This window comes from Rissa tridactyla, chromosome 1 (genome assembly GCF_028500815.1).
Source record: "Rissa tridactyla isolate bRisTri1 chromosome 1, bRisTri1.patW.cur.20221130, whole genome shotgun sequence".
Classification (NCBI taxonomy): domain Eukaryota; kingdom Metazoa; phylum Chordata; class Aves; order Charadriiformes; family Laridae; genus Rissa; species Rissa tridactyla.
Window position 1 is genome coordinate 154,426,371 of NC_071466.1, and position 72,089 is coordinate 154,498,459.

The 72,089-nt window shown below is 39.8% G+C and overlaps 1 protein-coding gene across 1 annotated transcript; it reads right to left on the reverse strand.

The window, feature by feature from the left end:
• Positions 1 to 3,088: 3,088 nt before the first annotated feature.
• SYT10 (synaptotagmin 10) lies at positions 3,089 to 40,006 on the reverse strand. The gene is made up of 7 exons (XM_054215107.1): positions 39,856 to 40,006; positions 27,239 to 27,596; positions 18,622 to 19,186; positions 6,398 to 6,518; positions 5,877 to 6,048; positions 4,263 to 4,392; positions 3,089 to 3,160 (listed from the first exon to the last, which is right to left on the reverse strand). Exons 1-7 carry the CDS (start codon positions 40,004 to 40,006, stop codon positions 3,089 to 3,091), a joined length of 1,569 nt encoding a protein of 522 aa, XP_054071082.1.
• Positions 40,007 to 72,089: the final 32,083 nt, after the last annotated feature.

A 72,089-nucleotide genomic window follows, 5' to 3' on the forward strand; every position in this document is an offset into this window, starting at 1 on the left:
ATAAAGCAATATATTCAATGATTAAAACTGTGCTAAGCTTTTACTTGGTGCTTCTGTGAGTACGCTCAGAGAGTAACTTGTGAAGCAGGCTCTAAAGCCAATGGGTTGGCTATACCAAATATATACCGTATTTTGTGAGATAGCTAAGCAAGCAGTGGAAAAAAAAATAATCTTTTGCATTAATTCTATTAATCACTGATAAGGGACTCAAAATAATTAATTAAGGAATAATTTTTGAAGTTAGATGTCCTGATAATTTTGCAGCCTGATTTTATGCTAGATGCAGAGCACCCATAAATCAAGTTTAGACACAGAAGTCATTCACTATTGTTATTAACAATACCAAAAATAACACAACAAGAGGGCACAAACTCAGCTATTATTCCTTTGGTGTTTGACAACAATTTAAATTGAAGAAAACAAATCTCGAACTACCCTTCTACATATGATGAAACATACAGGATACTCATAGAGAACAACAAAATAGTTAAAAATATGTTGCTCATTGCTGAACACTTATGCTACATTTGATCGTGAAATTCTTAGCTTTTTGGATATTAGGTGCAAAAAAGTGCAAAGAATATTTAGTTAACTGTTACAGTACCACATTACAAAAAGTATTTTCTAGGCCACAAAGGCCACTGCTGATATAATTTCTATTAAGACAAATGTATACACAAAATAGGTTTTCAGTCTCCACATATATATATATATATATATATCTGTTTCTATATCAACCTTGCAAAATCATGATGTAGATGATCTAGGCCACAGAATCTCATGATGATAACAATGATGGGAGGAAAAAAACCCCACAGAGGAGAGCTTGTTCTACAATTTAAAAAATTACTCACCCAGAGCAAATGCAGGAATGAAATTCTGCAAGGCTGAGCTGTATTTATGGTTATGAAAATACAATCTTGAGCAGTGAGGATCAGTGTTCAGCATTACCAACCCTCTCTGGGAAAAACTGTTTCTGTCTAGAGGCCATAAATAGCAATCTGGAATGGACATTCAAAAACTTGGGTTGGAGCCTTTTCTTTTTTTTTTTCTTTTTCCTTTTTTTTTTCTTTTTTAATTTGAAAAGAATGTCTGAAAGATTTATTTATTTCTTTGCTTGCTTGCTGTGTTTGTAGGCACAGAAGGCAAGGTATAAAACATGCCTCTTTTTTTGCCTTAGAAACACCTGTAATGTTAAGACCAGCCTTCCTAAATTTCCTGGAGCAGTTAAGACACTTCAAGGCGTATTTGACTGTCTTAGAGATTAGTTAGCAGAATGGAGGGACCGGACCTTTATAAACATATTCTGTGTCAACCAGGCCAAGCTAATCAAGACAAAACAGTTCAGAAGTCTGTCTAAACTGCCTTTTCCCTTCATAACTAGATTAATTCTCACAAATTCTTCGATCATCATAAACCAATCTTCCGTTGGCATTTTTGTCGTGTATGACACTTTTCTTCCGTAAAAATGCTGTTTTGGAAAATATTACCTTCTCAGTTTTCTTTTTACTTTACAAAGATACAAAAAGAGCCACCACCTCAACTTTTTTCTATTTGCAGTTCAGCTTTCAAAATCTCAGCCCCAATCATGCAGTCTTTGCCATGTTCTTCACAGAAAGAAAAAAACCCAGAAAACAAACAAACAAACAAAAATAACTATCTGATTGAGGTAAACTGCAGTGTTAAAAAGAGCTAAATCCACAAAATAATGTGTAGTTCTCTTACAGTTTCTAAAGCAGCTCACTTCAGCCAATAGGTTTTTTGCATTTGCTGTCACTATGTATCCTAATAAATGAGTTTACTAGTTTATAAAATTGTGACATTTCAATTTATCTCTCTCCATATATTGACACAAAACATATCTCAAATTCATATTTAGCATATAATTCTAGAGGCGTGCAGCCAGGGACCAGAAACTATTCCACATGAGCTATGCACTTAGTCAAAATAACTTCAAAGAAATCTAATACTGTCACATTAAATCAAGAATCAGAAAACCATTGTGCGTAACTGCAGTTTTTGGTCATTATTTCGAACAGCTGAAATACACTTAATCAATTCCTTTACTTCAGAGCATTCTCTCATCTACAGTTGGACCTGCGTAAAGATCAAGTAAGGACTGCATGATGCCAGCAGCAAATGGGCTGCTTTGAAGGGGCTGGATGCACCTCATCAGGAGACACCTACATCTCTGCGGAGCTGCACTGACTTCCACACAACTCATTGCAGACATTAGTTTCCCACAACGATACCCGTACATGCACTGCTCGGTGCCATGCAGAGACATCCAGACTCGCTCTTCATCAGCTGGTGGGCAGCTGAAGCAAAGCAGCCACAGAGTACAGCCACCTTCCTGGGCGTGCGTGGCTGGTTGTTTTGCTGGACAGGCTAAGGAGTTCCTGTAGGGACAGCCGGCATCTTGGTTGCTGGAAGATTATACCTGCATAGATCCAGTTGTGAGACCTGTTCCATATAGGCTGAACTAAAACCCAGTGAAGCCAGTAAGGTCCTTCTCATTGGCTTCAGTGGGCTTTTGATCAGCCCTTCCTCCCTGCCCAAGGAATGAACTGATTTTCCAAACAGTCAAAACATGACAACAGTTGGTTTATCATGCAACATTCGGTTTGAAGTATTATCTTGAGAAGTCATACAGGATTTAGTGCAATTTAGAAGAAATTTACTACATGAGCTATATATGACTATTTGCTCTTTCTCAAAAGAATTAGGCGTTACAACCTGCAGTGATTTTGAATTGCTTAAGGGTTTGTGGGTTTTTTTTCTGATTTCTTTGTCTAAGCAAAGATATAGGTCATATCAAAACACTGCTTGGATATAACACTGGTTATATGCCAGCAAGAAAACAGGTGAATGAATTTGTATGAGGAAGGTTTATATTTGGCTCAAGTCAACTTCATTCATAAGTTAAGAAATTATTATAAACTGTAATATAAGACTTAGAATAGGAAAAATGTGTTTTAATAAAAAAATATGGATACAGTTCATCTGCGGAAGCCAAACCTTCTTTTTATGTAGATGTGAGCTACAAGGGAGCTTTGAACACTGGACATGATGAATCCACTCCTGTTCCCTAGGGCGTAAGCGGTGGTTTTGGTGATGAACAAGATCCCTGGCTATCAAAACTGGTTGCTCGGCCAGGTAACTGCAAGAAAAGTGTTAGTTTTACAAATGTCATCATATCTGGATGTGCATCATACTCATTTCAGAGGATAAGAGACTCCCTAAAAAAGAACACAAATCACACCTAGAACCTTTCTGGATCAAAGTTTCCAGCAGAACTAATAATGGAAATAAAATCCCTAAAGTGACCGCCTAAAAATGCCTGTGACTCATTTCACAGAGTGGGTTTATTTCACCAATCAATCAGGGGTGGTACCTCTGTCTCCAAACTTACATTATCCAGAGAGTGCCACAAACCTCTAAAAAGAGACTTCCCTGCTGCATTGACTCAGCCTCCTTGCCCTCACACTGTTCTTCAGGTGTTTTACGGAAACCTTGCTGTTGGGCTTTTCCTACCTGTCACTGGACATGCTGTGCAGCCACGTGCTACACAGTGGGGAAACCAAGTGGCCCGTGAAGCCTCAGACAGCAACTCATTTTTCTGCAGAGATTGCTTTTGGGAAGGGCTAAACAGTGTGTCCTCTGTGTCCCCAGCCGGGGCTTGCTGCATCTTGGGGCTTCAATATGAATCATTCTGAGTCCAAAGGTGTGAGCATTTTGCATACAGAAAGCCAATAAAATGTGATTATTGGTTGAAGAGGGTTGAAGAGGGCTGAAGAGGGAGACCAAGCCCAGAGACTTGTAGGTATAATCACCCATGCATTGGAAGCTTATTCAAGCTTCCAATAAGTGTCTGTTTGAGTAACTCTGATAATACCTTTGGTAGCTTCTGGTATGTTGCCTCAATTTAGCCTAATTAGCAGGCCAGTTCCAGATTAATGTTTTAGCAACATTCATGCTAAAGATTTTTGAATAGGAAATGGTTGCTTTTGAAATACTTGCAAATGATCTCTTCCAAGTGGACATAAAGCTCCTTATCATAATCTCTGGAAATTTTAAATGTCTTAATTTACTTTTACGATGCCATCAGCGCATCACAGAAAGATTTGAAATGGCACATTTAAGTAATCGATAAATGCATGCACCTCGATTTAGGTTGTGCTAAGGATCTCAGGAGCACATAGGTACGAAAGAATCAAAAACATTCAATATACAGAGAAGAAGAAAATTTCCCTACTTCTTACCTCTACTAGTGGATGCCAGTGAGTTATTGGTTTACGTGGGTAAGCCAGCATTTCATTCCAATGATCTCTTCCAAGCCCTTCAGCATCAATTCCTGTCCGACATACCCCAATGACCTCATTGTGCCCTACTCTGAGAATTGCAGAGAGGCAGAAATTTTTTAATAAAAATAGTTTTAATAACATCTGTTGTATAATTCTGTTTAACGGTTTAGTGGAGCACAGAATACATGCCCAAAACTTTCACCTTACATATTACAGGTATTAGTTTTAGTGGTACCATAGTAATATTAAGTTCTGTAATGGTAGCATCAAAAATGTCCAGCCACTACCAGCGTGCTTCCAGCAGCTATAAAAATAGAAATGAACACTTAACCGTTGTCATTAAAATGTTACAAACCGAAAGACACAAGGACAGAAAAAGACCGTAATACACCAAATGATCTAGAAGGAAAGCATGCTTAAATTTTGTGGGAGAGTAAGGTGAAGAAAAATGGTAGGGAATATATTTCCTGCTATGAATCCTTCAGACATCATTTCACACTACATTTCCCAGATTTAACTGTTGTGGTCATTGGAACTTCAGTGAAAAATGTGAAAGGCAAGAGACATAGCCGTAACAGGCTATACCTTTAATACTTCTTACTCCTGGCAGTGCCATAGACTTATTGAGGGACTCCAGAAAGTAATTTTCTGTCCCTTGCCTATATGTACCTTAGACTAACGTTTCCTAACTTCCTCTTAGCAAACGCTTTGAAAGGAGCAGCTGAAGAGGACTGAAAACTGTACAAGTTACTGTGCTCTTCTCCCTCTAACAGCACCACCGTGCCCCTTTCACATCTGACTGAGAAAGTCTTCCTGACAGAAGTTGGAGGACAATCAGAAATCTGATGGCAAGGAAAAACAAGCTGAAGGTTCGTATTACTAAAGTAGGCTTTCACTGTTTATTTGCTCTGCAATCTCAAGAGCTCATTACTAATAGCACTTGAATGAAGCAGACTTGGCTCAGGCACGATTCTGTCAGTCACTGTCTAGTTTAACCTACAGTCCTTGTGCCACGCAGGAGTCTCTTCCTGTCAGTTCTCAGTGAGGACATAGATAATTGAGGCTCAGATTTGTTATTAGCGAGGGCTGAACCCAAAGGTTACAAAGCTTCTTTATTGAGTCAACCAAAGAATTAATTGTGACTTAATTCAACGAGGTAATTAGAATCTAATTCTTTTTTAGTCATCTAAATTTTATTTGACTTCAAATACCTGCCATTTAAATAGAGATTAGAGGTATGAGAGCTTTTTTTAAACTGGGAGACATACCCGATTTGCAAAGTTTTTACATAGTCCAGCCACCAGAGGGGGACAGAAATGTATGCCAAGGCTAGTGGCCCGTAAGAAGATTGAGCCACTTTTCTTCCTCATCACAGTTATTTATAACACAGAGAAAATGGCCTGAGCTCTAAAAGGTGTAGAAGCTTTAAACCTCTTCAGGAAAAGACCCAAAGGTTTTATCTTTTGTGCCACTGAAACTACTTGAAATTTCAAGGAGGTAGAAAGCAGTCGCTTGCAATGATCAGGTAACTTCTCACCGAAGATTAATGGTCAGAAAGCAAACTGTGCTTACCGATCGTAATCCATCACTGCAATGGAGAGGCTGACCTGGTCCACATTCTCTGGAGGGATATCAAAGATGATGGCCTCATTATAAACAGGATTGAGCGTGTTCTTCTTCGTGGTCGTTTTCCTCTTTTTCAGTCTTCGACCCTCACACATCAGTGACACTTTGACATATGGATCTGAGTAACAGATAATCAGTCGTGTGCATTTGGACTCAAAGGCATTCAGATGTGTAGCATAAGAGCAGTATTTTTTTGTTGGAATGTCATATTGATAAGACAAAAAATTACAACGATTTTCGTGATGCTGGCAAACACTGCTTCCAATATGCTGTCAAGGTACAGGCATTCTGAACAGACATACTGACTGCCAGACCAAAGATAGCCAGTAGATCTGTACAAGGCCTATACCCATTCTCCCACTACTTCCATTTCACAACCATGTTAAACACACAAAACCCAAGGAGTTCCTATTTGTCCCTTTCCTGAAGAGACTCTGCCTTTTTATTTAAAAAAAAAGTAGATTCACCTGATGCGCCAGTTATATCCATTGCTTTGAGATTCCTACATTTGATGACTGTTAACGTCATTCTCCCAGCAGTAGGCAAATAACAAAGGGAAAACATGATCTCACCCAAATCTATGCTTTCCTGAAAAAGAAAAGCAATGATTAGAAATCTGACCATACTGCCAACAATTCAGTTCAGACCATGCAAAATTTTAGAATTTCCTTTTTTAACATAAGAGACTTCTTTTGCAGCCTCATGTGCTTTTGAACAGGTCACAAATAATTTTCAGAAATTATTTCCATAAAGGACAGAAAGAGTATCGACAGGATAATATTTCAGTGATGGGATTTAGAGTTACTAAACTGAGATATTAAAACAAAAGCAGAGTCAAAACTTTCGGGATTCCTGATATGTTTGTGTTGAATTCACACAAATGAAAAGATGCTGAATGTAGAATATCAAGTTCTGCTCTTGAAAAGACTCAAACTCCACCATCCCCAATAGAAAGAAATCTGGTGGGATATTTTGATCGCATACATTTACATGACTTTTAGCCACTGGAATTTATGTAGGAGCTTTATTTCTGCACACATGTATGCATATGAAAAGTTTATCCTAAGTGCTTTAAAAAGACAAATGTGCTTGTAAAAGATGCTTGCTTTATTACTCTTACTGTGTTCTGATCTAGAAGAAAAGCAAAGTAAAGGAGTAGCATCTACAATTTTCCTGGCTCAACAGCAACTTTTTGGAGGATAATATACTTGGAAAGATGGTCAAGGGCCATATGGATCTTAATAACCTTCACAAAGATATAGTTTCTATGTTGAGAAAATGTGCTGTGAATTTATGCAATATGATGTTGCTGTATAGTTCAGATGCTACAACGTTTGAGAAATGTAATATAAGGAAGGGAGGTTCCATCAGTTCTTATTTTTTCTTTTCTCACAGCATTATCCTAATACTGCAAAGGTTCAGTTGTTGAGATGTTAGTTATGTTCTAAATTGTTTCTGTTCTTCTAAGATTTTAAATACATCCCCCCAAAAAGCCCAAAGAAAACTCTGTATTAAGAAAAACTCAGGATTTTTAAATATGAGTTTGTAAGGAGCACGTAAGGAAGTCACTTCTGTAAGGCAGCCACTCTCAAGCATGCTCATGCAATCTCAAAGGACTTTTTTTTGAGTACTACTAAAAAGCTTATTTTTAATATCTTAGCTTCAATGTTTTATCTGTCAAACCTACAGCAACCCCAGGAGTACAAATTTGTTTGAGAACTGCTGGATTTATGGTACAGCTGTTTTCGCATCAGAAGGGAAGCATGATATATTTTTAAATGATACATACTAAAATAATGATTGATGTGTAGATGACAAATACATTGCTTATAGTTATGAGACAGACTGGGGCTTCCTGTTCACATTTTTCAGCTGCTTATATGAACAGTTTTATTGACTTTCTCTGGGTTAATACTCTGTCTAAATTGAAATTGGTACTTCAGATCTTTCTTGAGTAAAGATGGACTTAATCACATGCTCCAGAGTGTTTTGCTTTGTTTTGTTTTTTCCTCTCTGTATTGCAGACTTTAAATTGAAGAATGCAGTTTTAGAATAGCTTTAAATTCTCTGTTGCACTGTTAATAAAATATTGACTTTTTTTTTGTAGGTTGGTCAATTCACGTGTTCAGTCATTTTGCTGGGATTCTGTTCTGAGAGTTAATAGATTGATAAGCACGTGAACATGCACTGAGGGCAAATTTCATCCTTTTCGGGATTTCAGGGTTTCAGATTTCTCGGGATTTCAGGGTTTCAGATTTCTCAGGATTTCAAAACGATTTAGCTCATTCAGTCAGCATAGGATAATACAGCTATTTGACAACTCCTTAGCCCAGCCCCTTCCTTTGCCACACAGCATGCAGAATTTTGTACCACAGAGTACATTAATAAAGTCACTTTTCTGTAACAGAAAATATAAATAAAACTTGAAGAAATTAAGTGCAATTCTTTTCACTCATTTGTTACAGTGGCAAATGCTCTGTTGTATTTTACAGTTTTTGTCATACCTGAAATCTGTTTTAAGCACAGCTTCTGTTACTAGCATTACATTCTGAATTCAGAGTCTGATTGCTGTTCCTCATACCCATATCTCAAAAAGACCTCATTCTTTTGTTTGAAAAGTAAATATGGTTCCCCCACATCCAGTGCTTCAAAGTTTAAGGTCTATGTTGAGAGAGGTGATGAAGATGAGTTGGATCATTAAACACAGTGGGCAGCTCATAAAAAGGAATAATTCTTCCTTCTTCAGAGAGACGACTTGTGTAGGTGAATAGAGAAAAAGTCATTTTTGGAAGATGGAAGTATGAATTTGACTATTCTATTATTGCTTTTTGAAGAGAAACTGAATAGGCACTTAAAAGATTGGGTAAGTTCAAATGATAAACAAGAATACAGACAGGACTATTTCCCATGACTTAAATACTTTAAAAAAAACGTTGCTCAAAATACTTGCAAAACTCCATATGGTGGTTACTCTACCATATTTTTTTGAAGAGCAGAGAAAAGCATCGGGCTTAATAAAATGGCAACCATTTGAGGCTTATGCTCAGTCTTTTTTCTTTCCTTTCTGAACACTGTGTACTTAAGTTATATTGAAAAAGAATTTGGAAAATCCCCTACAATCAAATCCAGTGGTTTTGACCATGCGATGAATGAGCAAGATGCCTTTATGCAAAAAGAAATGGTTGGATAATAAATGAGGTGAATCTATTTGCTCCGCACAGCAGACTGTACAAAAGGCAGATGTACTGAAGTTATCAGAGCTCTGTAACGAGTGTTACTGGCTACTCAGTGTGAAGTGGTAAGGGATAGTTTTAGGATTTGGAAAAGACTCTCTACCACTACACTGTTTATGCAGGGATTTTCTGACACCTATGACCTATACCTGGAAAAAAACGTGCCTTGTGCTGCCCTGAAATATCTGATTTTCTTGTTGTGGAACAACACTCATGTTGCTTTACATGCTATTTCAATAGATAAATTCTGCAGTAGACCAGAATAGATACTATTTCAAGTAAACACTGTCATCTATATCAAAGACATTTATGAGTCACTCATTGTAAGATCAAAGGGAGAGAAATAAAATTAGTAGTGATCCAGCACTACTCTGTAGACACCATTTAATTCACCTCCTGGTGGACAGAACTGGCTGTTACAGATTGCCACCACAGACTAGGAGTTCCCATGGTCCTCTGATTGAGTTAAAGGACAGGTTCTTTCAGAATCCTTTAAACAACTCTGAGGATTTTATCTTTTTAATTTAATTTGGTATCAGTTGTGGCAGCTGATTTTTTTCTGAAAGTTTTGTAGACAGTGTCTTTTTTGTTAGTAAGGAATACAAAGTCCTAGTACTTTTACTCAGTTTCTACTCCAAACATCTGCTGAGATTGGTGGTCTTTCTTCATACTGGAGTGAACTGACAATATTTTGTTAGGACCTCTACAGGTCATAGGGCAACTGGGAATTAAGACATTAAAATGCATCATTAAAATAAATATTCTTTGGAAATCAATCAAACGGGGTGAATCCAAAGACTTAGGAACTTTTAAATGTTCTTTTGAAGGATTAAGGCTAAAATTATGCATATGTATATGATGCATCAGAGACTGAGTATTAGGTAAAATGCCTGGGATATCATCATTTCCCCTCCACACTTTTTTGTTAACTTAAGCACTAAATGTTCTTGAATTTGGAGCTAAAAACACAAGTCCAGACCTAGATGAGCAAAGTAAGGCTCAGCATTTAAACTTTAGTCTTTGTCTACCACATTGATTATCACGAGTAACATATTTAAATGACCTGGATCCTTAAGTGTTATTGATTTTAATTGAGATTTAAAAATAGGATTTAAATTACTTCAGAATCCTGGTGCTCTAGAAAATTCATATTTTTCTCACTTTATAATCACTAGATAATTAAGTTCATACAAGTCATCTGACAGGAACCCTTCAGTACAAGCCAATCTGAGGAAGCCAAGGCAGAGACTGCCCTCAAAAATCACGTCTGCACTACAGTCCACCTCAAACAAAACACAACTCAGAAGACACAAACCTGGACCCAGTGGTTGCCTTTTATGCAAATTTTTAACTGTGCTTCAAATTGTCTTACATGTGTCATATAATTGCACATTACTTAGGTAACTCCCATGAGATTTTATCTCTTTCCTAGGCCTATTTTGAGTTTTCCTTTTTCTTACTAAATGAAACTTAGATTTCAATTAACAGCTAGCTTTACAGATGCTCATAATGATTCCCCCCCCCAACTTCCAATAACCGGTACAAAAAACGCAGCATCTAGCACAGCTGCACTAATGCAAAAGGAAGCATTTGTTGGTACTGCATATCTCTTCTTCATCTATTTCCCTTTTGTGCGCACAAGCCATCATACAGAACTAAGGAACTGGAACAGTGGTAAGTGCTATACCAGCTTCAGCTATTTTTATGGCTCCCGGTTTACCTCACTATCCAATCCATTTTCTGGCATAGCAATGCTAGAACAAATAAAACAAAAACACTGATCTGAAATGCATATGTCAGCTATTCAAATGAACTTGGGGTTTTTTATCTACAGAATACAGATTCTTCAAATAGAGTAATTCTTATCTGACACAAGCAACCACACCTGAATGGATGTGCTAATAATTTTTTCCATTAGGTTACCAAGGCTCTGTACGCATTCCCTGCTTTATGGGCTTCTGGGAAATCAGTCCAGGGGTTAGCAAAGTTGGATGAAAAAACGTCCTTATTCTGTTTTTGTTATCAGCCCCAATGGACACCAGTGCTCTCATTTTCACACTTATGCCTATAGATGTAGCAGCATTTCTACAGAGGCTGTGCTCCCTACTCAAAATAGGGATAAACGGGAGGCATGTGAGGAGAAGTTTGAAGCCCTTGCAGAGGAGTGTTAATCAGCCTGATTGAGTTTTTAGAACAGCTGTTGCTGGAGAAAGCTTTGCTGTATCTTATTGCAACTAATTTTCCCAGTTGTTTCCATTAAATTCAACAGAACCGGCAACTTGTAGCTAAGTACCTCCACAAATTCAGTGAGGAAGTTAGAGGTCCTTCCATATTCAGGGTAGTTTCTTCTCACGTATCACCACCCATAAGTCTGAATTGAACAGGAAAAACTATTAACTGACTACACTGACAGCATAAGGACTTCTACAGTCTCCCTCCTGTAATCCAAGATCTTAACCGTTTTCCTCTGCTAGCAGAAGTGAAAAGCTTATAGGGAGCTGGTATGTGAAATAAGGTGTCATTTTTGGATCACAAATGAACTCTATGCCTTTTTTTTACCAATGTTTGTTTTTTCTTCTTTTTCTCTAGTTTTTCAGGTTTTGCTATTCAAATAAAGTCTTAGAAGAGCAACTTGCTATAGATTCTTATAAAGAGCTATATAAATGTTACTGGAACTAAAAGCTTTATACACTTTCATTGTTACTAGTGTGTCATTAATTTCCATGGTTAAGGTAACAGTATTTGCACAATTAATACTGCATTAGAAATGAAATTCCCTCAAAAAATTCCTTGTTACTTTCATTATAATTCAGATCATCATAACACACAGTAAGTAATCATTTTAATTCTTAATCTCAATTTTAATATCCAGAACTACTTTCCTATTAATTGTAATTTAAATTATGGTTTAAAAATTGCATGTAAGAGTAGCATAGCAAAAATACGAAGCATGGCATGAATTTGTTTTGTATTGATTCGTAAAAAAGTGATTTGCAAATTTTTTTCTCTTCATTTTCCTGCTGTATTTTGAGTAAGCGTCTATACTAAGTAACAACAATTTTTCAGATACCAAAGAAGTTATTCAGGCATTTACATTCCTAGACTTTTAGCTGCTTCCTTTGGTCACACTGAAAATTGCTTTTCTGTATAGTGTGTAAATTTAAAGAAAAATGCATTGGCAGATCTAGACTTGAATACTGCAGGAAGATAATTCTCTCAAAGGACAGATTTCTCTTTCTCTCTCTCTTTTTTTCTTGTTCTGTTTAGAAACACGTTACATAAATTCCTCCTTTCCAGTAAGAACTACTGACCTCAAGCTTCAAGAATCAGCGATAAAATAAAACATAACTATAAATGTTGGGGGTTGGACGGAAAAAAAAGAGGAGGGATATCTGTCCTCCCAGACAGTTAGCTAAGAATGTGTTAAGACATCTCTGGTTTTGAGGTATAGATCAAGAGTTAATGACAGGAAGGAGCCGTACAGAAAACTATCAGTTTATTTTCTCATCTATGCATGTAGACTTTGATGGTATTTATGCTAACACAGAAGTTGTAAAAGTTACAGGACGCTCAAAGTGGAGAGCTAATTCTACCACCTCTCAAGGGGATTTTACTTTGGGAACCTTGTCCCCACAGCTAATATTTATTTTCCTCTCCTGTTATTCTTTGCATATCAAATCAAACTCATTTTCTCCCTCCCAGCACCACTTATTGATCGAGCTGTTGTCCTGGGAAATGAATCAATGAGGTTTGTGTTTGTTCTTGCCTCTGTGGAAGACAGTATGGAAGCAGTGGGGCCCGTTGCTCTATAATGACTGTGTCTCCTGCTTGGGGAGGCCTCGTGCTTGTTTTCACCTGACATCCTAATTGCTCTGGGTAAGCGCAGCTGCTGACTGCAGTCCTGATGGCCTGGAGAGGACTCCCTGAGACAGCACACTGGGTCCAGCAGGCTGGATGCTCTCAGTAACACCCCGCAAAGCCTCCTGAGTCCTTCTTTTGTCACTCCCTCTGTACAAAACCATCTGTCTCATGCACCAGGGGGGTAGTTTCATCTTGCCAGGCAGCAAGGAAGCCCATTTCTGCTTCACAACAGCTGAGAACAGAGGTACTTCTGTGAACTAACCGAGGCATCTACTGGCACATGAATGAACCAAAATGTAAGTGGCTTCCCATATAAAAATGATCTTCCGAAGCAGCAATACATTGATTGCAAAGAGACTATCTGCAGCAAGAAACTCAGAGAGCACTTAGGGCACAGCAGGTCAGTCAAGCCATACACCTTAGCATAGCTACCACGGTACCACCTGGACTCAGAGATATTAATTTCCCTTGAGAAAACCATGGACTTAGTTCATCTAATGTTTCTTACTTTTAAGGTAGACTGAAACTAGTAGTTTGCCTCTATCGAAGCAGAATATTCAAATCATTTGTTGTTTCAAATGAAAAGAAACATTCAATAATACCTCCACCACTTTCAGTAACTGGACAGAAACCCACCCTTTCTCCATCACCTTTTCTAGTTGTCCCCCAGACATAAAGCAGTCCCAAACCTAAATGAAAAACCTCAACACATTTACTGTAAAGGCTGACCCGGAGTATTCTCTCATCTGCTTAGGAGCAGGTGATTACCTGAATCCTCTGTGTTGCTGGTCCTGAGTAGAAATGACAAGCGCCAGCTATTCTTGGCTTTAAAGGGGCTGTTCCTATTATAGAGATGATAAATGCTTCTATACTCCTTCACAACTCTTTCACATTGTGTTAAAGCTTTTATGTACATTTCCAGAAACACTAATAGTCTAAGTCTATTCTGAGGAGGGTGGCTAACCATAGGGCATAGTCCACTACGCTGCTGGTGATAAAACATTTCCTGATAGTGCTGCTCTTTCAACACTAAAAAACAGGACAATCCTCACAATGTAGCCTCAAAGTTTGACTGCCATAGGCATATCTTTGTCAGCTCTATGCCACTATTGCCTTACTCAGAGTAAGGTCTAGTGTGCTGTTTTCTGTCTACTTATGAAATAGCGAACTATGGAGAAAACTAAGCAAAGATAATGTCTGCAATCTCTCTGGGTGAACTGCAGAGCTGGGCTTCATTCTTGTTTGGTCAGGAAGTCAGAAGAATGTTTTTCCATAACAGAGGCCAACAGCTATCAGCATTACCTCTTTGACATCCTACTTTAGCAAGTGTTTGAGCTAAGTGAACTGAGACAAAATCTTACTGTCCCGCTTATTAAAAAAAAAAAAAAAGGTGTTTAAGCACTTCTGTTTTTTGCAGCAATGCTATTCAGTTATATTCCAGGTGGTCTAGAAACAGCAATCACACATCATGGGCATCACATGAAGTCTGTGTCCTTACAAAACCTTCTTTCATATCCCACTTCACAAATCAGAGAACTGCAGCACTTAAATGCCTGGTGCCGGAAAACTAAATAATAATCAAGTTCCATCTGTCTACGTGAGATAATTCAAGAGGCTACAAGTATATGACAGCTCCATGACTAACATCCCCAAGAGACTACCACTGTGCTGGAAATGGCTTTCATCTAAATTCTGAGCGCTATTTTTTTTTACCAATTGCACAGTTTCCTATAATTGATTATACTAAGAGAGTTCACACAGTACCTTTGGAAAAAAAAATGTTTCTGACAATCACTTGTCAATATTTTCAAGCAATGACGTTAGAGGCAGAGATTTTCAAAGCAATCAATCATTTTTAAAAGTATAATAGGAAGTTAATAAACTTTTACATCCAGAAAGTGTTAGATCACAAGAGGTGGTCTTTTTGGCTAAACAATTTTACAACAATGAGTATTTGCACTTAAGTGCTTGTTAGCAATTCCAATAAATGGGTTTTCTTTTTTGACAGTATGCGGTATATTTTGCTAGGAACAAAATCTCAGAAATGTATGCAAAACTGACATGCACCTTGCGAAAACAGAAGCTAGATACATTGACTAAACAATCCATTTGATATTATTGGTTTGCCTCTGATATTATGGATTGATTTCCTAAAGCTTATTAAGAAATACAGTATTCCAATACACTGAACAACCTTCACAGGTGGTCCAAAGCTGCCTCTTAAGATTTTCTTGGTTTAATTAATCAAACGAACAGAAGTAAATGATAGATTATTTATTGAAAATTCAATCACCCATTTATAAGCAAAATTTGGGAATATTAATATCATCAGATATCTAGGATACTTCTTTTCCACAACCAATTTTACACCAAATTTACTTTGATAATTTAACATTAAGAAATGAAAATGCTTTAGCACTTACAACAGGTACATGCTACATACACATACAATAGCTGTAGGTTTTCTACATAACATATAACAGAGAAACAATGATATGAATGAAAAGATAAAGGAACAAAATACAAACTACAAAAGATGAATAAATATCAACAGTTGAAAACCATAAGAATAAAAATGAGCATGTGGGGGGCCAATCCTGCACTTCCATAAAATAGTTTCAAATTACTATTATGAGAAAAAAAAATAATAATCCAAATGTAGATTCCCACAGAGTCATTGGTTTTATGGCCAAAAGGACTCAGCGCAACCAGCCAGTCCGATTTTCCCCAGACTGCGTATTTCCTGTACCAAATAAAAACCCTTTACGGATGCGCAAGCAAAACTTTTAAAAATGATGTTAACTACTGGCAGAGAGTCTTTGCACAGCAGAGAATCTGCAGTTCCCCTGTGATAAATCCTTTCACTGGTAAAATGTTGCAGTTCATTTCCTTGGTAAATCTGCCTAGTAGGTGTTCAACTGCGAGAATCTTATGTCATAAAAATAGTTTCTTTCCAAGCAGGTAATAGGAATTATTTATACCCTCACTCTACCTTTTGAATAGAAAATTCTTGGCTATGGGAGAGGTGTAAGAGACTCAAAGCTGAGGAGAGGCTACTTCTGCTGTGTTTTTACAGTTTTGGACCAATCTTTTGTTCTATTACTTCTGCCGTTTTCTACCATCTATCATTTAGCAACAACATGAGCAAACCACTGGGTGTAGGAAGCATGTCTGAACAACAGGCTGAAAAACTTCACAGAACATACAACAAAACAGAGCAGAGGTGAAGAAGGAAAAAGCATGAGAAATATATTTGCAGAATTGCATCTTGGTTCCTATGCTCTACTGTGTAAGGACCTTCCCACTGAGACAGGCAGTTTGTTTTTTAAAGATTCTTTACGAGCACCAAAGCACCACTTGCCTGGAGTGAAGTTATTTTTCACTAACTGTAGAACTAGAGAGATCTTTTTTTTTTACAGTTTAATCCAAGTCCAATTGAGTCTGGCAAGTGTTAGTTATTTAACTGCTATTTAGTGACTTTGGTAAACTTTAGATCTAGTGCTTAAAGCTGTAATTCTCCATTCCTTAACATCTTATACACTGTTTATTCCTGTGCAGGATTGGCTCCCTCACCTTACAGTTTCTGAAACGGCAGAACTAGAAACCTTTATTACTAACCAATTTTAATCTACATGAAACAGCTGAAGTAAAACACAAGGCAGCACATTGCACATATAGTATCAGGATATCTTATAAGAGGATTTCATTTTGCCAGGAAAAATAAATTTAATCAGTTTCTTACTTGCCTTTCTGAGGATTGTGTAAGGCTTGTAAAAGCTGATGCAGTCACCCAATGATAGAGGATATCTCAATTTTATGTGTTTATTGTTAATGGTTTAAGTGGAGACAACTTATTCACACACAAAGAATACTGCAAACTATACTGGCTGAAAGGCTGAAATCCAAAAACTCCATGCTTTCTTTTAAACTTCAGACATTGTAGAACACCAGCAGAGTGAATTAAGCGCTCTAAGTGCTAAGTGCTAACCTTTAGTAAGGAAGAAATTTGAATTAGAATTCAGTGCCAAGATTAGCAACCATTTTCATCCAGATGTATATTAATATGTCTCTCAACTGCATAATTTGGTATGGCATTTCAATCTGCTCAAAACAAATGATGAATAGTTCAGGGATTCTAATTTGCTGAAGCCATTCTAGTTATCAGCTAAAAATCTCACACACGCGCCTGTTGCAAAGGACCGGTGAGTATTTAAATGATTACTAAAGTACTGAAGATAATATGAAAGCTAGAAGAAATTTTAAAAATTATTACTGGGCTATTATTCCAAGACCTTAAACACAGATTCAATTTTAAGCTTGAGAACACAGTTCTTAAATTTACCTGAAACCTGAGGTTGATCAAACTAAGCAAACACAGATGCGGTTTTCTGGAGGTGGGCCGGAGGCTGTTCAGATCCGTTTGGTAGACCCAGCAGTTAAAACAAATAGCTGTTTTTGTGAATTCACATTCAAAAACTCTCTTCACTATGCTGCACTCCCTAATATTTCTCCGTCCTTAGGAAACACATTGCTTATGCTCAAACCAGTGAGGAAATACCACTCCTCTTTGTCCTCCTTGTCATGCAGCCTTAGACTTCCCTGCCTAGCAGGTATGAACAGCACAAACACATTTGGGAAAAGAGGCATGGGAAGTCTCCGGCTCTATTGAAGGGATGACAAGAAGCTTCTGTCACTGAAGCAGTGTCTAGTACTGCTCTGTCCTCTGTTCATCCCTGCTGTGGAAGTCCAGCCCATACTCAAAGCAAGGGATGACTCAGACTGTTTGGGATATCTCCACAGAACAAGAGATGGGAGAAATTCTGTATAAATAGCATAGTAGTTAAAAAAACCAAAACCAACAAAACCCCCCACACTCCACCACTTAATTTCCCCCCCCACCCTCCCCCCCTTAAATTCCAGCCAGGGAAGATGAGTTTGGATTTCAAGGTTAATAAAAACAATGTTTGGAGACTGGTGGTTTTCCCGCTGGTAGCCTGTCATCCATCCTGTCCTCTATGCACGGGCCTCCTTTTCTTGCTTGCAACAATAAACAAAGAATATCTGTTTCCTAACTCTACTTGCTTGTGCTTCTTGAGTCTTGCTAGTAATAGGCAACAAAACCAATACATCTACTGGGGACCCTAAGCACGGGGCAGCCAGCGAAGAACATTTTAGACTTCAAGCATTTTTAGCCCCCCTCTCTTCCTTCACAAGATTCCCAACCTGTGAAAATCTGCAAACAAGAGCAGGACAGGGCCTGTTCCTTAATAGATGGTCATTTTGAAGGACAGGGTATTCTGCTAACAGGAGAATTTTAATTGTTCTTGTTAAGCAGTGACTTTGGTGATATACTATTTAATTAATAAACTTAATTTATATTTGCACTGTGAGCCACAAGGGTGATGGCATGTTCCCAGAAGATTTTTCAGTAATTACACTTTATAGCTTCCTAAGCATCATATTCTCTGTGCTTAAAGGCATTGACAACTTTTTTTTTTTTTTCCTTCCAGACTCTGCTGATAAACAGGATGCTCTGCCACAAACTACAAAAGAGAAATGAAAATACCACATTAATGCTTTTGGAACATATTACTTACTGTGGTGGCACAGTGGATGTCTTTCCATACATTGGCTTCCCTGGAGAGATCTGAGACTTCAAAAAGGTTATCAAGAATAACTTCCCCAATCATGTCATGTCTAGAAAATCTGTCAAAATCATAAACACTGAAATGCAATTTCCTGTTGCTGAGTTGATCATAGGCTACAGGAAACTGAAAGGTTTCATCAAAGACAGGATTTAATGTCTTTCTGTGAACTCGTGTCTGAAACTTCTTTTTCCTATCTGGAAGCAGATAAATCTTAACGTAGGGGTCGGATGTTCCTGTGAAGTCTTTAGCAGGTAGATCTAAGGCTTTGACAATTGTGACAGCCAGAAGTTCATTCTCATAATCATACCGGAGAGTGAAGTTAAGTTTTCCACATGTTTTCACATCTTCTTGTTGCCCATCAGAATCCACAGACTTCTGTTTGTAGAGTTCCGGTTTTATTCTCCCAATGCTGGTTGTCGTCTCTCCCCTTTGCAAAATCGGATCTGTCCCCATGTTAAAATCAACACTGGACACTTGCATCTGCCTTGGCAAGTGCCTCCTGAAAGAATTGTGCCTGCACACATACACACACACACAAAATGAGCCATGGTTATCTCCGGGAAAAGACCTGGCTACTACTAAGCAGAAAATACAAGAAGACCAAATTAGTAAGGGTTCCTCTCTTTAAAATAATTAAAATAATCCCCCCCAACCCCAATTGTTTTGCAAGTGTTAAAACATCCTCAAGAAGAAATGGTAATTCAGAATGAACTACTTGGCCCGAGAGACACCCCGTGTCCTGGCAATACATATATTTATAACCTTGTTTTCAGGCTATGCAGCTGAAGCTGAATTCAGGTTCTTTCGCAAAACAAGTTGACAGCTCCAACATTGCTTGATCCCACTGTGCTAGGGCCTGAGTAAAGTATAGTCAGGCAGAAAAGCAATCACTTGCAGAATTGTCATCAGTACTTCCTCATTTTTGGAGGTACTCCTTGGTGGGTTTCCAATTAAATATTTACCAAGCTTCATGTTGATCGCTGTGAAAGGCACCTGAAAAGGCCACGCGGAGCTATGTCTGGAGGTTTTCAGCATAGTGCTTTGCCACCCTACAACATTTTATATACACCTGCTTGGCATTTGCTAAACTGAGGTACAGGCTGCCTTCTCCAGTCATATTTGGAACATTTTGTTCTGGCTGCAACACATTTCAGAGTTTTGGTCAACATTTTCTGCTACAGGTTTTTTTTCCTTCTGTTCTCACACTCTGCTGTGTAGTTTATTAGAAAGTTGTACTCCTAGCAAGAAACAATATGTTTAAATCCTTGTAATTCTGAATACATTGTTGCATAAGCACATGTATTTATGGGCTTATCTTGAATCATGAAAATCAATGGAAATTTGTGCCTTTCCTACTAAGAGTGAAATCAAACCCTTGGTATGCCATACAGCCTTACGGTAGCATAAAAACACCGGTCAAAGAGCTTCATAGAATTAAGCATCAGCAGATGATCCCACTGTCCAGTTTATTTTTTGGACATTTTCACATTTTCTTGGTACTTCACCACCCCAACAATCTGTACTGGAAAAGCTCACTACCTCCTCCTGTGAGCATACTTAGTTGCCATTAAAAACCAATTTAATTGTCAGAATTTCCTCTGCTTTTTGCAATCAATTGCTTATTAATGCCAGATGCAGCCTTGCCTTATTGCTTGGTTTCCCTGTGGTGTTGTGTTCTGAAAACAAGAGGTGTCACAGCTGTGTGTTTCTTTCTTTAAATCAGAAATGCAAATTGTCCATTTGAAAGCAACCAGGACTCATTTCATAGATATTATTTGTATTTTTTGCTGTAGGTGAAGTGGTTGCAGAAGGCTTGAAGCACAAAACTACCGCAGTTCAGCCGAGCAGAGATACAAGAGGGTAACTTGCAGCCATTAAATAACAGACAAGAACGTTTCCCTTTTTGGCTGTTTCAGTACTGGTAGGTGCATCGAGCAGTCCTATCGTAACACAAGAATAGGGGAGGGAGAACTTTGTAGTCTAGATTTGAAGTAGCTCCAAAAAATCCAGGTGTTTTGATGCCAAATTTAGATGAACAATACACCCCTCTCATAACACACTCTACCTTTCTTTTTTTTGCAGACAAATCGAAAGGTTTTCTATTCTCTTAAATGTTAAAACTCACTGAATTCACAGTATACCATGTCTACGTTGGAACGGAGTGAGGGATCAAAAGGCCCTAACTAGTCAGAAAAGTACAATATTGTCCTCAGGGAGTTTTAGGGCTGTCCTTGTGCCTTTGTCCTTCAAGAAGTCCAGCCTCAAAGGTATGCTAAACACAGGGAAGTAACTGAACTCCATCCAAAAGGTAGTGGCAATAAATGTTTGGGTATGCAGCAATTTAGGCACTAGCTCTCTAGTATCTCCGACTCATAACGAAGTGCAGGAAGACTGCGTTACTGCCACTTCTACCTGTGCTAATGAAACATGTGCAGGTAGGCTCTCCTGAGTGCTCCTCACGCCTGCAGCTGTAGTACTGAGATATCTGGATAATCATGTTCAAACCCTGCCATAGACAAGCAGTTGAGAAAACTCTCTACGCAGGGAAACAGTGAAGCTGACTGTATTGCATTTCCAGTTTGAGTGGATACATGACAAATTCTCTTTTCCTCGCTTTCTCTTGCATTTATGAAGATCTGAGTTAATACTTGTAAAAGTAATATATAAAACCCCAAATCTATGACTTCTAACCTTTCAAATTTTCAAACTTCGGGCATGTAAGAACCTCTAGTGAACATAGTCATTGTTGCAAGATGTCACTAAGTAAAACAGTGCAGCTGTATGGCTGTTCCCAACGGGAACCAGCAGCACTTTTGCTCTAGTAAGCCAAAGTTCTAATTACATAGTGCCTAGAATCTGTTCTGAGTCACAGCATTTCACCAAGATAGCTAATTGGTCTGTTAATTATTAAGATGCTTCATTGTTGTCATGGCAACATATTTATCTTCCTTTGTTCTGCAATAACAAAGGAATTAATGACTGTGATAATGAAGTACAAGGATGTCAGGCAACCAGGTTGTGAAAATGCTGCGAAGTTACTAACGTGTGCAAATCCAGATAATTCAACCCCTACCAGCTCTTAAGTAGCACTCCTATAACAGACATGCCTTCCTTAACTCAGAACAAATACATTTCGAGTGACAGTAAATCTGTATGTAAATATCTAATATGAAATTGTGCTTGAATAGGAATAATGATAGTATGAAGCTGATTTCTAACTCAGTAAGATTGACTTATCTAAGACAGAAGAGAAGGACGGGATGCTGAATTATGATATGACTGGAGATTTATGAGGCATGGCTCTGGACTAACTTTCCTAGATGACGTTACACCAAACTTTTGAACCAAATCCAGGAACGGACACCAGCACTTGTGGTATTTAGACAGAACAGAGGCTGCTGTCTCCCCCTTGCAATCACTAAAGTCAACAGACCTGCTTGTTTTTCTTTAACAAGCTTCATATTCCCTACCAGCACCTCCTTGTTGATGAGAATAAGGTCCAGCACAGCACCTCTCCTTGTTGGCTCCTCTATCACTTGGAGAAGGAAGTTATCATCAGTGCATTCCAGGAACCTCCTGGATTGCTTATGCCCTCCTGTGTTGTCCCTCCAACAGATATTGGGATGGTTGAAGTCCCCCCAGAGGATTAAGGCTTGTGAACGTGAGGCTGCTCCTATCTGTCTACCGAGGGACTCATCCACTCGATCTTCCTGGTTGGGTAGGTCTGTAGCAGACCCCCACTGTAACATCACCTGTCCCCACCCTCCCTTTAATCTTGACCCATAACCTCTTGGTGGGCTCCTCGTCTGTCCCCAGGCAGAGCTCCATGCACTCCAGCTGGTCACTGACACAGAGGGCAACACCCCCTCCTTGTCTTCCCTGCCTGCCCTTCATAAAGAGCATGTATCCTTGCATTCCAACAGTCCAGAAGGAAACGGGAGACCTGGTTACCTGGGATGTGGAGAAGGCTGAGGTATTCGATGACTTTTTAGTCTTAGTCATTACTGGCAAGAGCTCTAGCCACACCGCCCAAGTCACAGAAAGCAAAGGCAGGGACTGAGAGAATGAAGAACTGCCTACTATAGAAGATCAGGTACGAGACCAGCTAAGGAACCTGAAGATGCACAAGTCCACAGGACCTGATGAAATCCATCTGCGGGTCCTGAGGGAACTGGTGGATGAAGTTGCTAAGCCACTATCCATTATATTTGAGAAGTCATGGCAGTCCAGTGAAGTTCCCGCTGACTGAAAAAGGGGAAATATAACCCCCATTTTTAAAAAGGGAAGAAAGGAAGACCTGGGGAACTACAGGCCAGTCAGTCTCACCTCTGTGCCCAGCCAGATCATGGAGCAGATCCTAGTGAAATCTCTGCTAAGGCACATGGAAAATAAGGAGGTGACTGGTGACAGTCAACATGGTTTCACTAAACGCAAATTGTGTCTGACAAATTGTGTAGCCTTCTACAACAGAGTTACAGCGTTGGTGGATAAGGGAAGAACAACTGACATCATCTACCTGGACTTGTGCAAAGCATTTGACACTGTCCCGCACGACATCCTTGTCTCTAAATTGGAGAGACACAGATTTGATAGATGGACCACTCTGAGGATAAGGAATTGGCTTTGATGGTCACACTCAAAGAGTTGAGGTGAACAGCTCAATGTCCAAGCAGAGACCAGCGATGAGTGGTGTTCCTCAGGGGTCAGTACCGGGACAGGTGCTGTTTAACATCTTTGTTGGCAACATGGACAGTGGTGTTGAGTGCACCCTCAGCAGGTTTGCCAACGACACCAAGCTGTGTGGTGTGGTTGACATGCTGGAGGGAAGGGATGCCATACAGAGGGACCTGGACAGCCTTGAGAGGTGGGCCTGTGCAAACTTCATGAAGATCAACAAGGCCAAGTGCACATGGATCGGGGCAATCCCAAGCACAAATACAGGCTGGGTGGTGGAGAATGAATAGAGAACAGCCCTGAGAAGAAGTACTTGGATGTGCTGACCGATGAGAAGCTCAACATGACCTGGCAATGTGCGCTTGCAGCCCAGAAAGACACCGCATCCTGGGCTGCATCAAAATAAGTGTGTCCAGCAGGTCAAGGGAGGCGATTCTGCCCCTCTGCGCCACTCTCGTGAGACCCCACCTGGAGTACTGCATCCAGCTCTGGGGCCCCCAACATAAGAAGAACACGGACCTGTTGGAGCAAGTCCAGAGAAGGGCCACGAAGATGATCAGAGGGGTGGAGCCCCTCTCCTGTGAAGACAGGCTGAAAGAGTTGGGGTTGTTCAGCCTGGAGAAGAAAAGGCTCTGGGGAGACCTTATAGTGTCCTTCCAGTAATTAAAGGGGACCTACAGGAAAGATGGGGAGGGACTCTTTGGATAGGATGAGGGGTAATGGCTTCAAATTGGAAGAGGGAAGATTTAGATTAGATATTAGGAAGAAATTCTTCACTCTGAAGGTGGTGAGGCACTGGAACAGGTTACCCAGAGAAGTCGTGGATGTCCCATCCCTGGAAGTGTTCAAGGCTGGGTTGGATTGGGCTTTGAGCAGCCTGGTCTAGTGGGAGGTGTCCCTGCCCATGGCAGGGGGACTGGAACTAGACGATCTTTAAGGTCCCTTCCAACCCAAACTATTCTATGATTCCCAAGCACCTCATTTTTGCCTTTATGTCTCTTGGAAAGCAACTTACTCTTTGCAGAGCTGAATGATAAGCTCCTCTCCTACCTAATGCTAAAGAGCAAAAAGCATGGCCTTTGAAAATACAGGTGAAAGTTTGATGGAAGGAATATCATAGAAGCAATAAACTATATTACAGAATATTTTCACAAAGTACTTGGAAGAGTGGTCCTCAATAACTCAGAGCAAAAATATTTGTAAATGAACACCAGTGATTCAGGACTTCTACCATAGTTTAATTGGGATCAAGGACTAAAGGGCTTTTTTTTTTTTTTTTTAAACAAGCAGATCTTTTCATATTATCAGGAACTATGAAAATTATATAGTTCTGATTAAGCAGAAATTCATCATTTCCCTACACTAACATGTCTTCATCTTAAATGTACAGTCTATAAAAAGTGATTAGGCACATTTTATTATTGCTCTGAATGGCTTCTTAAAATCCTTATGCTTCAATTAAAATGACTTAATATGATTCTATTTCTTTTATTAAGAGCTGATGGCTGCAAGAACCTATCATAGAACTGGTTACAATCCTTTTCTTTGCCCCAGCTCAGGTGCGATCAGTGTAGAGGAGACAATCCAGACAGCAGACATTTCCATTAGGCCCTTTGTCAATGGAATGCAGTTAGGAGATGGTGCATTTGGGCCACTCAGGACTCCTGAATACAATGAAGCACTGCTGCATTGAAGGGGCCTGCTAATGGCTCCCCTTTATTTAGAGGTCCCCAATGAAAGAGTAATCCAGAAAGCTGGTTTACATGTCCAGTCTTCATCTCACACATGATATTCTTGGCAGCAATAATTAATAGGGGCTGTTGGAAGATTAAAGTCACTTAAGGCAGGCAGGGGTATAGAAAAAAATGCAGTTACAAACACAGAAAGGACCATTTCTGGGTAATTTTAAAGACACATCTCATTCTAAACATGTTTTGTAGCAAAGGTGCAGAGTTTTTCATCAAAGTGTAAAGGAAGGTGATGTCTTCAAACACCCTGCTATTAATTGGCTGAGGTGGGATAACCAAGGTTACTCAAAGCAAAGGAACTGTCCTCTCAGGAGAGATTTAACCCTGTTAATCTTGAGACGATAAAAAGAAAAAGCACCCTTACAAAGTTTCCAACATGTGCAGAAAGAGTGGGATTGATGGCAGGTTTTAATTTTGTAAAACTGTTCTTGGCTTCGCAGATATTTTATATGCATTTAGATCCCAGTCCAAATCACTCTAGAGGTCTGTGGGAATACTTTCACAGCCCGAAGTAACTCTGGATTGTGTCCCTGGAACTTCTGTCTTCTGCTATAGTACCACAGGGACTATTCAAGTCCATTTGCCAGCCAGATATTTCTTCTGTCTGTTCAGAAAGTCAGACAGTCTGATTACCTTCAGATTTACCTGTTGCTACATGATGGATAAAACTCTTGCTATTAGGTAACAGCGAGTTGTGTAACACCCTTGTCATGCTAAGCTGCATCAGTTTTGGTCCCTCTGTGTTTAGTCTAACAGTTACAATTTCAAAGTTGCCTTCCCAGTATTTTGGAAATGTTCCTCAGAGCGACTTGGATACTGCGCTCCCTCTCCTAGCAGACGGGTACAGTGGAGCCAGGCATAGCCAGGGCAATGTGGCTTAAAGCCAGCTGTAGAGTCTCATAATTCAGGAGATGGTTCAGCTGTTAAAGTCAGTTAGACCTCCCCTGGCTGCAGTGCTCTCATTTTTGGGAACCTCCTGTGGTTGCCTGCTGGCTGTTCCACAGTGTTGGAATAGCTGGGAAAAAGCATTTCAGCACTCACCACCACGAGTGCACTGAGCTGGCAAAACATTGTCTTAGGGACTCACAGAAGGCCAGCAAAGTATATGCCCACTAAATGTAATGCATGTGTCTTTTCCAACCTTGTGCCTCCAACAATTACTGTGAATGTGAGCGCTTTTTTTGCCTTTTTTTTTTTTTACGCCTTTTTTTTTTTCCTTTGGTAGCATGTGTTCATGTACCAAATGTTTTATTGAGGGAAAGCTACTTCCTATACAGTATTTGTATTCTTATTTATGGCATTGTGTAACACTTCAGGTGCCTCCTTTAACCTTAATTTTCCCATTCTTTGTTTATAAAACATCCCTTCTTTTTTTTTTCTGATGTAGAAAGTGATCTTTGCAGTTCACTGTTTGTTCTCCATGCATTAAATCTGCTGGTAGTGTTTGAAGAAAATCTCTTTTGAAACAATAGGTCACTGCACACATCTTCACTACTTTTCAATATGAAGCAGTACCCGAGACAAAAGAAAAGTTTGTGTCCTCCACTTTAACACAAACGAAATCACTTCAGCAATACTATATACTTGTCATTTATTTAAGGATCTATATAAAATCTGTGCTGCTTTAAGATCAGTCCATAAGGATCTACATTCTTAGACTGGGATTTTAATTCCTTTATAAGTGGCTAAACACCTCTTAAAGAAATTTGCCATCAACAACAAACCTGTCATTTCTTTAGTGGAGAGTGAAACTTTAATCTGCAAAAGCAACTGCTGTATCTATAAAAATATCTCTGTGAAAAGCCAGACTTGCAGTACTTTAAAAAATAACATCAAAATAGATTTTCCTATACACAAAACCTACAATGGAAATGCTTAAAGTAGTAACATACGTATTTACAAAGTAGCAGAAGACATAGATTTGATCTTCCTATGTTAAAATAATGACGTAACTGAAGGTACACCATATGTTCCAGAATATTCTGTTCAAAGGACTCTGAGGCTTCGCCTTCACGTGACCGCTGTTTCACCATTAACTGCTAAGAAGTCAGCGAATAAACTAGGATCCTGGAAATTTTCAGCAGAGTGTTCTGGCTCTACCTGCTCCCAGGAAACGTGCACAGACGCAAGTGCCCCTGACTTACCTTGATGAGGACGTGGGCTCAGTGATCTGCCTCTGCATGCGTGCATGTCTGATCAGATGCTCTTTCAGTGCGTTCTGGACCTCTGCTGGTATATCAGGTGAAGTGTGGCTAATTTTCAATGCAGCTTCAAGTACCTTTGTAGTAGGTTTCCCATTTTCTTTAACTTCCTTTTTCTCAGTGGTCTCAAAAACCTCCGTAGGAACACTGGAGTTGCTCTGAGGGACATTACTGGCATTGGAAGTGAGAGGTTTGCTTCTCCAGCAGGGCCAACACAACTTCCAAAAGACAAAAAGCGAGACTACCAGCAAGGCGAGCCCGCAGAAGCTGACGACTACTGCTAACAGACTGACTGAGATGTCTGCAAAGAATTAGAAACAAAGATCATCATGACAGACAAACATGGAGAGAAAAAAAATATTAAAAATGACACAGGTAAGGAGATAGAAGCATTTTGATCATTAACTTGCATCGAGCTTTAACGTCCTATTTAATGCTTTTTCCTTTGTGATATCTAAGCCTCTACGTTTAAAATGTTATCATTCTCTAATATCTATTTCAGAAATACTCCATTAATTGTTGTTCAGGTCAGGGGCCAGTATCTGTATCACTAGCCATGCACTCAGTCAGACTTCTCAGGATGTAAGAGACTTCCCAAATGGTCCCAAATACATCTAGCCATTGCTGTCAACGAGTGTCTGCTCGGGAACACATCTTGCTCAAAAAGTTAAACCCCAGTCAACATAAGTGCACATGAAGATAGACCAGTTCTAAACCTCCAGGCTGATAACACAAATTTCTTGAAGACTTGCCAAACTTTTGACTCTCTGTGCTAACTGCTTCAGAAGCATGTTAAAACCTAAAATTTAAGCGGCACAAATAGGGATAGGATATAGCCTATCGTAAATAAGAAATTTCTAGAGTTAAATCTTAAGCTCTGGACCAAGACTGTGTTAGACCAAGACAGCACATATACGTTAGTATCTAAAATTCTGCTTTGAAAATGCAGCTTGAGTGGCATTTTCACCATAAAATGCCCTGACTTGCATGGAGACCATAGTAAGAGACACTTAGCTACCCCTGCTGCCCTGTATTTGACTTTTTCTGCCACAATCAGTTAGGTTATCCACTAGCACGGACAAAGATAGGAGGACAGATCTCATACCAAGGAAATTCTGTAAACGTACTTGTATTTTAGGAGATGGTGGATCACCAGAAATGCCAGTTAAGCCCTAATTAGGAGTTTAATTCCATGTGACATGTTTCACTTTGATTTTTCCAGTATCATGTCATATTACAAAATATAACTGAAAAAATCCCTTTCCTTTTGAAAAGAGCCTTTTGTATGCTTTAAAAGTATTCAGTAAACCCTGCTTAAAAGTCCCTAAAGCAATGGCTGCTTGTTATAACAAGTTTTGACAGTTTAACAGCTAATATTTTGTATCCATAGCTCCAGGCTACCGACTACTAAACTGAACCAGTGGAAAAGTGCAATGAGAGTTTAAGCATATTTTTTCTAGAGGATCACAGGAAGAAAAAGAGTCCTCTAGGTATGTATTAAGTCCGCGGAACTGCATGTAGCTCACAGGTCCCTTTGAGAGATCAAGATTCCAGTAGAAAATTTGGGAACGTTTTCTTTATTAATATATAATATCCAGATACATCTCTCAGAAACAAACACTGAGCTTAAAGCCCATTCAATAGGAAAATGTGTGACAGCAGCAAAAGCAAATAGAGAATGTTTGCAGTCTGGGGATTTGGATACGGTCCCAGTCAACCTTACATCTTATACGTCCTGGCCAGTGTCATGGGGGAACTGGCAGAGGATGTGCTTCTTGATTTAAAGAGTTTGGCACAAACTGCTGCCCTGCCTTGAACAGAAACATGCTGCCTTGACCATTTCCTGACAGTCCTGAGAAAGGCGTCCTCCTTTTCTGCCTGTAGTTAAATGTCAAAATGTAGCCCTTGGAATATTGCATGTCAGATTAACGAGAAATTCATACGGCAAATTCTGATTTAAGATTCTTCCATAAAATGAATGGATGCATAATTATTTCTAACAGTAGTGTAACACAAGAAGCAAAGGATACTTTTGCATACTACTTTTCTAGGTTAATTTATCCCCAGTAGGGATTATTAGGCTATTGGATTTAATCTACTGTTTACCCTGATATCCTTCCTGAGCCCAGTAATTTTTACTCGGTTTGTGCATGTTCTGCAGCAGACTGTCCGATCTTGACAACAAGGGAAGACATTAAGAGATGCTGAAAGTTACCGCACTTTTCAATGGTTAATGACTTTGTTGCAAATTTTTATTTCTGATTTGTATTTCTGTAGTTCTAATTTATTGTCATTGCTTCTTTCATGTCTTCGTATGAGAGATTAAAAGATACGATATGCTTCATAAAACATGCCTAAGCAAAACACAAATAAACTAAACAGTGCCAGGAAAGAAACCCAGGACTTGAAACTCGATTGCCTATACCAGTCCCTGGAATGGTTTTAAACCGGGCCAGTTCATACCCTCCTAACCAATTCCTGGGCATGGACCAGGAATTAGAGCAGGGCAATGATCATTCTTAACAGGCGGTTTGGATGTGGCTCTTCTGTTTCAGCAGATGACAGGCTTTACTAGCGTGGAGAGAGGCTCTTATGTGCGACTTGGCCTCAGTGCCAGAGAATGGTCTTAAGTGAATTTAATATATGGATACAGAGGTATGCCCCACTGAGGGAACTTTCTTGATAAACCAAACTAGCTGAATTTTCAATCAAGATGGGCAAAGTATTTTTCCATTCTCCAAGCCCGACAAAAAGTAGAACCCTTGAAAATGTTGATGACGTATCAGAAATTAAAAAAAAAAGAAACTAAAAAGCAACCCAGTTTTGGGTCATTTGCAATATTTCCAGCTCAGTTTAGAGATGGTTGCCATAATTAGGTTACATTTTGAGAGGAAGGCTTTTAGAACTGAAAACTATATTATTATTTTTCATTTAGAAAATGTTGAAACAGGATGTTTTAACAACTTTGAAACTGCTGGAAACATTTCAAAACCAGAAATATGAAAACTGATCCCTTGCAGCAGAGTTTCAGTTTGATGAATAGATACTATCAGCTGAAAAATATTCTATCAAAGCACTTCTAGCCAACCCTATTTTAAGTTTTTCACTGCAAGACATTTTTCAAGCCTTCAAATAACTTGGTGTCTCTTTTCAACACCTACTCCCGTACTTCAACTTTCTCTAAGCTTTTTCTCTATTTTTCCATTAAACTATTTCAAATTCTAAGTCGATCTCAAAATCTTTACAGGAAATGTATGTTTTATAGCCCTAAAACACCCAAAGTCTCAAGAGCAGAGAAAAGATGTAGGAGCTGATTCTACAAGCAGTTGTACAAATTACAGTCTCCACTTTTGCTATTTTACTAATTCTCACAGATTGTACTTCATAATAGAACAAATACTTAAACATAAACATGAAATATTTTAATTGCCAGGAATTTGACCAAAAAATACTTTGTTACAAAAAAAAAATTAATAACATGTACTGCCATAATTGCTAAAAAGCAATCAATATGCTATATAAATTGACATAAAAACCATATTGTTTCATTTCCTCACTTCTGACAGTCACTCAATTGAGCAATTATGAGAGATTTGCTGTTACATGAAGACTGAAATCATCTGCAGAAGAGCAGACACATTGAATTTCCCAGCCCCTTTGTGTGTTAGACTGGATACGTCTCTTATATTACCTTTTTAATGGGAAGTTTGGTTTAAGAATTAAGAGACAGCTCTGCAGACTAGGAGTTTCTTCATATCCCTGCCAAGGAAATCTGGTGGGTACTGAAGGATGGATGTATCATCAGACCAGGGCTGCACTTCACATATGTAATTATTATTTAAAGATCTAGAACTGCTGGCAAATTCAAACTTAGCCTAAATTTTTAGAGGCAGAAGGAGATACACTCACTCCGCTGTGAAAACGTTAATTGCCACCATTGTAAACAACGTTCTCGCTGGTCTCTGGTACGAAGGAAGAGAAAAATTATCTCAAACTACAAGCAGTTGTTTGACGACTTTTTTTCTGAACTGGTAATTGCAGCTTGTCTTCAGTGCTACACATTTGCACAGAAGAGGACATCTTTCTGAATATTCATCTGATCATGCAGCATTATGGTTTTGCCATTCCTGTTCACATGCTGGGTAATCTTGGGAATGTGAAGCAAATCTTCTTTCTCAACACACCCACTTCTGATCAGTGGGAAATCTTGCACTGACTTCAATGGAGTTAACATTTCCCTCCTGGTGATTTTCCTTTACTGATCTCTGTCCTTAAACGTCATCTTCATAGTCTTGATAAAATTTCATAACTGAAAGAAAGTATCCTGTTTTCTCATGGTTTTCTATTTAAAAGTACTCTTTCAAGATACGGAATGTTGGAAAATTTTATATTTTTTATTTTAGAAAGGCATGTGTATTTGGGAAGTGCGTGAATTCTACCTACCTCAAAATCTCTCTGCATTTTTTATAAATATCTTCAGAAAAATTTCCACCATAACAGTCTCCTTGGTAGCCAGTCTTTCATATTAGGCAAGCACTTCAGAAACATCCCCATCTTTTTTCTGGATGCTAGGGAGTGTTTTGAGCAATGATTTCCATACTATGGCTTCCAACAATTTGTTGTTTGAAACTTGCCTGAAAAAAGTTCCGCCCATGAATCCATTTGCAAACATGCACATTGACAGACTTTCCATTTCCAAACCAAATTAAGTTCATCTACATTTCAGTCAGTACCCTGAGAGCCTATACCCCTTGATGCTTAACTTTGGAAAAACATGCTCCACAAATCCATGATCTTGAATGGAGAGAGGCCAGACAGTGCCATGAGGTAGCTGCCCATGCGTCTAAGGGGCTGGCATGTGTCTGATCTGGACCATGCTGAAGAGAAAGTACTCCTGCCATCAAAGGAACAGGGGGAAAGGAATGCCTGGAGAAAAAGGGGGTTATATTCTCTTCTGACCCACCTCTTGGTCTATATCTGATCTTGGTTCTCTTAAATATTTAAAGTACAATGTCTATGTAACCTTTTTCAAATATATTTTTCATTAACTTTTAATTTGTTCTCTTGTTCATCAGCTGTAAGGAACTTCACTCTTTCCATAGTGGCCACTCCAAAGGGAACTCTTGTGTCTGGAATATCAGGAGTCAGCTCAATCAGATAAAGAAGGAAAGCAGGAGCTTTATCAATTATAAAAGGTCTGGGTCCAACAAATCTTCCTTATCCCCATGTATATGAACTAGTTGGTCCAACCCAACATTTCTGCTGTTCAGTTTTCCTTGGGGAAATTTGAAGAACATAAAAAGTTGCTAGCGTTCATTTTTACTCAGCATTAGCAGATCTTCCACAATTACTTCTGTTTCATCCAAATCCCTGCAGATGGGGATATAATGCTTTAGAGTGCCTCAGAAAGTGGCAGGTGCACAGTCGTGTATTCTCTCTCATAACCTGAACCTGTCAAAACACCCGACTTAAATTTCAAACTGCAAAAATAGCCTTTCACTTAAAAGCCTACGTGTGATCTTCTCTGCCATTCTCATGGAGAAACATACTTTGAAGATCTTCCTCAAATCTTTTGACTCTGGCCCTACTGAGAATGTGTTCCCTCCTATGCTGTTAACTCAGTCTGATGCCTGAATTTGTTCAAAACAGCCATCACCACCTACTGGCTGCTATATCACTTCTTAATGCTAACAAAGCTCTATGGTAGCATGTTTCTTGACAGTAAGGGAATAAAATGGAGTCAGTTATCACCGTGATTTACTACATCTTTACAGCACATAAAATTTTTAATCTCTTGACAAAATCTTTTATCTAAGTTATATTATTTATTAATGCATCTCATAATCTATGCCCGTCCAACCACAAGTGGAACACCCTCTTTTGCCATTTCAAACTCCATGTACGGGACTTTACATTACATGACATACAGCAGATACAAGGTATTTCCCAAAATCTTAATTAGCCTTCTCCTGGCCCACATTACCTTCTGTTTTCAAGAAATCAGAAGGAATTTGCCACAACAGTTGTGTATTCATGAGCCTCGGTACATGATCGGTGTGCTGTATGTGACTAGAGAAGATGGTTCTCGCTTTTGCCTGACAGGGTCATGGTGTTTTGCCTGCATTGTTGGAAGCAAGAGATACTGCACTAGCCTCTCCCCTCTAACACACCAAATGTGAATCACTTGTCTCCACTTCCAAGGCTTTTTTCGGCCTACCTACTTTCCTACTTGTTAACTCTCACTTAATCTCAATAGGAGGCAACTCCCATCTCTGTGCAACCCACGTCTGCCCCCCTTGCCTTCCATCAAACTAAAAACCAGCTTTGGGCTTGGTCTCATGCTGCTCTCACACTTGTGAAGATGTCTCTGTAAGCATCTGCAAGAACACCTCATTATCCTCTTTCAGACAAGAAAATGAAATGAAAACACAACCTAAGCCCACTGGACTGCCATTAATCATAAGCATACCACAGCTGTAACGAGGTTTGCACAGCTCAAGTGTAATTTTTGAATTGTCATGGTTATATTTATTCTTACCCAGCATTATATAACAAACATCTCACACAGATGATGAGACCCAGCAAAACACTGTGTCTCTTTATCTTCATCATTACAGATTTGTCCTCGGGCTGTTTACAACCATTTCTGTATTTTTCATCTTTATTTCTTTGCAAAACATGTATGGCGGATGATTATTTCGTAAAACTCTTGCTTTTGCTGTGTATCGCTGCTGTCTGCATGTTGAGTACTTCTGCATTGTTGTGACTGCCTTCACATTTACTGTAAATAAATCTGGTCTCTGTGGTATGGTTACCCTCTGTTCTACCTTTATGCTGCTGAATTAGATGCATTTCTGGTTTTCACCACTTGTTAACGCTTATTTTGGAAAGCATATTTTTCAGTAACCCTGCACATTTTTCCCCCAAACCCTTATTTCCCTCTGGTAATAACTTTGTTCTGACCAGGCGACGAGCTGTATTGTAAATAATTTGATCGGTCTGTTAACTGTTCAAATGTTTATTATTTAGTTTTATCACATTTCTCTGTCACAGAATGCTCAATTGTTTCACACAACAGTTAGATTCTCATGAAGAAAAATGTTCCTTTCTTGTATGACAGTCCCACACTGATGACAGTAGTCTTCACATTAATTCAAGCCAATTTTGGTCCCCTTGGTGCTTTCTCTGGCATGGTTGAGAAGAACTTGCAAGCACACTATGGGGTAAATCTGTTCTTTCTCCCCTTTAAGTATGTGTGTGTGTGCACACCAATGGGAGACTCATGCCAACTACAGCAGCAGGACCCATGACATTGCTCTTCAGGGAAGAGCGGGACTATATTACAGAACGGCCGCGTGCAGGATGCTCCAGTGTTTTCTTACTCCCTCTATACTTCTCCGGTAAATTGTTGACCAAGCGTAGGGTTACAAACTTGATAGGTAATGGAATAATTGTGAGTAGAATATTTAGATGAATAAAAACCAATCCTGTCAAAGCTGAGGCTCTTTGCATGGTCAAATTACAAAAATTCAGTGTCTGACAAGCAAAAGAGCAAGAGAGAATACCACTCTCTAGAACTCTCTACATGGCTAAAATATGCCCTCCTGGCAGGGAAGCAACAGGGTTCACAGCTCTGTTATAAACATCAGTTCCCCATGAGAACTGATAATGAGATAGTGAAGTTCTGCAGGACCAGCAGGCCTAAAAAAAAAGCAAAGACAGCAAAAAGTGCCCACCATTTGCAGAGGACATGCAATGAATTTTAAACATGTGTCCCTAGAGCTGGATGCCAAAGCAATTGGCTTAACCTTCAGAAATGCTCCCAACTGGGACTTTGATGTGCTTGGTTCCTTTGAAAATGAGGAGGGATGCTTAACTGGCAAAAATGAATTAGAGCCCTTTATTAATCAGATAACCTGAGTAAAAATACAGGTATAACCAAGCTGCACATATGAATTTTGGATACTTCTAGGAAATACTTTATTTGGACTAGAGATAAATTTTGTTAGGTGCAATCCCACACATCCAGCTCCCATTTATTTTCCACATGAACTCTTCCTATTAGTTGACAAACATCTTAATCATTTTGCCCAAATCTACTGGAAATAAAGGAGGTGTAAAAAAACCCAAACAGAAAAATCACACATCTAATTAATCATTTTGACAAAAATGTTATACCCTTAAGAAGAAAGCTCACACAGTCATCTAACTATATAAAGGTACCATAAATGTAAACAGCTTCCTAATCTTTTCACTCGAGCATTCCCCTGAGATGAGAGAATTAATAGTCCTTGTAATTACAAGGGCAGAAAATATAACAGCAGATGTCGTATCTTCACTAATTGTCTAAAGCTCTTAGAAATTTACAAAATTATTTATCTCACTAAGATTCTTGCTATGAGTTCCATAGATTAATTATCTGTTACACTAAATATGATTGCCCCTTCTTGACCCAAGCAGTGAGCAGTAATTGAGGGTCCTAAGGTGGTGGTGGTGTCAGTGAGAGGAAAAAGCTATTCAAGAATCAGCCATTTCTGTTTGCCTACAAAGAACACCCAAACTTTTATTTCTCCGAGAATAAGAAGAGACAAACATATGGAGGTTATTTTTTTTTTGCTAGCAGCAAACATGAATAACTCTCCCTGCTGCTTTGTTGCTTCATTTTATTGTCCTTTGCCTTCCCAAAGCCATACTCTCCATTTTTTGTTCTGACTGTGTCTCTGGCTCCCTCTTCTTCGTGTTTGATTCTGTCATCCTCGTTATGCTTCTTTCCCATACCTAACGCCTACACTACCAAAAAAATCAGTACCCACCCTCTCTGCTTGCCAGTGAAACTTCTTGGGTCACGAGGTGAATATTGCCTCATATTTTGCCGTGATTGGGTGGTACATCTTCTGTCTCAAGTAGCTGATTCCTCTGAGAAGCTTGGCTGCTTTTCACGGTCTAGCTGAACAGAAAGCAACCATCACACCTGCCAACATAACTGTATCACAGCAATTCTAGTTGCCTTTTTTAACGTTTTCAACTTCCAGAGCATGTTATTCTTGTATGAAACAGAAACGGTCTGCTTTCCTTTTTATCATCTACTCTTCTACTTTCTGAAATGTTTCTTGCACTATTCTTTCCTTTCCAAATATGGGTCTCCTCATCTTTTAGCCTTCTTTCCTTCAATTAAATCTCATTAGTGATTTTTACTTGTGCTATCTTTGTTACACTTTAAGGTGTATTCTTTTTGAGACTAGGAAAAATGAATGAACCCACCATTTAAAGAGAAAACATACTATCCCTACATAGACCACTATTATTTTCCTTTCTCTCCTCTTCATATCTTCTCCTGGACTATTTTCTTTTCAGATTTTCATTGAAAGCTTAACTGTTATTCTATAACATAACAACATACAATAATAAACCATTATTCTGTAAGAACCCTCTCACAGTCTTTTATCTCCTCCACATCTTCCAGAAGTCCTCCTCACAACTCATGTATCTTCTTACTCTTACTATGGTAGGTTCTTCTCCACACACTTCAGTGCTTGTTGCAGGAGCTAATTCCCATCACACTGCTATAGCTGGAGCCCCAGCCTGCAAATAACTGAACTGGTTCCATGATGTGTATCACCTGGCGTGGGCATACATTGGGAAAGTGCTTCCTGCATCATCATTTGGGAGATACAGCAAAACTGAGAGGGCTAAATTAGCCATTCCTCCCCTCTACCATACAGCTACAGCTGCATGACACTAGAACTGTGCAGAATTTACTCAGCCACAGAAGGATATGGCTACATGAGATGGAATCTCATGCCAAATGCTACCACCCTATGTATGAGACACAGGTATTTCAGGAAAACACAAACATTTATGGCTTCATTCACAGAATGATGATGGAGAACACTTAACGTTTCTACCTTTAATGAACAGGAACTACAGATATTCAGCACTGTGGACAACATTAACTTTATCCATAGAGATGATAAGGAACTCTATGTACATTTGAAAAGCAGGAGAGATTACATGATTCGCCTTTCAATGACCACATTTCTCTCAGCCTAGACACTGTATTTACAATCTTGCAGTTCATAAAATTAATGTGAGTGATATTTATGCCTTGTCTATCCAAGGGTTTGCATATTAAATATTGTCAAGTATCAACAACGACAGTGTGTCTGTTCCTCCTCTGGAGCCAGAAAGTATTAATATATGCTCACTGTCAGTGTTATTAATGTTTAATTTAATATTTGTGCCAATAAAGTTGACACCCATCATCTAATAATGGTTTTCTTTCAAGGAGGAAAAAGTGAGATTTAGGAACTTAGCTGAGATGTGTGAACCAGTGCTTTAAGCCTCTGATCTGTTAAATATCAGTGGTTTTTTTTTAATCCAACAGTTGCAAGTTAGTTAGGGTTTACAAATGAAAAAAAAAAAAAGGAAGATGGTTGACTTTGAAGAAACGCCTAAAAGAAGCTCCTGTTACTGTACAGAAGGCAATACCAAGGCAAGTGTTGAAGAGTCAAATTTTCTACACAGCAAACCTTGGCTTACCTCCTGGGACATTTCTGTACCCTTCACAGCCCACCTGTTTACACATCAACTTTGCTTTTATATGACACCTGACTCCCTCTGCAGTACTCTCTAAAAATCAGACAGAGAAACTAATCTTTTCAGAGCCCAATTTTCCAAGCTCCGTATTTTCATGCAACCTTCTACGATTCGGGCCAAGACAACTAAACACGGTGCGCGACGGGAACACACCCGGTAGTTAGCATTTCCTAAAGCACAACAAAGCGACGGACACGCTACGACCCCCGCAACGCCCGCGGCGGATCGAGTAAGCCCCGGGACGGCCGGGTCGAGCCGGACAGGGTCGTCCCGTCCCCCCCCCCCCGCACCCGGCCTGCGCTGCAGCTGCGGGACGCGCCCGCCTTCACCGGCTGGAAACTGAGCGCTCGCCTCAAGCGCAAAGCCCTGGGAGAAGCGCGCTACAGGTACCGGGGCCCGAAAGAAGAATCGCTTCTCTTTCAGACAACAGGTTTTATGTTCTTAGATACTACAAATAACCCGGAATTCGTGGTAAAATCTGTGGGCATTAGAAGAAAAGAAAAAAAAATAATAAAAAAGTAACAGCTGCGGCTGTAGCTACAGCGCAGCTGGGGCACATGCTGAGGACCTGCTGCTTTTCATGACTTGGTGTTAATTTATTTAATTTGCACTGTACGCTTGTTGTTTGTTGGCCACAATGCAAGCTGTCCATTTGCACATATGGAATGCCCTTCTGGCAGGAATTAAGCGCAGACCTTGGACTAATTTTCAAGCCCCGTCCCAAAAATAAGTGCCATGGAAAGCAAGGGGTCCAGAGTGTACTGTGCAGAATAACGCAAAAGCGCAGAGCCGGTTCCGAAAGACCCAGACAATCCAGACATCAGTGACCAAACGACACCACCGTTAGAAGTCAAAATCTTGGTTTCGGCCCTGACGATTTTTCTGGCTTTGGAATATTTAAATTAGTCCGAATTCCCACCGCCCCCTCCCACCCCACCCCACCCCAAATTTTCCCGGACGAGTCCTGCACCGGACCGCACCGGAGGGCAGCCCTGACTCTACAGGTTCCCACTAGCTGTCAGAGAGCTCCCCTGCCGCCCTCAGCGACCAACGGCGGGGATGTCAAATATCTCAAACCCCGCTCAGAAAGCGCAGCGGGCTCCGTCAAATTTCATCGCAGGGCTACTCTGAGCCGCGGCTTGGCGAGCTGTGCCCCGAGCCCGGCGTCTGCCCGATCTCCCGCCCCGCCGCCCCGCGCCGAGCCACACGGCCCCGACCGCCTCCCCCCCACCCCCGCCGCCCCCTCCCGCGCAACCTGCGGCCGCGGCACCGCCCGCCAAACACCGAAGGACGGCTGGGGTGGAGAGAAGGGGCGACGGGGCGAAAACCACAGGAACCGCTGCCCACCCGTGACAAGAGCATCAAACACTGCCCTCTCCCCGGCTGCCGGCACGCACGGCCCCACAGACGCAACCAAGAGCCCGGCTCCGGGCTTTCCACAAAGAGAAACTCCCACCCGCGGGGAAAACCTTGCCGAAGCGGAGCGGCGGGGGGCAAACGAGCGAGCTGCCGGGGACAGGGGCCGTTTCCGCCGGCGCGGCTCCAGCCGACGGCCGGGCTCGCACGTCGGCGGCGATTTCTCTCCCCTCGGCGCCTCTCCTCGCTCCCCGTCCCCACGCCTGCACCCGCCCTCCCCGCGTTTCTCTCGGGGCGCTGGCCCCCACCCCAAGCGCGGGGTGGGGTGGGTGGTGGTGGTGGTGGTGGTCACCCCGCGGCGATGGCTCGGCAGTCTCGGCGCTTCCCTCGCTGCTTCCCGGGCGCGGGAGCCTCCGCGGGCTGCGAGAGGGAGACGATTTTAAAGCGGGCTGTGTGACTGCCCCCCCCCCCTTCCGCCCCCTCCGCACGCAGAGAAGGCAAAGGAAAAAGTTGCGCTCTCCGGCCGCCCACGCCGGCGCTGCCCGCCCCGCGGCGGCGGCAGAACGGGGGTCGGCGCAGCGGCGGGGCGGCGGGTCTGGTACCGGTACCTGTGCCGCCGATGCCCTGACGGGCGGTCTCCAAGGGGAAGATGCCGGCGCACTTCTCCCGCTCCACCTGCCCGCCCAGGCACAGCTCCGAGATGATCTGCAGCGCCTTGTGGCAGAGGCTGCCCACGCCGTCCTCCGCGGGGAAACTCATCTTCTGCCCCGGCCGCCCGCTAGGCCATGGCCGGCGCGGGACGGCTCCGCGCCCGACCCGCGCAGCCTCCCGCGGGGAGCGGAGCGGCGGCGGCGGGAGCGGAGCGGCGGGCGCGGAGCGAGTGAACCCGCGCTCTCATCCGAAGAAGTAGTGAAGGGGGAAGAGGGAGGGAGGGGGGGGAGGGAGAGACAAAAAAAAAAGGGGGGGGGGAGAGAGGTAAAAAAAATAAAAAGAGGGGGAAAAAATAAGCATCCACTTAGCAACGCCTTTTGTGCCTAGCGGGCTTCGGTAGGCGGCTCGGCCAATGGCAGCCTGGCTCGGGGGGGCGCAGGCGGCGGGGGGGGCTCCTCGCCTCCCCCCGGGGAAACTTTTCCTTCCCCCGCCCCACGGCCGGGACGGCTCCCGGGGTGACGGCCACGCTGGGAGCGCGGCGGGGCGGGCGGCGGCCTCGGTCAGGGGCTGCGCGGGGAGGAGCGGAGCCGTGCGGAGCGGTGCGGGGGTTGCGCTGGTGCCGGCGGGTGGAGTCCTGCCCCACTCCCCACGGCGGGACCCCCGAGCCCCGCGGAGCCCCGACGGCAGAGGCACCCGGGGTGCGGAGCTCCGCGGTGGCTCGTCGCGCCGGCAGGATGAAGCAGAGCTTATTCCCCACCGTTCCTGTCGTTTTTCCCGAAACGTTATTTCTTAGGTGACCCGGGCAGTTAATCTTCAATACGGTTTTACCGAGCAACGTCAGATAACTTCATTAACCAAATCACCATCTCCACTACACTCTTCAGCAGCGGAGTTACCGAACAGTTGACTTTGGCTATTTCTTTAACTTGTAAAGGAGTTAGAGTAACGTTATGATTCACGGTCTGTTTCTTCAACAAGTTCTGTGTAGTTGGTTGGTTTTTTTTTTACAGATTTAAGAGTTCCGGGCACTGCATGTGCTTGAAAATACTTCTAAAAATCAGTACAGCGTATACTGCTAGTGGTTGTTTCAGTTATCGGCTGCATAGCTGAACAAGACTTAAGCTGTTAATTTGTGCATATACATACTGAAATTCTGATACATTTTTATGTTTGCGGAGAAACATGCTTCTACTTCGGTGGCATATGTACGTCTTTCAATACTTAATTCTAATTAGGCATAGTTGAAAGGAAGTCTGCTTGCAGTTTGCTTAACAGCACTGCCTGCAGTCTGCTGCTAGGGTGTCTTGGTTTCATAAGCATGAGAAGTTAACTTGTGTACTATTCTGCTTTTTTTCCTCCAGATTTTGAATTTTTTGTCTGTTACCTGAAAATTAATAACTCTTTCTAACTAACTAACTTTCTCTCTAACAAAGTTTAACATTTAAAAACTTTATAACCATCAATCAATAACTGCAATTTATGAAATATTAAAGAAATGGGTATTCCAGTTGTAATTCTGAAATTCTATACTTTACATAATAGATACTTGTGAAAAACTTCAAAAATCAGCCACTTAGCATTTTGAAACCTCATGCACTTATGCATATGAATTCATGAACACGTATTTTTCAAAATCTTAGAAAAGTAATAGACTTGTTGTATACAAACTGTAATACCCTCAGAAAGTCTATTCCATAAAGCTTTTTCACAGATTTATCAGGTATTTCAGAAATATCAGATGCTACTAAAGAAATCATTCCCTGTTCAATGCATTTCCTGAGACTAGCATTGTCAAAACTCTTGTGTTGTTTCTGCAAAATGTTCTGACAAATCCTAGAATGTTTAGACTATAACTAGTCCAGGGCACAGAGCTGTGCAGTATTATTTGAAGACTCATTTAACCCTCGTAGGGATCTAAGTCTGTATAATTATCTCATTAAAATAGGCTTGCCAGCAATAAAAAGGTATGTACATATTTTCATTGCAGTGAAGGCAACTGATGCCTACTTCCAAACTTCAAAATATGAACATATTTACTGTTCATGTGACATTTACAGCCCTGTTCCCAAAATTCTGTCACGTACCACCAACTAATAATGAAGCAGTCTGTTTATCTTTGAGACATATTCAGAACTGCAGCAGAAGCTAACAGGAGATACATATACAGACTGATGAAGGAAGGGTCTTAAGCAGAAACTGGATTTAAGGATAGTAAGGATTGCATTAAAAGGCAGAGACCTAACTTGTTCTATTCCTGAGCCTTTCTACAGACTGTCTTTGTGCCCATGGACGTATCACGCAGTCCGTGAGTGAAATTTTTTGTCTCTGAAGTTACTGGCAGTTTTGCCATTGATTATAATAGAGTCAAAGTTTCACACATAGATCGGTTTGCCACCCTGCGTGTTTACTTACTTAGTGAGACTTTGGTACATTCTTATATTGTTTGCTTTTGCACACAAGAACATAATTTCAGTGAAGATCATACTATCTTTTTGCCATTACTATTGGTAATATTGATAAGTACATAGATATAGAAAAGCATAAACAGGTATATTCTACATTACCAATTAAGAAAAAAAAAATTGAAGACTGAGATTTTCAGGTAGATGTCTGGAGACAGGTACCCAACTGGTACCTCTCTTAGCTGTCCTAAGTACTTTTAAAATGCTTTTAGGTATGCAGAAACTACCAGCCACTGTAAGTAGTATCACTGTATCTTTATCAAATGCATCACCATCTAAATCCTGTTCTTCAGTAAGTAGCATGGATGTAAACTTTAATTTATCAACAAAATAGTTTTTCTCAGCTTAAGTACTATGAGATGAGGTTCACTAGGAAATAAAATGATTCTGCTGGTGAGATACGAATTAAGAGTCTCCTGCCTAGCTAGCTCAGTTGGTAGAGCATGAGACTTTCTATCTCAGGGTCGTGGGGGAGAGCATCTGTCGCTTGCTTCAGTGTTCAGTTCGGCCCAAACCACGACACTTGTCCTAAACCAGATACACACATACCATTTTTTGTTGGGGTCAAGTTGATGAAGGAAATTCTTCACTTTTATATTGAGGACTTTAGTCCAAAGTGTGGATTGAGATTAGGAATCATGGCATTTTTCTCCAGTGTGTTCTTCTAGTGGAAAACTACTTTTTCTGCATATGAAAGGATAGAAAAGCTTTCTTTCTAGCTTCAGCTCCAACTGCTTGGATTTTCCATGGCTCGGTGGTTTTTAAATGAATATGCAGTTGCATGGTGTGCCTTTGTTGCCACAAAGATCACTTATTTTATTTCCCTTTTGGAAGTGGTCTCAGGCTGTCTCACAACATGTGATTTTTTAGGACACAGTGGACTCATGCCTCATGGGTTCCAGCTGCTGAGATCACACCAGAACTTATCCACTCCTGCTATCCTGACTGCTGGTCATTACCAAGTTCATACTGGCTTGATTGCTTTCTGTTGATTGATGTTGACTAAGGGAGAAAATTTCAGGTTTTTTTCACATTAATTGAATGTATTCACATCCTTATATTGTCTATGCAATATCCAAGCAGTGGCTAGGGTACTAGACTTCAGACTAGAAAAACATGGGATAAATACCCAGTTTTGTAAGATGTATCCTTTAACAAACACTGCGTTAGGATTTTTGAAGTTTAGTCAATATGGGTAGCCTAAAGGGAGATAGGTTTAAGATGTCTTTCAGAGTTAAGCTGCATTACTAAGTGTAAGGCCACAAATTATCTGGTGTAAATGAGTGAAGGCCTAGTAATTTGCAAAGGAAGAATGGTCTGGTCTAGTGAGTATGGGGTCAAAAGTATTCTTTCTGCTGCAGGTGATGATAAGCAGGTTTAAGAATAGCCATAGTAATGGTATACTCCACAGTTCATAGCTTTTGACCACTTTCTGAAGTGAATTTCTGTCTGAAATTCAGCCAGAGTGGCAGTGTACAATGCCAAAGACATCTGCAACAGAAAGTAGTCTCCAACTGCATTTGTAGCCGTGCTTGCAAGGAGAGGCTGGCTCTGAGGGTACCACTGCGCACGGCCAAGTGGAGGCTGTGTAGATATACCCAGGGAGAACCATGATTTGCCCTTGACTTGTCCAGTCTTCAACAGGTCGCCTCTGTGCTTCTTGTCTATCGTGCCTGCTTACTTTCTTACCTAAAAACTAATATTTTTAACAAGATGGCACACAGGTCTTAGCTGGAACCTTCAAGTATTTCTACATCTTTCAAAGTTTGGCTTTGGTCTCTTGTTTTAGAAATAAATTAGGATACCAAAAAAGCAATAGAATTGGGGGAAAAGAAACACTTCAGCATTCAGCTTTTAAGAAGCTATCAGTAGAAGAAGAAAGTGAAAACACAGGTTACAAATACAGTTTTTGTTTGTAACAAAATTACAGATACAGTTTTTTCATGATAGTATCTCCTTAACTTTTAAATCCCTTTCAAACAGCAAAATAAACCCTGAAACATTAAAGATTGTTTTACTCTAGCTACATATTTTTAACCCTCTAATTTTCAGTAAGAAGTGTCTTTCACTCCTAATGTAAAAAAAAAAAGAAAGAAAAAGAGAGCTATCTGACAGGCATTATTACAGTTATACAGCAATCCAGGAGACAGTCAAAGCAGAACATTCCTAACCTGCAAATTAGAGAGGACGGGTGCCATAAGCTATGTAAAGGTGCCCATAATAACAGACTGAAGCATTATGTCAGCTGGATATGGGAATGCTGCCATTCTTTGCATTCTAATTGAATGAAGATGAGATCATTTTGGTCAGAATTGGGTCTCTGCTCATGAGGTGAAATACTAGCAGAGGAATCCAACGCATGAAATTACACCCTTCCTCCTTGCGACACGAAAAGTTAACTGCTTGGCATTGTTTTGTCATCAGAGCAAATATTGAATGGGTTGGGAGAGAGCTTCCAGCTTTTTGAGTATTCAGAACTGCCTCCTTGGAAGAGGACCGAAGCCTCGTGGCTACAGCAGTGATGAGCTTTCCTGTTTTCTAACAGTCTTCAGGATGTCCCTGTGTCTTTGAGAGGGACCCTTAATTTCTCTGAGTTACAAACCATAACTTGAGGAAAGTAACTCTTTCTAGTATCCTTTATTTTTCTTGCCAACATAAGGTTTGAACACTTAGGAACAGGAACACTATTTTAGCTTTAGCAGTAATACAAAAGAGTTTAAATTTCCTTTTTTTCTACCATTCTTCTGAATTTGCTCTTCTCACTTCCACACTTTCCTAGTACCTGGTACAATGCAGCCCTCACCTGGGTTGCTTTTTTCAGCTTCTAATTCACTATGAATAAAAGCCATAATCATAAAGGCAGCCCCCCACATTTGGTCCAAATAGACGCTTCCTCAATTTTCAGAAATGCTGAGCAACCATTAGTTTATTTTTTCTGTTTAATTGGGTGTAGTTGATACTGAAGACTAAGTCTGAGCAAAGAGAGTCCTACAGGACCTGCACAGAGAGCTAAAGCAACTTCTGAGAGTCAGCAGCAAATTAGCAAATAAATGTTTTTTAAAAGATGTATGGCATGGAATAATTTATGGAGATTTACGATGTTATAATTCTTCGAGAATAATTGGTTAGGGACAGAGGGCAAAGTGATTACTATTCTATTTTATTTCAAATCGTGCTTTGTAAGTGATACATGGGATGGGGAAGTTTTTAGTGTCTCAAAGTCCTGAATCCACAGTGAATTGTTTGCTTTTCAGCCACTAGCTAGTAATTAAATACTTAGTGGTGGTGGTGTTTTTTTTTTCACTGCATAGTTATAAACACGTGATGTGGTCTTTTCTGTGGCTATTTGAGCAGAGGGAGTAGCGAAGCAATCGATTGGGAAGCCATTAGATCCTGAGAGCTCATCCTGGCTGTCTGGGGGAATGGCTGTGTGGCACACCATTTGCCCCCTATGAAGATTTTAAGGCCTACCTAACCAGTTATATGCAAAGGAGCTGTGAACGTTCATTGATTAATGACCGCAAAATGAATAAGTATGTTGCTGCCAGGGTGCAGGAAAGGCTGGCAGGTCGCGGAGGGCCGTGGACCAGGGAGCGGTGGTGGCTCAGGATCAGGGCAGCCAGGGGGGCACTTGGAGGCAGCCCCAGCCCCATGCATATGGCACCTCCTCGTGGAGAGGGATGGGCTGAGGCTGGGCCAGGACGTGGGCCTGGCTTGGTGGGGCCCATGGCTGGGCAGGGCAGGGCTGTGGGAAGCTGGAGGCCAGCTCTGCTGCAATGCCCCTGGTGCAGAAGCTGGTGGCCCCAGGGGCTGAAATGGAGTCCTAGGCCATGGGCAGGGTGAGGGGAGCTCCAGAGCATGGGCAGGGTTTTTCTGGCCTAGCAGTGCCCACAAAGCCCTGGCTGTTGATACATAATTATTGTTAGATGGAAGTAAGGGGTGCTTAGAAAACCTCATTTGGCTCATCTTCAGTCCTAAATGGGGTGCAAAAGTGCTGAAGACGTGGTGCTCTGTGAGGAGGTGGCTCCAGGCTGGCGACGGGCAGTGGAGCAAGGTAGCAGTAACTCCTGTTGTATGATGGCTAATTACATGTTGGAAAAGGTGAGAAGAGCAGTCTGGAGCCAGTTTCCTCCTCTGATTTTTTTTTTTTTTACCGGATAAAGTATTTTTGAAGCTAATAAGCCTTTTATATCTGCCATTTCTCAGTTGAAGGGCTAGTCCTTGTCTCCGCTCTGTGACTGTTAGCTGTATCACCTGCATCACACAACCTCTCATTTTTATCATTTTTCACCTACTTTTGAAACAGAATAAAGGCAAGGTCACAGAGAAGCAATGTGTTCAAGCATGTGTGTGAGACGTGGTGCCTTAAAAGGACATATTCTATTGAATGGTAGAATGTTAACAATCTCTGTTGCCTTTTTTCTTCCTATTACCTTCCCTTCTTTCTCTTAGTTTTACTTATTGAGGAATGAGATTGTGACTGGTATTAGAGAGGTGTCTTCAGCTGTGGATAAGAAGTCATGCTGAAATATCTCATGATTTGTGAAGCAGGTGGGTTTGAAGAACTCAGAATAATAGAATAATGATTTTTTTCTTTCTCAGCAGACTTTTCAAAGCTTTTCCTCCCAGCCAGCTTCCTCAAAATACTCTATTTCTGGTAATACAAGCCAACCGTAAGCCTTGGTGAAATAAGGTATGTTTTGCTGAAATAGTTCAATGCAGCCAGATTTTACTGATGAATTTGGGCTATTCATCTGCATCTAATGAATTTATGTCTCTGGGTGCCTTCTAGTGAGGTGGCTATGAGCATGCTCCACTTTGATTTCCAAAAGCTACTATCAACCTGAACCCAGCCACAAGCAGTTTGTTTGGTGATTGTAATTTTTGTTCTGGTTTTGTTCCTCTGTACTTTTCATGTTAGAGTGCCTTCTATAACATCTCCAAAATTTTCTTCCAAAATATTTCATTAGAAAGCCTAGTAAATTAAGGATTTTGTGGCCCGTTATGTTGCATCCCTCTCTCACAGCAACACTATTTGGTGAATGTATGATTAGGTCCTAATGGAGCAGTACAAAACTCTCTGAAATAATTTGTAGTAGTGCAAATACAGCAAAAACATTTGTTTTGAAGGACTGCACTCTTTTGCTACAATACATTAAGACATCTCCTGTCTAAGCTAATTAGAATAAAATAGGTCAACTATTTATGAAGTGAACACCTGTTCATCTATGCTATCAATAGCTACTGAATAAAATTATTACATCTATATCAATCATTTACTTCCACATAATAGAAACAAATAATTACTACTCAGCATTGTCAAAAAAGTAAAGCTTCGTGCTTTTAAAAGACACCAGCTCTGCCTCAACATTCATTCATGATAAATGAGCCTCATTTCAGCATTTGTTGAGTGGCAGGAGACCTTTATCCTGTGACATTGTTCTATCCCGCTGTCATTATTTCTTAATTATCTCTGTCATTACTAGTTTGGAGCTTGGTATATGTTACTGGCCAAATTCGGCTTTGACTTAAGTGGGTACAATGCCATTTACTCGCAACAGAAATTATGTCCATTTGTGTCAGGACTGAGCTTAATTCTCAGCTCTTAACCAGTGGCTCATGATTCACTTCACTTGTTCGCAGCAGATGCTGGAAAATGAACTCAGAAAACTAATTTTTACAACGAGAAGATGCCATTCAATACACACCTGTGGATCACTCTCACCCTGCTATTGTCCTCCTCTCCTTTCCACCTGCCCTTATTCTGCTGGGGAAAAAGAAGAGCTGCCCTAACAGGGTGTCTGACGTCCTGCAAGACAGGTTTGCAATTTGCACAGTGAGGTATGTTCTTTGAAGGTCTGAGGGTGGCAGCAGGAATGCAGTACTCCTTGGCCATCCTCAACCAAAGCCACCCCCTTAGGTAATTGAAAATTAATCACATTCTCCCTGCTATGCTTGAGTCTTTTGCACTTTAACAACTGCTGCATAATACTTTGGCTAGACCATGGGACCATAGTAATGTGCCCAATCATAAATTGATATATCATGTACTGATTCTGACAGAGCCTGTTTCCCACCTAGGTCATGGTAAATAAATTCTGTTAGGCTTAGAGGGATGCTTTCTATTCTCTAATAATTTGTAATTTAATTTTTTTCAGTGAGAGAAAGCAACTAATCTCTGTTAATTCTAATTGACACAACTTCAATTTCAGGGATTTCTTGCTAGCCCTTAATCGCTGCTCTCCCTTTAGTTTACAGTCAGGGAATAAGCCAGAAACAATGCTCAAAGACAGTGTGTTAGCGCCATGCAGAGACCTGTTTATGGGGTCTTTCATTAGCAAGCAGAGTGCAGTTGCTACTGACCCTACTGACCAAAGAATTTGTCAGGGATGGGGGCTAGCAGTGTTCATGGCTTCCCAGAAGGGATGGGAAGAGAGCACACAGGGCCATGGTATCAGTTTTTCCTCCAGCACTGACTGACAAAATGGGTAAGTCTGATGCACTGGAAGAAATGTGCTGCACCTCTTTGGCGAGTTGTCTTTTCCCTTTCACTTGTGCTGAGGGAAGTCAGATTTCCTGGTGGTCTCCTCCTCATGCAATAGTTGCGGGTTTGCAAATGGCATACATAAATGCCAGGATGCTGATTCCCTCCACGCCACCCCAAACTCTGGTTAAGCATCTTGAATTATCATATCACTAATTTCTTGATCTAGTGTGTGAGCATTGAGGAAAGTGACAGCAGCAGAACCTGCTTAGAGGTCACAGCTATAAATAATTGTGAAAGCTGTATCAGGGCTATTTTATTTTAAGTGCACTATGTATCTTTTTTTTTCATTAATATAAAAAAAATATTGTTTTTTCAACTGTTTTGAATACACAATTACATTGTCCCACCACACCGATAGGGATCCTGTGATGTATACACAGATGTAGGAATGGATCAGGATATTAGACAGCATACCCATAGTAACAACTGAAGCATGTAAACTAACTTGTTTCAAATGTGGCTGAGTCATGAATATTCTTATCAAGATTTCATATCAGGATTTCTAACTTGTCATTCAATCATTGTGTATATGTATGAACAGTATTTAAATAAATAACTTCTGGTGAAGCACAAAGTTAAAGGGGTGGGAGCAGAGCCAAACATTCTTGCTAGTACATCTGAGTCTCTAAGACATGTGGTTCATTAACTTTCACATGCATTTTCTCTTGATATTTGGTCTCTGTGTCCTTACAGAAAGGTGTCACAATATGTATTTAATTCACAAAATACGTATCTGAGAAGGCATGTGACAGAGTTGTAGAGGATGCTTTACCATCTCAAAGTCCCTTAAGAAAATCTATACCTGCAAAATGGCAGTCCAAGATTGTTTAAGAATTAGTTGTTACAAGTACTTATTCTCTTAAAAAGTGAACTTTTCCCAAATGGTTTACAAAGCATACACTCAAAGCCAATAAATATAATGATAAAATAATATAATGATGATTTGAATTAGCCATATATTAACTGACCAAGAAGAAATGTCTGGAGTACTCTAATTACAGGATCCTCCCTTCCACTGTAAAATTCAGAAATCAAGCCACCATTTTAGGGTAGAATCACCGCCAAATGGCTGTGAACATTGAGTGTTCCTTTCTTAACAGTCGATGCCCTTAGGGAGAAAAATCTGAGAACACGAACTTTAAAAATGTAGGTTTAAAAGCAAAAGGAGAAAAACTTAAAAACAAGCCTTTTTTGTAAACTTAAAAGCTTTTTACACGAATTCTGAGCCTGTCAGTGTAGACATGATTTCTCCTCCCAGTAAAGATAAAAATATGGCCAAACTCTTCTCCATATCTAGCAGTCATCATTTGATTTAATAGGAAGAAGCCCACAAAGAATCTGTTTGTAGGTCTGGTTATGAGGCTGGTACTATATTCCAGTTTTGATGAGGTTTTGAGGTTTTAAGGTTTTGCTCTATTTCAGAGCAGCCTAAAAGCTTTTTTAAAATACATTAAAGATTGTGACTCCATTGTGCCAGTCCATCAGCTGAAGATCAGCTAGAAATCACAGCTCACGAATGCTTAAGACCTAGGCCTGTTGTCATAGAAGAATTTAGAATTCATCTTACCTACATTCAGATATGTATGGTGTAGATGCATGTATCTCAGCTGTCATCCATTTATAGCTTATGGTCAGAAGTGGGTACTGTACTGTGATTTATCTGAGCCCTCTTCCTTGTTTAGCCTAAGATGAGATAAATTTGTCCCTTAGCATACTTATTCTTCTCCATTGACTATGAAGGGATGACCAGCTCAGACAGGCACGTGAATCCCAGTGCAGGACACTGAGTCCAGTGTTGTGATTTAGAATTTCAGCCTTCTAAGATAATGGCACCTGTAGAAAGCATCAAGATGTTGCAGTACACCATGAAACTACAGAACCAAGAGGTTCTGGGGAAATCTTCCTAGTTCCTCACACAGTCTGGTCTCATGGGCGTGCTTGGATTTGTTGCCTGATGAAGATCATCTGTGATGGAAGCCACAGGCCAAGATTATCTCCTCCTTCAGCTACTCATCTTCTGCGGAGTCAGAACATTTCTATGGACCTCCTGCACACAGTGTCTGCTTTGGCAGACTGCCATAGAAAGACATAAGAATAGCTGCTTGGTGGTAGGGCTGGGAATGGGTTGGGAATGGGACTGATTTGGGAGGGAAGACTAAAAAAAGTATGTTTTCCCTGCCTAGATTCCCTTCCTCCGGAGCAACCATGCCTCAGTTCTGGAGGGTGTGACTGGGACTCAAAAGAATATGCAGAGGCTCCATTGTGGGTCGTAAGATTGCTATAGCAAGTAGATTATTAAGTACTGATATGGTATTTGCATACTGCCCATCCTCACCAGGGAACAGACACTCTCCTTTCTCAGTCGCTTGAGTGATCTAATGTAAGAGAAAGCATACTGTGATAGTTCTATCATAGGAGCAAGGTTTGATGTCTTACAAAACATGACTGAGACCACATACTTTCTAAAGCTCCCAGGCAATGACTAGCTGTCCGCGCCACGACAGTTGATTCATGCAGGCCTCATGAGCCTAACAGTCAAAAAGCAATAGATTTCCTGCACATGCATGGGCACACGTGGGTAGCACATGTTCCAACCGGCAGCTCTTGAGATGTGTAGAGGGCCCACTGTTTATATAGCGGCTTTGCAATTACAACCCTTGCTCACTAAGGGGAACTGCCTTCTTTGGGAGTCTGTTCTTTTCCCTGAACCCACATATTCTAGGTGTTGCATGACCGTGTGTTAGAGCAATTAGGAAGAACCAGAAATTCCTTAGTCTGCTAAGCTGCCTGAATGACAGCAGAGTTTGGACTGAAGATGAGAACTGACCCACAAAGCATATTGATGGATCCAGCTGGTATTGCTGTGCTGGTTATGCAGAATTACTTATGAGTATAGGTTTGTACCTAAAGGGGGCCTACAGGAAAGATGGGGAGGGACTCTTTTATCAGGGAGTGTTATGATAGGACAAGGGGTAATGGTTTCAGACTGAAAGAGGGTAGATTTAGATTAGATATTAGAAAGAAATTCTTTACTGTGAGGGCGGTGAGGCACTGGAACAGGTTGCCCAGGGAAGCTGTGGATGCCCCATCCCTGGGAGTGTTCAAGGCCAGGCTGGATGGGGCTTTGAGCAGCCTGGTCTAGTGGGAGGTGTCCCTGCCCATGGCAGGGGGGTTGGAAATAGATGATCTTTAAGGTCCCTTTCAGCCCGAACGATTCTATGATTCTAAGATTCTATGTGCCCTCTAAGAAGTGGCAAATCTGTTCAAAGAATGAACTGGAACAGGCTGAACTGTAACACCCTTAATAAAAGAATAAAATAAATGTGTGTGTCTGCACACTTTTAAATGCACTTGTATATATGTTATACATGTTGCCTATGAGGAACAAACCTAAATAGTAATTATCTTTGTAGAAATTTTTCCACATCATAAATAAGAAGACAGTATATAATTTCTAATTAGTAAGGTAATCCGAGCTCATTAGAGAGGTCAGTAAGACTGGTAGCTAGTGAACTAATCATTTTATACTGGTATTTTTTATGGAAGTGATAGTGAAACTCATGAAATGAAAGTTTTTTCTATAGGAAAATCAGCATGCAGACATAATGGAGACTAACATCTAAGGAATATATTATAAAACATTTAGAAAAACTTGCAGTGCACAATGTTTACTTGATATTTAGTGAACAAATCTGATGAAAATGACGCATAAAATAGAAGAAGGACTGGCATGAATATGAGTTGTAGTCAGTCAGCTACTGGAGTGATGAGAATTACAAACCAGAAGAGGTTCTTCAGGGGAACCAAACAGAAACATTTGAAAAGATACAATCAAAGAAAAGGTAGGTAAGCTGGAGAAATAAAAGATAAATGAATGCTTAAAGTTGTGCCTGCTCTGACTAGTAAAAAACCCAAAACATCAAAATAAGCAGCAAACTTTGCTTAAAAGGTAATTATAAGACAGGAAAAAAAGTAGAAAGGCAGGCTAGAGCAGGAGGCTGATATTGACACCAGTGTACTAGTGAACACTGCACTGAGTACAGGGGGAATTAGTGAACTTGGCCAATAAAGTTCAGAGGCACTTAGTTTTGATTCAAGAGCTGGTGAAACCTCATATCTATTACAGTATGATGGAGAGAGTTTGGGGTTACATTCTATTGGCAGAGGATCTCTAGCTCATTCATTTTGCTTGGCAGTACCAGATAGCTTTCACTCTTACCCGCACTTAGTAAACAGTATGCTGAGGAAGCATCATAATTTGCTGTTTTTATCAATCATCTCAACCAAAAGATCTGTACGTCTTTTGGCTGGGAGCAATGTTAGGGCTCATCAGAGATGACCTGATTCCTTTGAAACACAGAATGGAATGCACGTTTATACTATCCCAATAAAACAGGGTGTATGTCTACAGTTTTGATCAGGGTTTTTTTTTAGTACTAGTTAAAATACTATACACAATGACGCATTCAACACTAAAAATGACAATAATACAGCACTTTAAAGTATGAATTTTGTTTAATCTCAATTGAGTAGAACCAAGATGGGAACCATGTTTAGAACCATGATTTATGGGAAACTTGTTGAACAGTAAGAATTCAATTATCATTCAAGATGGACATCTCATTTTAACTGTTGTAGTGAGAGTTATATGCATATTTTTAATATATATACATATAAAATACATATATGCATCTATAACTGGTTTCTCAGCGTCCAAATTTCAAACACCCTCTGCTTTTGCTTTCTCTAATTTATTATTGTCCTACAGGAGCAGAACCCTTCCGAAGCTGCCTGTGTAACTGGTTCATATTGTACAATACCTACTTAGGACCAATCCAAAGACACTTGAACTAATGAAAAGATTCTTACTGACTTCCGGGGTATTGGAACAGGCTCTCAAGAGACATCTGTTACTCAACAAATGCACTGCATTTCTGCTGTTATATAACCCTAGATCATTAAAAAAACGTAGTTTCAGAAAATCGGAAGCAGAAGGAACAAACACACCATTTTTTAATATATATTTACACATATGCATAATGCACTTATCTTTGAAATAGTAGATTTGCTCTAAGGCCATTCGTATATCAATACGTATATCCTTTAATAACATACAACTGCCTAAGTGTTTTGCAGGCATTATATCTTTGGGTACTAAATAATTAATCACTTCATCTTACTTTTCAGTAGAGGGCACTCAGATCAAATCATAGATCAAAATAAAGTATAAAAGACACTAAACATAATGCAAGATATTCATTGAAGACACTCCTGTGTCTTAAACAAGACTACTACATATTTACATCTGTTTCATATGATAAGCAACTATATGAAAAGATAAAACTTTTCAAAACTTGAGCTGTCTCTTGTGCACATTCTTATGTATTTCACAGCACGATGTAAGCAAGCTATTAAACTTTGAGAAAAAGTGGTTTGTTCATTTTTATGGATTAACTAGCCAGGGTCTAATAAAAAATTTAACAACTTTTTAATGAACTAAGCCTGTCCTCTCTTTCCAGACATAATGAATAGTGTGTATAGGTCTTGGAAATAGACATTTCTCCCTTTTTTGGTAGAGATAATTTAAAATATGCAAAGTAGAAAACATTCAGTCTTTGTTTTCAGATAAAAACTGATCTGTTAATAAAGAGAATAGGGTCCTGATTCCTCACTGTTTTTGTCTAGCTTTTATACCGGTATAACAGTAATGAATGCAGCTATCACACCATTATAAAAAGACTAATGCAGTGTGGATCTGGATAAGCAATTTGATTATACCACATTTCATAAAGAAATACTGCAGATTCAAATGAGCTTTTATAAAAATGCTAATATTTTAAATAACATTCAAGGAAAGAATCAACCTTTGTCACTTAGAAGCGACATTTCCAAGGGGATGTGAAATGTAACAAACTTAAGGAATGAAAACTTTTGATGCCTTTCATACAGTTGTTATATAAGTGCTCCCTCGCGTTCTATAAATAGAAAAGAGAAGCTATGTTTCTTTGGTTTTTTTTTAATTTTATCACACAAATATCTGAACTTCGAATATGTATTTGATAAAATGAATGCTTTGTGAATTAACATTTACTAATCTGACCCCACAACCTTGCTACACACAAAAGTGTTCCGTGATCATATGATTTAGTTAGTTTTAGTTCAAGAAGGGCTTCCGTACTTACATGGAAATTAACAGCTGCCATCCATTATGTCTGGATTAAGTCTAGCAAATAGGTTGTGTGTGTCTGTATCTCTACATAGAAAGAAATGTCACTCACAGAATTTTAATTATTTCTTCAAATGATAATTTTATACATTTTCCGTCCTTATGGAATACTAAAACTGCTGCTGTTTATCTGCAGAAGAGGTACCTCAAGACAGTAAATTTTCTTATACTTTTCCCAAAGCGTGATTCAGATTTCATCTGCTGGAGGAGAAGGAAATTCCATCTGCATGCTAATTCTTTACTGGGCATGGCTTCTTAAAAACTGGCCATGCTAAGGTAAAGCGTTAGCACGCTATTTTTGAGACTCAGTGACTAGAAGGACTGACTTTAGCTATAGATGCTATGAATTTATTTTGACATGTAATGCACCTCACTAATAATGTGCTACGCCTGCTATGCTAGTGATAAGTTTCTATTAAACTAGCACTGGTAATCATCCAGAACCAGGCACAAGTTCTTTGAGACTAACCACCAGGTATTAGCAGGAAAATTGCAAACTCATTTTATTTCTGAGCTAAACTGGCACCAGAATCTGAAGCTACTTCTGTAGAGGTGAAAAGCTAGAAAGCTAATCTACCATACTGCTAACTCTAAAGGTTTCGCCAGTGCCATATCGCTGCCTGACATAATTCAAGGCTTTTATTTTTTTGAAATGTATAACCCTGGTGATTTAGATATTGACTTTAAAGATCTTCCTAGAAGAAAGTTTGTTATATTATCTCTCCTTCATGTCAGAAAAGTACATACTGTGAAATTAAAGTAACACACCATTTCTCAGAAAAGGAAGCTAGTCTGAACTCTAGCTTTATTGGGGGGAAAAATCTTTATCACAAAGTCATTTAAATGTGTTTATAAATGTACATGTTAAGTTTGAAGAAGACTGTGACCTGAAATAAAATACGTATACATAGTTATAATCTTTGAAATATGTGCTAGTATTTTAGACTCACGCAAAGATACTTATGACTGTTTCAGAAGTTCACATAATAGAAATTGAGTATTATTGGTTTTATTTTGCACAGAAGTACCTTACATTATAAATTCTGACAACAAACAATGCCCACCTACAGCCCTGTTTTTGTCCAGATCAGGAGCGCAATTCCAGTTGTCCCCTTTCTCTGTGCTTTGGTTTGCATCTTGGGGTGGTCTCAGAGCTATGAGCCGTGTTCCTTTCCAAAGAAATGAACCTGGAAGAAGAGATCTAAGAGTGTGCTCAACACACTCCAGCCATTAATGAGTACTCATTTGTCACTTATTCATCCGGGGGCTAGCTTAAACCTTCTGAAAAATGTGTTGTGGGTATTGGACTCTCAGCACCAATGGTTTCACCCTGTGGGTCTCTCCAACTGTGCTGTACTATTTGCTAATGCAGGCAGTGCCAAAACAACCCAAAATCTGTATACTTCAGACATCTTAAAAATTCTCATTAGTAATTCTTGGTCCATAAACTATGCAGAAGCATAGAGGCAGAGGCTGAAATTTGTGCTGTGTTGGTTGATTTTAAATGTGTATTGAGATCATAAGGTAAGCTTCATATCCTGATTAAGTGAGGATGGGAATGGAATATTTATAAATTCACAGTTTGTTTTCCACAAATATTCTCTAGTGGTCACTTAAAGTTCAATGTTTTATATATTTCTGCCAAAAAGCAAGTTTGCTGTAATAGTCAAACACAAAAAGGTTCATGATTATAAGCACTTTTGAGCAAATTAATCTTAGAAATGGTTTTACACTTCTTACCCAGGACTAATTTGGTCTGCGTGCTTTTTCAGAAACAGAAAACATAGGTTTTGACTGTTTTAATAAACATTTATAATGTTAAAATGTTAATAACCACAGGAAAAGTGATTATTTTTACTTGAACAATAAAACATTAATGATGACTGCAGCAATCATCGTCCTTTTGCATAATGGCATGAACTGTAGCCTCACAAGAAAATACCAAAAGAGAAGATGACTTTTATCTATTTTTTTCTAACATAGTTTACATTGTTGAAAATATTATTTTTCAAAATGACTGCTTCCATTTAACTTTATATGTCCTTGCCCTCATCCAAACACAGCTGTAAACTGTTTTATGTGGACTTTTCTATTAATATACCTGCTTAGATAAATGAATACAAGTGGGAATGCAGAAGAAACTGTAACCGCCTGCTCCCATAAAAAAATTTCCGAATGTCCACAAGGTTTGATGGATGCCAGAAAAGCATGGGATTTTTGGCCTCACAAGGAATTACAGAAGTTGCAAACAACATTCATGTATGGATAAATTGTAATTTAATCTTAATTCTTGAGCAAAATGCATTGGCAAAAGAGCAAAGACTTCATACTGCAAATTTTTCTAGATGATGCTTTGTTGCTGGATCTCTGCACAGGTACAGTAACTCGCCAGCACAAAGCCATGTGCAGAACTGTGGTCTTTGCATTGCTTTAAAAAAAAGTGATCTTTTTACCCAATCTGTATTCAAGAGATTTAGAGATTAAATGGCTCAGTTTATCGATGGCAACCATAAAGCAGAACCATTACCAAGCTATATCGAGTCAGTCATGTATTAAGTTTGGCACATTTTCTTCCCCTGTATTCAGATAGAATGTTTGTAACAGTAGCTTTTTTGTTAACATGTACCGCAAAAAAACACGCATCTCAAGTTCTTGTGTAATGAATGAATATGTCCATTACTCATACACATATTTCTTTTAATCTTGTCTTTTACAATTGTGTTTAGAACTTGACTTGAAATAATACTTCGTGGAAGAAAGCTTTTTAGGGCATTTCCACAGGTCATAAACATTAGATTTCAAATCAGATATATCCCAATAAATACTTTTACTTTCAGTTCTATCTGACAGTTATATGGGAAACTAGTTGTCCTGTTTCCTAATTTCTAGAACAGAATTAAAATAACATTGTTCCTAGAATGGGTTATGCTCTTTGAGGGTCTGGAGAAGAGAGAATGGGTTTGAGCTAATTTTTACACCTCCAGAGTAGATATTAGGCATTTGTAATCTTTTCTGTATTTGAATTATATTTGATTATGCTGTAAGGTTGTATATGCCGTTATTGCCACAAACCACTGCAAGCATTTCAGCAGAAAAAAAAAAATCAAATCACATTCTTTTGTGCATATTCATATTAGCCTAATGATGCCAGTACAAGCATGATAAGGATAACAAAAGAATGCAGTCACAGTGCTGTCAAGCTCCTTAATACCAGTGTCCATCGAGCTCCGTATCTACTTTCTGACAGTAGCCAGTATTTGATGATTTGGGAAAGAGTGCAAAAAACATGGCAAGAGTAGAATGATCATTCCCCATCTGCCAGCTTCTAGCCACCTTCCTGATTTAAAGTTTGCATCCAAGTAACTGCGTTAATAGCAAGCAAAGGACCTCCCCCTCCTGAATTTTTCTAATCCTGATCTACTGTCAGGACTCTTCAGGCCAGCACCTCTGTGCCTCTGATTTGAAAAAAAATAAAAAAAGGAATTAAGGTCTGTTTCTCCAGAAGATCATATTTTAGACTCATAATCAGAATCTATAGTATATATATGTTTTTATATATTTCCTAAATAAAACTTTAAACCACAGCACCAAAGCAATCTGATCCAGCCTTTTACTGGTGCAGGTCACACCAGTCTTGTCTGCTCTTAGTCCGGCCGCTTTGAATTGCAGTCTGGTGGCACAGTGCAAACTCACCTTCAGTGCCGATGCTGAGCAATGACTGTAAGAATCTGAATCACGACCACCTCCTGTGCCAGTTGGAGGGATGGAGGGAAGAAATCAATAACTTTAAGAGAAGAGACTGGATTAAATATCTAGGCAATATCATGCCTTAAACTACTGTAGCAAGATCTGCCAAAGCTCACCTATCCTTTCTACTGCTGAGAAATGTAGTCAAAACGGCTGCTATTAGCTCTGGTTTGATGAGGTAACAAGATTCTTATGCACCCAGGTGAGATAGCATGAGATTCTCCTCTTACAGAAAATAGCAGGATTTTCTACATGTGTTCCAGAATTCATTATTCTTTTTGATACAGGAACAAAGTACTATGCTTAAATGAATGAAAAATGGAGTCTGTGTTTCCACGTGAGGTACTTGTTATTTATAATGTCAGGTGGATGCCATCCTGATCAGGCTGTAGAAGAGGGGAGAATGGTTTGCAGCTGCATGGTTAAAACCGTGTTACAGGTGCAAGAATACATTCTGAACTAGGCAGTGCTAGTAAGGAGGTTAAATTTACCCAAAGTCAGGACAAGAAAGTTTGCAGAGCTTCTGCTTTTGGAACTTGCTTCTTACTTTATATGGAGACTTCCAGCTGTATCAGTAGTGCCTTCCTCCAATACTTTCTGAAGTGTGGATACACACAGGAGTTTAGTGCCTTTCTTCAGAAACGTAAAGAAAGTAAACCTCTCCTAGAGGTAAACCTCTCAGTTTTGCTGTGAGCATCAGACTAGAGCTTTTGGGGAAGACCATTGCCAAGGAAAAGATAAGAAGCGCTAGTCAGCCTGTGCTCTGCTTGCTACCTATCTTTCACGTGGAGCATAAACCATGCAAAGAGATAAGGCTGATAACATGGCCATAAATTCTCCATTTACATAATATCACAGAGAAATCACACCATGCCAGAGTGCATAAGGGTTCTCCAAGATTCTTTTGTGTAGGCCTGACTTTCACCTCCGCTGCAACTGGATGATGGTGTGAAAGCACAACCACTGCATTTGGGGCTTTCTACAAGTGAAGAATGGTCAGGACAGCTTTGCCTGAAAAGCCATGTGCAGGCATTAGATAATATGTTCTATGTTATCACTTGATTTTAAGTTGCTGCAATATTGCTGATGAAAAGGTTATGCATAAATGGTAATTCATAATTTCTGTCACAATCAACTGAAACAAAAAAAAATATTCTCTCTGTTGCTATAGCTTCTACAAAACGATTAACAAAGTGACAGCTTTAAAAAATGTTCCTGTTAGACTGGGAATGGAAGAACTGCAGTATAATCTGCATTTTACAGTACAGGAAAGAATAGTATATACTATAATATCAGAGTTGGGAAAAGTCAGACTGGAAAGCTTGTGTAGGGCATTAAACACAAGAACTGAATGAATTTTGGACAGCATCGTGCCTTCTTCATGGTCCAAAATATGCATATGTTAGACTGACTTTTAATAAAGAAGTGATACTTCTATCATACTATTTCATGCCATAGAATCATAGAATCATTTAGGTTGGAAAAGACCCTTGGGATCATCGAGTCCAACCATCAACTCCACTCTACAAAGTTCTCCCTTACACCCTATCCCTTAACACCACATCTAAACGAGCCTTAAACACCTTCAGGGATGGTGACTCTACCACCTCCCTGGGCAGGCTATTCCAGTGTCTGACCACTCTTTCTGTGAAGAATTTTTTCCTAATGTCCAGGCTAAACCTACCCTGCTGCAGCTTGAACCCATTCCTTCTTGTTCTATCACTAATAACCTGTGAGAAGAGACCAGCACCAACCTCTCTACAATGTCCTTTCAATTAGTTGTAGAGAGCGATGAGGTCTCCCCTCAGCCTCCTCTTCCTCAAACTAAACAGTCCCAGCTCCTTCAATCGCTCCTCATAAGATTTATTCTCCAGGCCCTTCACCAGCTTCGTTGCCCTCCTCTGCACTCGCTCCAGCACCTCGATATCTCTCTCATATTGAGGTGCCCAGAACTGGACACAATACTCAAGGTGTGGCCTCACCAGTGCTGAGTACAGGGGGACAATCACCTCCCTACTTCTGGTGGTCACACTATTTCTAATACAAGCCAGGATGCCATTGGCTTTCTTGGCCACCTGGGCACGCTGCTGGCTCATGTTCAGCCGCTTGTCAATTAGAACCCCCAGGTCCTTTTCTGCCAGGCAGCTCTCCAGCCACACTTCCCCAAGCCTGTAGTGATGTGTGGGGTTGTTGTGGCCCAAGCGCAGGACCTGGCACTTGGCCTTGTTGAAGTTCATACCGTTAGCATTGGCCCATCAGTCCAATCTATCCAAGTCTCTCTGTAGAGCCTCCCTATCGTCATGCAGATCAACACTCCTGCTTAGCTTTGTGTCATCTGCAAACTTGCTGATGATACACTTTATGTCCTTATCAAGGTCATCAATAAAGATGTTAAACGGAAATGGTCCCAACGCTGAGCCCTGAGGGACACCACTTGTGACCGGCTGCCAGCTGGATTTAACTCCATTGACCACCACTCTTTGGGACCACCCATCCAGCCAGCGCTTGACCCAGCAGATCGTATGCTCATCCAGGCCATGAGCCGACAGTTTTTCCATGAGAATTCTATGGGGGACAGTGTCAAACGCTTTTCGAAAGTCTAGGTAGACAATGTCCACAGCCTTTCCTTCATCCAATAATCGTGTCATCTTGTCATAGAAGGAAATCAGGTTCGTCAGGCAGGACCTGCCTTTCATAAACCCATGCTGACTAGGCCTGATCCCCTGCTTGCCCATTATATGACTTGTAAAGGCACTCAAGATGATCTGCTCCATGACCTTCCCTGCTACCGAGGTCAGACTGACAGGTCTATAGTTTCCCGGATCCTCCTTTCTGCCTGTTTTGTAGATGGGTGCTACATTTGCTACCCTCCAGTCTATTGAGACCTCCACAGTTAGCCATGACTTCAGGTAGATAATGGAAAGTGGCTTGGTGAGCACGTCTGCCAACTCTTTCAGCACTCTTGGATGTAACCCATCCGGTCCCATAGACTTGTGTGCATCCAAGTGGTGTAGCAGGTCACTGATCATTTCCTCTTCTTCCTCATGTCTTCAAAGCTGGAAGATATTAAATATTAAAATAGAAATAGATTTGAGAAACAAGCAAATAATTTTCATTGAATTAAAGAAAGTACTTGAAAACAGTTTATAAAAAAAAGTGAAGAAGCAATCTTTGGATGCGAAAACCACAATAAGCAATATTAAGTAGTCAGGGATCTGATCTTTGGCTTCTCTTTGAATGATTGTGGTAAAACAAAGAGCCTGGAAAGTCAAGATAACTAACCATTTGAAGATTTCCCAGGATATGTCTAAGTGTCGGAGATTTAAAAATTCATCACAGCAAGGGGATCTTGGCAGCAGAAAAATTGCTCATGCTGAGAAAATGTGCAGTATCCAAAGGAGAGTCCTTACCTTTTGCACTGTCTGCAAGCAAGACCAGTCAACTATTTCTAGACAATTAGGAAGACACGTTAACCATATTAGCCTCTAAAGTGCAGCCCACTAGCAAGCAAGGGCGCTACTTCAGCATCTTGATTGGCTTTGAGAGCCTCCATCTGCACATCTCCAGCTACAGGAATCCAAAGGAGGTCACTGGTAGGTCTGTGACTTCATTGTTGTCTTTTAAGTCTGTGCTAAGTGACACAGAAGGTCAGTAACATCATCTTGGAAAGCTGGTTACCAATATAACCAATACAGGAAGAGCAACATTTTGTAGACTTTGTTTTATGTCTATATATAAAAATCCTCACCTGACAGTTCCAAGCTGAAGAAAGGAATGCATCTTTAGAGTGCCATTTGCTCTTGGGTGATTTTTTCCTGAGAACCACAGACAGCTGACTAATATTTCATCTGCTAAGTGCCATAGTTATCAGAAGTTCACATCAATCTGCTGTTGGGTTTTTTTTGCATATAGTGGTACATAGATGATGTCCCAAAGTTCAGATAATCCACAGTGGGTTAAAATTTGGATGGAAGTATAGGCTACAAAAGATAACAAACCCAATCATTCCAATAATTTCAGATGAAACAAAACAGCTGCATTTAGTTTATTTTGAGGGTGAAGGAAATGGGCAGGGGGGAAGGAGTAGCCACTCTTTTCAGAAGCAGAACCGTTTTTATTACTGGTTTTGCATTGGAAAAAAAAACCCTAACTAACTACTTGCAGTTGTTCTGAAAGAACCGTCTCTTCATATTTTAAGAAGTATGCACTAAAATGGAGTTAAATTTTCAAGTTTAGAAATTAATCTTTTCAAAATTATGTTTAATTTTACCAATGTTTTGCCCGACCTCCAGAGTCTACCAGCTTCCCTAGGTCCGTTCAATATCTTGCCCTATTTGGGCAGGACTGGGATTTGTTTATTTTTAGCTCCTTTTGTTCACATGGGGCTATGATTTCATAGGTTTTTCATTTGAAATTAAGATGTTGTCTGTGGCTAATGTTAGTCATGTTCTGGGTAGTTCAGCACTTTTTAAATGTTTGTTGGTAAAGGTTGGTTTAATTTTGTTTTGTTTCTGGATCAGTTAACCCACTCATTTGTCTTTTCTTCAGGAAGCTCCACTGATCTTTGTAGTTTGCTGTGTTTTCATGAGGATGAAGCAATGAATTTTATGTTTGTCTAACTTTGATACGCTTTACCAGATTTTTATTTTGTACCTTTATAAATTAGGAATGATTCCTTTGACTCAATGTAGTTAAGTATTTCAGTTTATGACAATCTTACTGAGATCAGAATTTGACCAACTGTGTCTTCCACGATCAGGATTTAAAGCCATTTGAACAAGGGAGAGGACAAAAGAAACAATCACATCATTAATAATAAATAGGCTTAATCACAGTAAGGACTATTCCATTAAATAACTCCATAGAAATGAGTAGCAGCCAAGGAAATTATAAAAACTTAAAGCATATCCTGATTAGGTATAAATGGCAGTCCCAGCATCTCTCTCCACTATCACTGGTTATTAGTAAGAAAGTGGAAATTTTTTTCTTGTGCAGATTCTCCGGTGAATATTTAAGGCCGTAAATGAGCTAAGTTGATTTGATTCAATGCACACTGTTTTATTAAGATCACTTAAGTCTAAAAGGTTTAACTCTTGTCTCTTAGGAGATCACTAGTTTCTCTCCTTCTGTTATCAATATGGAAGAGTGCATACACACCTGCACTAACACACTGAATAGTGTGACTTCACAGACAACACAACAGTTATAAGTGAAGTCAGACCTGTCAGCATTTTCCTTTTCACTCCTGATTTCTCCATGACAAGCACAGAAACATCACACTGAATTTCTAAGTGAAAGGATTAAAGCACAACATTCAGGAATTTGCTGTCAGATTTCCTTGGCATAACCAAAGAGTGATATGGTTCTGGAGGGGGAGTGCTCTGAAAACTGTTTAGTTGGACATTTGATTTGTGTTCTGTGTTCAGTCCTGACACATTATTTGGGGATTTGCTTGTGTGCGGTTTCGCTAAGACCACTGGAGGAAAATTTTAAATTAAATCAATGGTAGAATCTAAATTTAGTCTGGGTTTTGGCTAGATTCCTTTATGTAGTCTGTTACAAAAAAAGCCTTTGCAACCATGTGGTGAGCATTTGGGTATTCAAGGTTATGAATCACCAGGCTTGGCAAATAATGTGCAATCTAAGCAATAATTGGCATTTTAGAGGGAAAGACAGGAAAACCTCATTCCTCCAATCTTCTCCCCTTTTATTCACTGAATGCCGTTTTACAGATGTAAGTGCTTTTCAGAATTTAGGCAGACTGAAGTTTAAATAAGGTCAGCTTGTTCAGTTTTCTCCTTAAATTCCTGGCAATACTTTGTACTGCTAGAGGCACGACGAAGGGCCTTATTATTCCCTTGACAGGTAATTTTCATGCAGAGGAATGGAAATTATGAGTTTGAACTAATGATGTTTTCTCTCATTTCTCCATTGAAGAATTTTCCTCCCATATAATAGGCGGAGAATTCAGCATTTTATAGACACAGATTGTCATGATGTGGAGAGGTCAAGGTCATGAGCATAGAATAAGGTCCCTTATAGTACAACTGTTACCCACCTCCACTTCTTCACTTATTTGATATCTTTTGTAGTGGCTGCCCTAATGCTATTCCTAAAAGCCACTACAAATATGGAGAGGGAAAAACAGAAGTGATACTCTGTTCTACTACAGAGAAAAGATGAGGGAATCTGGGCATCTCTAGAGCACTTAACTCCCTAACATTCTTTGAAAATACTTTCTGTTTGCTGAGGCAAGTCCCTTTCATGCTCACTAGATGTGGCTCCTTCTTGAGGATGTGGGTGCCTCAGGGGCTTATACCAGGATAAGCTGCCTGTTCTTTCCATAGCTTCATCAGCGGGTTGGGACGCTGCATTCACCTACATATTCTCACAGTGACCCTGTGTGTGGTTTTTGCCTTCTCTTAAATGAAACAAAATATTCATCTACCATTTGTTTTATGCAGCGACAGTTCGTTGAGAAAAGGAGAAAGAACACTTGTGATCAGTATGTGGGCTGCAGATACATCTTAGTTATCATTTGTATTTTCAAATTTACACTCACTTTTCACTAGCTTTGTTCTTCAGTTGTGAACATGTAAAACTGTCATGCGTGAATGGCACTATAAATATATATGTTAGAATTTTATCAAATATAAAGATCATATGAATTCCATAATACTGTTATTTAGGCTGTGCTTTGTCAACTCATTGTGTTTGCAATAGAAATAATGTGTTACTCTCAGCTTCAATATAAAATTACCCAATATTTAAATTCCTTAAAACATGTACTTTTATAGAATCATTCAGAGTAAGTAAGTAATTTCATAATGGGCATGCTAAGTAAATTAAGCTATCACTTAAGGATTATGATAAAACTCTTCTTAAGACCTTTCCTACAAATCTGTTGAGGAGGACATGTTTTGCAAAATACATGAATGATCTCAGCTTATAGTTACGCTGTAGGCATACTGGGAAAGCAAAATTCCAGTTATTTAATTGTGGGAAGCCAAGGTTTAAGATTTTAGATACAGATATATCAGCAATTGAGGCAAGAGAGCATCCCTTTAGAGCTGTTGAAGATCTGTCCTTGGGCATGGAGTATGTTCACTGTAAATGCTGACTTAACCTCTCTGGAAAACAGAATCTGAGAGAGAGCAGAATCTAAACTACTGCTTCTAGGCTCACCTATTTTCTAAAGCCATAGATTACCTTCCCTTATATCTATGGGGAACTGGAATGTTCTCTTACTAAGTGCACATTGTGTGTGGGTAGGGAAAGCAGCCACCCTTAATTTCTAAAATTGTTTAACTACCGTTGCGTTTTTAAAAAATGTAAAAATTGAATTAAATTGAAAAAAGTGTTGCTAAAGTTGCCGTGATTTTATGCTCAGATGTTCTGCTTTTTCAATGAGTGTGCACGTGCACAAGTCCCAGAGCATTACAAGCAGGCAGGGCTACAAAATACCAGCTGTGTCCCTCAAAGCAGACTGTTTTCCTACTGTCCTGTCATCAGTTTTCTGGAGGTGATGCAGGCTCATTAAACCACTGAGACTGAAACAAGTAGATAAATAAATAAAAGTGTAATCCAGCAACACTCCTTTGAGAGCAACCCTACAGATACAGTGCCAGAAAATAAATGGAATCAATCATTAATTACAAGTTTTGCTAGATTTAATGGAACCCGGAAACAATGCTAAAGTGGACAGGGCATAGTAAGTGGTGATGAATGTCAGGATTATGGGACGAATTTAGCTTTCAGACATATCTACTGCACATTAACTCTGATTTGCCTCTAGATCATACAAAGAGGACAATTTCAGGGACTATAGGACACGCCCAGCTCTCATAAATCAGTATACTGCCTATTAAGCTATTGGAGCTTTGCTGATTAAGATAAAGAGCAGATCTACTGCTATATTAGCTGTGCATCCTTAAGAGCAAAGTTTTGCCAAGAAAGAGCTGAAGCTAGAACTTTCAAAAACCTGCAAAGTGCATATCAATCAGGTGAGAAGGACGTGAGGCTAGAATCATTCAAAGTGTTTACAGACCAGAAAGCTGTACTGAAGCAAGAATTTACAGGCTGTATTGATGTACATTTCATTCCTGGGTAGAGATTAATATCACTGTGTTTATTTCATAAAGCCATAAATGATTACGAGTCCTGGCTGAGTTTAAAAAAAAATCAACTCTCCTTTTTCTTGTACAAAACCATTTGAAATGGTAATAGAAAGAATTGCTCTAATTAAAGGTCTCTTGGATCAAAAGGTGAGATGAGCTAAAGATACATACAAACTAAAAATTGCTGGTATGCAGAATAGTGTTGTAAATAGCATTTTTAAAGATATAACTGGAGCATCATAGATCCATTTTTGACTGACAGATGTTCATCATGATTTCTAATAACTTCAAATCCACTTTCTTTTAACCTATAATTGATTTTTTTTCCCAGAAATTGCTATGACGTTCCTACCTAAAGTTACTAGAGGATGGAATTAATGCTAAGGACTCATTTATTCAGATCCTCGGGCTGTTACCTATGTTGGCGGAGGTATGTCCACCCATTTGTGAGATCTCACATTTCTAGGGGAAATAATGCCACTTCAGCATTATATGTTCTCAGGAGAGAGAAATGCGAGAGGGAAAGAAAGAGTAGCAATTTATTCCTTTGCAATGAAGTCCTTGGTATAATCACTTGGGAAAATGTTAGTTTAAGCCAGGTGTGTTAACGGTGTGTGTTATGCAAGAGTCCTCATGGGTTATTCTCCTGTTACTTAAGTGCTTGACGAAAGCTTTGTTACCTCAGCCCTTGTGTGACACACAGATGCTGTCGGGCACATCCTCTATGCTCATTCAAATTGAGGGATTAGAGATAATCCCTAATGTGATTTACCATTATTTCACTCAGGATTTTGGAAATGAGTTTAATTTCATTGAATTTCTCCCTGAGCTGGACTACAGGCAAAGAAGGAATGCTGTGTAGTGACCTATGGAATGGCAGACTTAAATGTCTGGAACACATACGTATGTATTAAGGAAGCAGTTACGTACAGGAGCTGTTATAATGTGCTATATATGCTAACAGAAGGGTATGCATTTTATTTAAAAAATTTTAAAAATCATTTTAAACGAATGCAGTTACCTAAAAAGAAATTGTACCTCACTTGCCTCTTAATGAAGGACAACTGAAATCTCTAACTACTGAATTTCTGTTTAAATGGTGGGTATCTGAGTGATTAGCTTTCAGAGATATAGCACAGTTGTCATGATTCTGATTGCTTCTAGGCGGACGATGCATGATCTTCAGGTTCTGTTTAATGAATGTGGAAAAGTACATTGCTTAAAGCCTCCATAACTAAATAAAGGATGGAGTGCCTGTGCTATTTGTTTAAGAAGGAATAATTATGCCAATTTCTTCCTGTAGAGCTTCTTAAAAATCACTCTTTGGCAATTTATTATTTAGAAAGCTAAAGAGCAATTTTATGAATTTAGAATATTCTCCCAGAGAACTGCTGCTCCTAACTTACTTTGTTTTTCTCTAGGTAAAAATGTTTGTATTATCACTAGTTTCATCTCCCTTTATCAGAGAAAGAAAATGTGTTTTCTAACTTTATAGCTGATAAGCTGACTATTTCAATCTTTATGTTCTGTGGGTTTCAGCTACAACTACAGTGGGATGCTGTCTTTGGTTGCTGGGAAGGGAAAGTAATAATTTAATGCCATTCTTCTTTTCCTCATTGCCTAAATCAGCTTAAAAACTGTTAGAAGGGGACACTGGCTAATGGCAACTAAGATGGTCCCTGTTGATGCACGATTGCCTATCAGCCTCCTTCTGGCATACCACTGACTGCTGTTTCCAGATGTTGGGCAGGGGAATTGATACCCTAAAGCATGTACTAAAGCATGTATGCTGCATGATTTTCCCAGTTGGAGTGCAAAATGCTGCTTTTCTCCTTCTTCTCCTTGTCCACTTAGCATTTAAAATGTAAATCTGCATTTAGGGACATTTTAAAGTAACGCTTAGGATTCTTCACTTTGTATTCTTCAAAACTTAGTATTTTCTTCAGTTTCACTGAATGGGATCTGAAGCATGGCAATTTTGATTTGCTGAATATCAGAGAGGAGAAATTTTTTATGGTGTATGCTCCTTGCTGTCTTATAGGGTAGAGAAGGTGGTTCCTACCTGCTTTGAACTCTGGTATTATGATAACAAATTAATTTCTTCTTCACAGGTGAAAGAAAATTGGTAATGTTACTGTAAAAAATTGTTTAAATAGCTAGTGTTCAGGTGGAACCTACATTTCTATCCAGGACAAATAGGTCTATACTAGTTTATATCTAAGCAAAAAGCTATAAATATGAAAAATGGAAACAGCAGGAGAGAATGAAAACTGACAGGAAATTCTTTCTTCTGGCGTTGATTTTTGTAACCAGGAACCTAAAGTTAACGGGAGATTCAAAACACTTGCAAGCTACAGGGGGAAAGAAAGTTTTAAGGATGTAAGCTTTTATGTTATAGGATTTAACCAAGTTCTAGCATAAATTAGGAAGAATAGATTAGTAGGTTTCTCGTCCCTTCTCGTGAGGCATCTGCTGTTGAAAAGACACGCTATTGGCTAGACAGACCCCAAAACTACCCTGAGGTAGTTTCAAGAACATCATTAAGAATGTTCTTGAAATAAACAGATTAGGATGGAAGAAAAAAAACCCAAACAAACAACCACCAAACCACAAACTGGGCAAAGAAATCAGATATGGGAAAAGTTTCCTTGCTTTGTACTGAAATCTTTTTATGTCAGTCTGGGAGTGCGGTAACTTTAACTTCATATACAGGTTGCAAAGCCCCAAAGGAGTCTCAACTTGCTGCACCATCCTTGAAGTTAATCTCTAAAAAAATCACCAATAAATTCAGATAAAGACCAACAGGAAAACAGAACAATCTTCTGGCTTTACTTCTGCTTTCCAAAATTTGCCTTTGTTGCTGTCTCTCAGCTCTCTGTGGTATCTCAGTCCTGGGGCTGAGCCTGAGGGTCTTTTGCTGAAAGGAAGTCTAACCCAAGCTCTTGTCCTATTAGTCTTTGAGCAAAAGCAAACTTAAATTCCATATGTATATATTTTAACGACATTTATCTGTCATGAGGAGGATAAATGTGCCTGGACGTCTGTGTCTGTGTTCTGATCACTAAAGATCTTTTTTAAAAGGAAGATACTAAGAAGGGAAGGACTGGTTTGTGATTAAAGTCTAAGAGTGGGACAGTGGCACTTGCATCAACCCGTGGTTCTGTAATACATTTCCTGCATAGGCTTAGGAAAACCTTTACAGTTTCTGAGCTGTCTACACCTCAAGACATACGCACATGCACACACAGACACACACACACACGTACAAAAGGCTTGGGGTAGGAAGCAATTAGAGATTTCTTTTCTACCTACTCTTTCATCCATCTTTCATAGATAGCCTGAGTTAGGGTCTGTTTCTTTCAAGTGTGTGCACAGTACCTAGCAAAGCAGCCACTGGGATTTCTCAGTTCTGTTTTATACCTGGAAATAATGTAAATCTTAAATATTAAAAAAAAAAAAAATCGGGGGGAGTAAAAGGAGAGAGTAAGGTTAAGAACTCATTTGCCCGCCAGCCTGTCCTTAAAATAAGTAACGCAAATGGGAGGACAAAAGCAGAAAAAGGGACTCTCATCTTTATTATCCTGTAAACAACCTGTGAAAATGCCAGCCAGTTTTCACAGTATTTCATCTAGCTCTCAACTGTCTAGGGCAAGGCCGTTTTTGGGAGAACTTTGCTGGATTTTGCTGTACTGGTTTGCTGGATGGAAAATTCCTCCTATTGACAACACAGTTTATCATCTTTGCTTGTTTATCCAACAAGAAAAAACACAGTCTTAATTAATACTTATATCATTTCCTACTGTTTCTGATGGGAAGGAAAAGTAATTGTATGAGTCAAGGGTGCTCTTGTGGGCAACTTGTTTTCATACAGGACAGACCAAGAAGATTTGAAGCCAGAAACTCCTCCCCACCAACCAGCTGATGCAGGTGCAGCTATGAAACACTGCCTGGGCCGGTACAATTCTGTGGTAGTCCTGGGCCACTGCCTCTGTGAACAGCATGGACCCATCTGCTTTTGGTTGTCAGCAGTGCCAAGACCAGCATCAGCTCTGATAAAACAAGACCTCTGTCACTGAAGCAAGGTTGGATTCTTTTATATATATTGTAAGACAAAATACTGAGGAAACACAAATAAAAGTGACTGATAGATAATATCTATCCAAAATGTTGATTAAAATGTATATATATGCAGATGAAAAAAAATCTGCATATTTTATATATGCATACATGCATTTAAATAAACTTTATATACAAATATGTCTACCTATCTATTTGTCTGAGCAGAAGTAAATGTCTAAACAGGAAACAACTTTCTAATTTCCGGGGGGTTTTGCCAGGATTCAAAAATCAAAAATCTTAACTTATATAAGAGGTGCATTCAGCTGTCAAGAAGTGATACAAAATTGACACAACTATCAACATCAGTCCTTTAGAAGTTTCTCCTTCTGTATTACTGATACGGCATCACCAAAGATGTAAACTTATGGTGCTGACAACTGACTACATTTAATATAGTTTCTGACATTGTAGTTCTGATAGAACTTGGAAATTCTGAAATAAAAATTTCCTGAACTCTCCGTGAACAAGGACAGCATTATGGAGTGGGAGCTGACTTTAGATCTTATGCATGGATATTTGCTGAAATATTCCGAAGTAGACAAACCGCACATATTTTACTACAGCACACAGTACTGTTCTCTACACAGTTTGTTTTGAGGATGATTCCAGACACGGTTTCTGTTGTTTATGTTCTGCAAAAATAAAGCAAAGGCAGGATTTTTGTATTCATATAAAGCAAACATATAATAAATTGATGAATTTTCCAGTTGAATTTCCCATGAGAATTAGGAAATTGGAACATCTTTTGTATGTCCTATTTTTTATGTGCACATAGAGATTGAGGAATTCTAGATCCTTCTCCTTACTGCTAGTAAATTACTTTTCCCATCAGTTTGCTGCTTCTTTTCTCCCAACTACTCCAAGGAAACCCTCTGCTTTTCTTGCTGAAGAAGATCTAACCAGGGACATTCACCTCTGCCTATTCTGCTACTGGTCAACAAAACAGGGTATAAATTATATAAAATAAATAATA

What these genes read in the sequence shown, in the direction of transcription:
- SYT10 (XM_054215107.1), bottom strand. Translation starts at nt 40,006, where the DNA reads ATGAGTTTCCCCGCGGAGGACGGCGTGGGCAGCCTCTGCCACAAGGCG. An exon ending in ACATCCACTGTGCCACCACA is followed by an intron (nt 6,519 to 18,621) that starts GTAAGTAATATG and finishes TTTCTTTTTCAG; the next exon opens with GAAAGCATAGATTTGGGTGA. An exon ending in GGATATAACTGGCGCATCAG is followed by an intron (nt 6,049 to 6,397) that starts GTGAATCTACTT and finishes TCTGTTACTCAG; the next exon opens with ATCCATATGTCAAAGTGTCA.